The 72,089-nt window shown below is 32.5% G+C and overlaps 5 protein-coding genes across 6 annotated transcripts; 1 reads left to right on the forward strand and 4 right to left on the reverse strand.

The window, feature by feature from the left end:
* The first annotated feature begins 12,642 nt into the window (after window positions 1–12,642).
* Window positions 12,643–13,880, forward strand: LOC128190064 (complement C1q tumor necrosis factor-related protein 6-like). Its single transcript, XM_052861970.1, has 3 exons — window positions 12,643–12,690; window positions 12,882–13,062; window positions 13,361–13,880. The coding sequence occupies exons 2-3, from the start codon at window positions 12,894–12,896 to the stop codon at window positions 13,750–13,752; spliced, it is 561 nt and encodes a 186-aa protein (XP_052717930.1). The 5' UTR covers window positions 12,643–12,690; window positions 12,882–12,893; the 3' UTR covers window positions 13,753–13,880.
* Window positions 13,881–14,926: 1,046 nt separating this feature from the next.
* On the reverse strand, window positions 14,927–24,246 carry LOC128190449 (uncharacterized). Of its 2 annotated transcripts, XM_052862505.1 has the most exons (5): window positions 24,045–24,246; window positions 18,942–18,969; window positions 18,102–18,253; window positions 17,201–17,287; window positions 14,930–15,782 (listed from the first exon to the last, which is right to left on the reverse strand). In XM_052862505.1, the coding sequence occupies exons 1-5, from the start codon at window positions 24,094–24,096 to the stop codon at window positions 15,361–15,363; spliced, it is 741 nt and encodes a 246-aa protein (XP_052718465.1). In that variant the 5' UTR covers window positions 24,097–24,246; the 3' UTR covers window positions 14,930–15,360. The 2 variants fall into 2 exon arrangements, with proteins under 2 accessions (XP_052718466.1, XP_052718465.1); XM_052862506.1 differs by lacking the exons at window positions 18,942–18,969; window positions 24,045–24,246 and adding an exon at window positions 18,571–18,935 and having other exon boundaries at window positions 14,927–15,782.
* Window positions 24,247–26,799: 2,553 nt separating this feature from the next.
* Window positions 26,800–32,735, reverse strand: LOC128190450 (uncharacterized). The gene is made up of 5 exons (XM_052862507.1): window positions 32,401–32,735; window positions 31,271–31,304; window positions 29,873–30,057; window positions 28,253–28,330; window positions 26,800–27,949 (listed from the first exon to the last, which is right to left on the reverse strand). The coding sequence occupies exons 1-5, from the start codon at window positions 32,450–32,452 to the stop codon at window positions 27,672–27,674; spliced, it is 627 nt and encodes a 208-aa protein (XP_052718467.1). The 5' UTR covers window positions 32,453–32,735; the 3' UTR covers window positions 26,800–27,671.
* A 2,519-nt stretch (window positions 32,736–35,254) lies between these two features.
* LOC128187545 (uncharacterized) lies at window positions 35,255–42,691 on the reverse strand. The gene is made up of 5 exons (XM_052857966.1): window positions 42,640–42,691; window positions 41,179–41,215; window positions 40,069–40,202; window positions 37,297–37,374; window positions 35,255–36,157 (listed from the first exon to the last, which is right to left on the reverse strand). Exons 1-5 carry the CDS (start codon window positions 42,689–42,691, stop codon window positions 35,862–35,864), a joined length of 597 nt encoding a protein of 198 aa, XP_052713926.1. The 3' UTR covers window positions 35,255–35,861.
* Window positions 42,692–47,072: 4,381 nt separating this feature from the next.
* On the reverse strand, window positions 47,073–53,889 carry LOC128189381 (uncharacterized). The gene is made up of 5 exons (XM_052860976.1): window positions 53,725–53,889; window positions 51,511–51,541; window positions 50,859–51,040; window positions 49,959–49,994; window positions 47,073–49,598 (listed from the first exon to the last, which is right to left on the reverse strand). The coding sequence occupies exons 1-5, from the start codon at window positions 53,777–53,779 to the stop codon at window positions 49,165–49,167; spliced, it is 738 nt and encodes a 245-aa protein (XP_052716936.1). The 5' UTR covers window positions 53,780–53,889; the 3' UTR covers window positions 47,073–49,164.
* Between the last annotated feature and the right edge of the window lie 18,200 nt (window positions 53,890–72,089).

Here is a 72,089-nt window from a genome sequence, read left to right on the forward strand (position 1 = left end):
GCTCAGGGTGAAGATGAATCATTGCACAAGATAAGGCAGCTAGCTGAACAACCTGCAGACGAAAGCAGCAAAGTCCGATTCTTCCGGAAAAACGGTATTCTTTATCGATCTTTTCAATCACCTACAGTTGAAAATAATAAGAAAATTTCTCAACTTATTGTACCAAAACCTTTGAGAAACAAAGTAATGTCTCTTGCACACGATTCATTAATGACTGGACATTTAGGCTCAAGTAGGACAGCTTATAAAGTTATGTCTGAATTCTATTGGCCTGGGGTGCAGGCAGATGTGCGTCGGTATTGCAGATCGTGTGACATTTGTCAGAGAACGACTCCCAAAGGAAGGACAACAAAGGTTCCTCTAGGTGAAATGCCGATTATCGACGTCCCTTTTCACCGTGTAGCAGTGGACTTGATAGGACCGATACACCCAGCTACGGACCGGGGCAATCGCTACATTTTGACGCTGGTGGATTTTGCTACTCGTTATCCGGAAGCTGTAGCACTTAAAGGTATAGAAACAGAGAAAGTTGCTGAAGCTTTGATTGATATATTTTGTAGAATTGGAGTTCCGAAAGAAATGCTTACGGACCAGGGTACGCAATTTACGTCAGAACTGATGGCAGAGACGAGTCGCCTTCTTTCCTTTAGGCAGCTTACGACTACACCTTACCACCCGATGTGCAATGGTCTTGTTGAACGCTTCAATGGGACGCTGAAACAAATTCTACGGCGTTTATGTGCAGAGCGACCGAAGGATTGGGACAAGTATCTATCAGCAGCTTTATTTGCATACCATGACGCTACTCAAGAAAGTTTAGGTTTCTCGCCTTTTGAACTGGTGTATGGACGAACAGTGAGAGGACCGATGAGAATTTTGCGTGAACTCTGGACTAAAGAGGTAAATGATCCTGAAGTTCGTACTACTTATCAATACATTGTAGATCTCAAAGAGCGGCTCGAGTCAACATGCACGATGGCCAAGGAGAACCTGGAAAAGGCAACACAACGGTACCGCGTCAACTACAGCAAACGTGCGAAGATGAGAGATATGAAAGTGGGTGAAAAGGTACTAGTCTTGTTGCCGACATCAAGCAATAAACTTTTATTGCAATGGAGAGGTCCGTATGAGATACTTGAAAAAGTTGGTAATGTAGATTACAGAATTAACATGGACGGTAAAACTAAAACATTCCATGCCAACATGTTGAAATTATACATTGACAGAGACAGAGACAATGAGAATGATGCAGGTGTTTTAGGAATTGCAGGAGTTGCAGTCGTAGATCTTGCTGACGACGAAGACGATGATGAAGATGAGCTGTGTGATTCTCCGGGACAGGAAAGAACAGAAGGTGCTAGGGAAGTTACAGTAAGTGATGAACTCTCTGAAGAAGAAAAGACCGAAATACGAACATTACTTGACGATTTTGAAGATGTTTTATCAGATGTTCCTGGTGTGACGACTTTGGGAGTCCACGACATCAAGTTGACGACAAATGAACCAGTTCGTACGAAACCATATCCTCTTCCTTTCGTTTCCCGGGATACCGTGTGTGAAGAAGAGCGGAAGATGATAGAAGCAGGCGTAATTGAACCGTCGTCAAGTCCATATTGTTCACCCATAGTTATTGTGAAGAAGAAGGACGGGACTAATAGATTCTGTATTGACTTTCGTGCAATCAATAAAATCACTGTTTTTGATGCTGAAACAATCCCTAACGCTGATGACATTTTTGTTCAATTGTCAGGTTGTAGATATGTATCTAAATTCGATCTTTCTAAGGGCTACTGGCAGTTACCATTGGGGCAATCTTCGAAGGAGATCACAGCGTTCCAGACACCGATGGGTTTGTACCAATTTTCAGTGATGCCGTTCGGGTTAGTCAATGCGTCTGCTAGTTTTAGTCGCCTTATGAGAAAACTTCTTGAAGGGATGCAATGTGTTGATAACTTTATTGACGATGTCATTGTTTTTTCTCCTTTAAATCCATTCATTACTTTCCAAATGAAAGCTGAATACTATGATACTAGTAAATAACAACACATTGTGTGGAATTAGCAACGACACGCTGCAGCTATTTAATATTTGGCATATTAAATGTACGCACACAAAATTATGGCACAAAGTTGGATCACATGATTTATCTATTTAATAAAACAATTCTGAAAATTTAAACTTTCCGCTGTACGTGTCGTCCTAAACTGGTATTTAACACCTGAGCAATTCTTTATATAGCCTTGCTAATAAACCGGTTCTTAAGAACCAGGTGACACAAACAGGTATTCGAATGAAAACCTTATATATCCGGATAATTAATTCATTATTATACCAAGTAGAAATTGATTTCTGTCTAATTCGTCCCTCAAACGAAAGAAATCATATTTCTCCTTTAAATCCATTCATTACTTTCCAAATGAAAGCTGAATACTATGATACTAGTAAATAACAACACATTGTGTGGAATTAGCAACGACACGCTGCAGCTATGTAAATATAAAGAACGGGGAACTAATGCTACTATTGATATAGGATATTTTGTTATTACGTAATCCAACTTCATATATATTCAGAAAAATCAATACAAAAAGATACAATATGATCAATAAACAACATGATTACAACTATTATAAACCAAGTTTTTTGGAAACACTCAAACGTTCACTAAGCGGATCCTGGACATATCCATCCTTAGCAGATTCCGAACGCCAACGTCCATGTCTCTTGAATATCCTGTCCGGAATTCCCCTCACTGCCGACGCAGTCGCTCCACCTGACCGCAAACTGTGAAGTCCATAAACTTTGATGTTATCTACAATTCCTGTAAATGCTTCGATGAATATTCACGAACCCTGGTGTAAGACAGAGGCTTTTCACGATTACGCAACCGGTAACCACTTCCCAATTTCGAAATAGCACAAAATACATATTCCTCTGAATCGTCTTAAATCCCAGCTAAACGAAGATACAATTCAAAATTAGAAACAGGTCACATATATGAAAATGTTCTTGCTATAACAACTCTTGTACCGTCTCTGTAGATATCAGTCTTACTAGACTCGATGAATATTTCAATATGATCAGGTAAAAATTGAATATCAGATCTCGATATTTATGAGTTCGCTGCTACGTAAAAATCCAGCGAATGCCAACAAGACCATACAAATGATTCTTTGATTATAAAGATTATTACGTTCAAACAATATCAAATACATACAACGTAAATTTTCAACAGTTATTGGTTCTTTCTTTTGAACAGGTTTTGCCACTATACGTTTCCCACCTTCCATAATGTTTTTAACAAACTGATTGTCAGTCGGAGAATTGAATCCCACAAGATCATGAGCCCATTTGATTCCATAGAATGCGTCAACAATAGGGGATGGAGAGTTTGCCCGTTGAACCAAGCATGCTAAATAAATAGATACATGTAAAGGTTTTGAAGGAAATAATTCACTTTCCTCGATTCCTTGTTCTTTTGCCCACTTCTTAAATCTCAGGAAACTGTTACAATATTTGTTTATAGTTGAATCCGCTCGTGACGCTTGCATAATCCCAGGAAGTGCATACACCTTTTCACGCAACATTGAAGGCAACTGAATCAAATCTCTTTCAAATACCTGAAAAAGCAAATTTGTAAAGGAACACCAATAAATATTTTTTCGCTTTGAAATTATCTACCGGATATGTATAAAAATACATATATTTATATCTACATATCAGCTTAATTAAGATATTCAGCACATTTTCTTCAGAAATGAAAATATCAGTTTGATAAAAAACCAAACTTGCCAAATGGCAAACCACAAATGTGGTGAAAGAAACTTCAGTAAAATCCATAGTGATAAAATATTTATCTCTATTACAACATAGCGCAAATTGCCTGATATTTCTCATACAAGTTTATGGAAAATAATTCCCAATTAATCAATAAATTTGTTTATTTTGAAGAATTTAAAACGGCCGAAAAACAATTTTGAAATCAAACTCTGAAATCAAAAACAAATGCAAGCATTCTAAACTTTAAATCTTCTTTACCAAAAATACCAGACCCGAGTTTACCACGTGTGTAAAACTCCTTTGCTACTGGAAGATCCTTCCAATCTACAATATGTGACCTGTAAACTTCAGAAATTAAAATTGGCCAAAAAGCTGATGATTCCCATAGCGGAACTACTAATGTTCCATATCCTTTGCATTCGTTCAAATTCTCCAAAACTCTTGGAATAAGACAAAATGGCGGTACGATCCATGCATTCCAACCTGTCCAATTAATAGTAAACGCATCAACTGCATACGTAAAAGGATTCCAATACCTGGAACAAAATTTATCTACCTTTGCATTGTAATCACAAGCAAATAAATCAATATCATACGGACCCCATTCCCGTGATAGATCATCAAAAACAGTTTTCACGATACCCCAATCATCAAAGTCGACAATTCTGCTCAAATAATCTGCTTGCTCATTGAGTTCTCTTGGTATCCATTCAATTTCAATACCAATCTTATATTCTAAACAAATTTGAAAAATGTTCATTGCAAGATCTTGTAAGTTATTTTTCATACTCCCTTTTTGAACAATGGAAACAACATTTGCGTTGTCTGTAAACCATTTTATATTCTCACCTTTGAGAAATTGTACAAATGACCAAAGAACTCTATCCACCGCGGCCAATTCTCTCCATGTGGAACTCATAATTCTCTCAGATTCCTCCCATAAACCATGAGAAACATTTTTACCTGTCCGTACGCAATAACCGCCATAACCAGTATCACTTGCATCGGTGTACACTACCAGATTAGAACTTGGTTTAACTTTCATATCCCTTCTATTCAACATATCTAAAGACGATTTCCAGAAACTTATCTGTTTTTTACTTTCCTCAGAAATTAAAATCATGCTATTCCATGTTGGAGCAGACACAATGTCAATACTAAGACATTTGGTCATTAACTGAGCTACACTTCCGATAACAACAGACATAGCTATGATTTGTCCAACTAAACTTGCTATTCGTCTTACCTTTATTCTGCAATTCTGGTTCATAAAATGCTCAATTTTGAAAATTGTTTTTTTTTGTTTTTTTTTTTAATCTTAAATACACGCTTTTCAGGAATGTAAATTTTTCCCATATTACAATCCAAAACAACACCAAGATACTCGATAACTTGACAAGGGATCCACATGGACTTTTCCACTTTAGGCACAAACCCTGAACAAACTAAATCATACTGTACCTCTTTGGATATTTTGCATGCTTCGTCATACTTACTATGGCAGCCAAACCCATCATCTAAATACATAAGTACAGTTTTACCTTCTCTACGCCATTTCTTAACTTAGGGTCGTGTGAGTTTAGTAAAAATATATGGCGCAGATGTGAGACCAAATGGCAAAACATAAAACAGAAATATCGATCTTGAACAAATTTCCATGAAAATCCTTAATATTTTCTATGGTCAGGAAAAATATCTATATGGTGATATGCACTTGTGATGTCAAATTTAAAACACCAACTATTTTTATTTGTATACATAAGAGCGGTTCTTATATCGTCATATTTCACAGACTTGTTTCCATACATGCTTATTAACTTCCCTTAAATCTAATATAAGCCTTCTTTTCCCACTGGAGTTCACTGAAACAGAAATAGGATTAGTAACCAAAAACTCTGTATTTTGTTCGGATATCAAACCGTTTTCTAATAGCTCCATTATTGCTCCCTGCACGAAAACATCTTCCTGTAAAGCAGATTTATTATTATGCAAAAAGCTCTGCTGTGGTAAAGAATAAAAAGGTATTTTATAACCATCCTGAATAGTATCTATGATATAATGACAAGCATCTATGCATTTCCAAAATTCAATATTTGACTTTAATCGCCCTCTAACAGAGACTTTGCCACCTTCTTTATACTCATAGCATTCGTTAAACTCATCAACACAACTTTTTCCATGATAATACTTATCTTTTATCAAAGATGATTCTTTAGACTGTTTAGCCTCTCTATTTAGCGGACTGAAGCTCTGGGCATTCTTTTCTTTGGTGATTGGGTTTTCCGCAGTGGAAACAGCCAATGGGAAATCTGGATGCAGCTGGCATGATGGGGACGCCAAAGGGCGTTGGACCACGAAAGGGCTGTCTAGCTGGAAAAGGAAAATAAGGAGCACTGCTCCTAACATTAGAATAGCTACTCTTAGATTTCAGTTTTTCTTTTTGCTTCTCCTTTTCTTTCTTTTCTTTCATGGCTTTATTTTCCGCTTTAAACATTCGTTTTTCGTCATCCGAATCATCAGCCAATGGATTGGTTACATAATTTTTCACTGTACTCCACCCACAAGGTGATGCATCAGCCATTTTGATAAGTTTGTTACGCTTATTACAAAGTTCAACTGATTCATGAATAAGTTCCTTGCAATAATCATATTTATTGTTATTCAAGGCCCACGAAGCCTGCGTCAACGTATCAATAATCTTCTCATTATGTTCAAATTGATCTTTGTTACCTGGATGTTTCCAGACTATCGCTTGTTCTGACTTTAACTTCTTCACTTCAGACGATACGGAGGAAGTTGCTCCCTGTAATTCTCTTTTAAAATTATCAAGTTGCATTGCCATAGTATTCTCCATGTCCATTTTCTGTTCATTCATTTTGTTGAGAATGGCTTGTAGCATGTCTGCCTGAGCCCCGCCCGACATCTCCTCGTTCTGCATGCCGAATTTAAACTTTCCGCTGTACGTGTCGTCCTAAACTGGTATTTAACACCTGAGCAATTCTTTATATAGCCTTGCTAATAAACCGGTTCTTAAGAACCAGGTGACACAAACAGGTATTCGAATGAAAACCTTATATATCCGGATAATTAATTCATTATTATACCAAGTAGAAATTGATTTCTGTCTAATTCGTCCCTCAAACGAAAGAAATCATATTACTCGTACGTTCCGAGAGCATGTTTGTTTTACGAAAGACTTTTTACAAAGACTTCGTGCTGCGAACCTTACTGTTAAACCTAGCAAATGTTTCATAGGATATAAAAGTCTTGAGTGTCTTGGGCATATTGCAGGAAACGAGGAACTTCGACCACTTCCGGACAAAGTGTCAGCGATTTCGAATTTCGCAAGACCTTCTACAAAGAAGCAAGTACGTTCCTTTCTCGGTCTGGTAGGATTCTATCGCAAGTTCATACCAAACTTTTCTGCTGTGGCAGCACCACTGACAGATCTTACCAAGAAGGGCCTATCAAACAAGGTGGTGTGGGGTGAAGCACAGGAGAACGCCTTTACAGCCCTCAAATCGGCGCTTATGGTAACGCCTGTTTTGAAATTGCCAAATTTGAATGAAACGTTTATTTTACAGACAGACGCTTCTGATTTGGGGGTTGGCGCAGTGTTACTTCAGTACGAGGATGGTGTAAAGAAGCCGGTCGCGTATGCCAGCAAGAAACTTACTAAAGGGCAAGTCAACTACTCCACGATAGAGAAAGAGTGCTTGGCGATAGTATGGTCAGTGCAAAAGTTCCTGCGATATCTATACGGAAGGGAGTTTCTTTTAGAAACAGATCATCAACCGTTAGTATACTTGACACAAGCTAAAGTATCCAATGCTCGATTGATGCGATGGGCATTATTATTACAACCTTATAGATTTCGAATTATATCTATTAAGGGCTCAGATAATGTTGGAGCCGACTGTCTAAGTCGTTTGTAAATATATTTTTTTTGTAGATTTTTTGCATATGTATTTTTGAAAATTTTTCTTTTAAAAGTTCTTCGAACTTTTTTTTGTTTGGGGAGGTGTTGTCACAAATCAGTATCTACTGGTATTTTATTTGTCTTCTTTACATATTAGTATCCTGTAGGGACCCTCTTTAACGTTCCTGTGTAACCAGTTTTTTTACCCGTAGTGTACCTCTCTGGACACGGTGTCAGCTATAGTACGTATTGGTCAGTTCTTTTCTATTGTTTGATAACTTTATTTAAACTGCCGCATTGCAGACCTGGCAGACAGTGGCCACGTTTTCCCCATGACAGGTATGAGCAGCTAAGGTTTTGAGTAACCCTTTCTCCTATTAGGGGTAAGTTAAACTATTTTATACTTTTGTAATTGAACTACGGCTCAGTCTTTTTACATTACTGTGGAGTTTATATTAAGTATTTTTTGTTACTTTTGATATACTGGTTTTACGAGGTAGAACTGTTAAACATAGGTGCTTGCTCGCGCGTGTTCCTGTGTGGTCACGTGTCGAGTGTGTGTGCTTTATATTGCGATATAAATGCATGATATACTTGTATTTTTGCCGTGTAGTTCGGTGTACTTGTATATTGTCCGTGTAGTACGGAGTATTTGTATATCGTTTTGACGTGGTTTTTCTGTGTTAAGTAGTGTGATACTCTTAACGTTATGCAGTGATCGTATTCGCCGTGGTTTCGTGCTATTGTATGGCGTACTGTTGTTGCCATAATGTTATATTTTAAGTCCGTGCGACTAAGCCTATGTTTATGTAAGGTATATTAATCATGTAACTCAAAATATGTTTATTTGTTTAATTTAATAAGGTCCCTATCCAGTTTCTGGCAGTCCATCGCCGTGGTAATACCTGTCCGCCACTGTCTCACGCCATGCCATATCTACCCACTACTCTTCTACATGCCTGTGACGAAGACTATGGACATCAGAAAACTTAAATATCTTTTTGTTTATAATATGTATATTTGTTTGGTTTTATTTTATATAAAAATTGTAAATATAAAACGAATTCTGTTGTGTTTGACTGAACAGTCACGACGGCTGTCGTGACACTCCATAACGATGCACTGTAGATAAATTATGAGTAGTCTTACTTTTGATAAACAGGTACATATCCGTACTTGATTTTTAATTTGACTCTTATAATCAGATTTAATATTCCAATGATTATAGGGTAGGAAAGAGTAGACGGGACTTTTTTGCGCATATCCTACTGTACCATTCATTCCAGAGGTATTAGCACTCATCGAGTTCGACTTGCTTTCCTTTTCTTTCATCCACTGGATTTAAAGCTATTAATTTTTGAAAATATTTTGAATTTATGGCCTGATTATATATAAATTAGAGCTGCACTGGTGCATATATATTTACCCAAATGGACCAAAATATAACCAAATGAATCTAAAAGTTTTGACAAAATTAGTTTTAAACATACGACTCTTTTTTTCAATTCTAATCGGGTATGTCCTTTAGAAAAATCTTGAACCACACACATTTTAGAAAATAAAATGACAATTGTTTCATTTTTTATGGGGAGGGAGGTGGTTCCGGACATGTACTTCTTGTGGCAGTTGTGCTATACTCTCATTTGTTATAATAGGTAATACTACATATTGATATAAAATGAAAGTTTCCAATTACACTGTACATAGCTTCTATCACGCATTTTGACCCGTGCGATAGTTTCAAACAATTTTCAAAGCATTTAATGTAATTCAACCGATCATTTTTGAAATTTAATTTTCTGGATCCCCGCCTGATACGTCCGCCTTCTTCTATATTAGAATTACATGTACGTTGACCATATGTACACATTAACTTAATCGGCTATGTTATGGGACGATAACATTTTTTATCAATATTTTTGCAGGATATGTAACAAATAACAGCCTATTTGTGGGTTTTTGCACTGATTATTTGAGATAATTTGCCGCCATCTTTTATGCATTCCACACACCACTCACAGTTTCTTTATTTGGTGTTCTGTGTGTATGGCGACTAATTGGTAAATTTGCACCACTCACCCCTTGTAGCTTCATCCTAATTACATTTTATCTGGCTAAGTGTAATGTAGTAGTATATTAAATACACACATCTTTGTTTGCAGTGCTTATTTACATCTTTAGAGAGTTACTTACAAAAAAAGTAAACATTTGTATGACTTATATGTAATGATTGTCAATTTTGGTGCGGGGGGGGGGGTAGGAAACTACAGAGAAACTTAACTTGGCTGTGAAACATGTGCTTTTATTCTTTCTTGTTGATATATCAAAGAATGAATTATAACAAAATATATGTACAACAATTAATTTTGAAATATATATGCACAATCAAATAATAGTTTTACTGTTCTCTGCACAAGAAATCGGCAATGAGAACAAATTGGCACCCTATATCATCCCTACCTTTAATTGTAGAGAGTAGGTATCCTTCTATATTGAAAACAATTCCAAAAGTAAGACTCATAATAAGTTGTTTACTGAGTAAAAGGAAAAAAAATTGTATTTATCAATAATTCCGTATGATGTGATAATATCTCAATGATTTGTTTATAATTATAGTACTAGTGTATCACTGTATGCATACATAAAAACGATAAGTAATGCTTATATTTATTATTGAAACAGGACAGATTATTTATATTTAGATTATTTAGATACATGTACTAATCTTCATGCGGGGATCTAGAAAGGAGGGGGTCAGGGGATCTGGACCCCCTCCTCGGGAAAATTGGAGCTTATTAAATTTACATAGTAAAATTTTTTAAAATTGGCCTAGGACCCCCAACAGAAAAAATTAGCTACGCTTATGAAGTTCTCTACCATAACCGCATTTTTACACATAGGGGGTGAATAAACCCGGGTTTTAAACTATTACTGGTGGTGAAATACCTTAGGGTTCAAACGCATTAGGTGGAAATGCACCAGGGCAAACAAAATCACTAGATCCGCGAAGCACACTGCATTATTACTAGTCTACTTAGATATTCTGTGTAAAAGTAAATACAAATTATTATTTAGTTAGGTAAGGAGAAGTGAACATAACATTTATTTGTATATAAGAGCATGTACGTATGATTTTATTTAGAACAGTTTGATGTCGCTAGTAGACATATTTTCAGATCCTTGATTTGATTGGTTAATTTAGATATTGAATCTCGAATTTCGAATCTCGAATCTCGTATTTCGAATCTCGTATTTCGAATCTCGAATCTCGAATGATCCTTCTCGGCTTTCGTACTATCTAGTGAAAATACATTCATTTAGATAAACCGGATGAGTTGATTGCCTTAATGTGGATTTTAGGTATGATTTATTCTACAATGTTTATGAAAACATTGCCTTTTTTGAGTGAGAAATCGCACACATTTTTACAAAAAGGCAGCTCTAAGATTAGTATTGGTGATATAAAAAAATAGTGTCATAATTTAATTTAAACTCTACCTTCTCATGAACGTCCAAATATTGCCATTTTACAAAAAGGAAATTTTGGTCATTCATGGGGGATGAAGGTGGCTGATGAAAATGTCACAAACTTAATTATCATTTGTGGGTTATGTAATTTTTTTCTGCATTACTAGCTTTCTTTCCGAATAAAGCACCAAAGAGAGCATTTTACTGTAAATATTCACATATATTTTTTTAAAATATATATTGGTACTGTAAATTAAGCAAAGAGTAATTACAAAATAACCCTTTGGTGCTTTTGTAAATCGGAGGTGCTTTTGGAAGTTGCGAAAGAAAATCATTAAAATGTCATCTCTTAAAAAATATTCTTAAAATTTGAAACAATACTGTTGGGTGTCCACGAAATGTAGAAACGATTGTTTTATACTTGCAACAGTAAAGAGACATCACATTTGTTGCGAGGATCCATGAAATAATAAATATATAAGACATTTTGTATGCTGTCAAACAGTTAGGATGAAGTGATATTGAGTCCTAAAAGAAAAGCTTCTTGAACGTGATGTAGGACTAGAGAAACATCTTTAGATTAAGACTAAACGTAACTAAGACGTTCCCCAGTTATAGTTTTTAGAACATGCATGTACTCGAACATGAATTAAAATGAATATACAAATTACAAATTATATATTTTGTGTTTTCTATAATTCAGGAAATTAACATAATTTATTACATTTTATTTTAGGTGCAATTTTGTTTATTTATTAGATGAAACATCTCCGACAATATTGATCATATTATGATTATATTAGTATGGTTTGACTGATAACTTGTTTGTGAACCAAGTATTCCAAAAGTTAAATTCGTGTTTTATTGTTTTTGCAAAAAAAAAATAATATCAAAAACGAAGAAATATTGACATATTTTTAAACTAATATACAAATCATAAAATGCAGTTTTTCTCTTTAGAATACCGGTATAAGATGATTGCACTCATAAAGCAAAGAAATTGTAGTAAACTAGTTACCAGCTTTTTCTTCGTCTAATAACTCGTTGTCTGCTTTCGTTAAAAAAAAGTAGTTAAAGTTTTGTATATTTAATAACAAAGGCCCTAAACACAAGAGTGTTTTGAAAAATACACTTATTCAATTTTTTATTTTACTTCTGCCGATATTATATTTTGTTTAGTTGATATCATACATTATTGCATGTATCATGTTATGAGGGAGATAAAAAGATTTATTTACCCCCCAAAAAATGATTTCCTGAAAATTTTCTTAGAACAATCCCACAACTAAATTACACATTTTTTCATTTCAAGGACTTATGTTTCATTACTTGATAAATTGTTTGGTCGATAAATTTTCAAGATATTGTTTTATCAAATATAGTATCAAATTGCAATTTAATGTCCAAGCTGGTTCATAATGTAACTTTAAAAAATGAGTATAGTATAAATACATGAACATATTAAAGTAGTTTTACATACGGTACAAATTTCTCACCTCTTCGATAAAAAAACACCCTTGCTCGTAAGTACTGAATTCTTTATATTAAGAATGTGTCAATATTAGTTTCAGGGTTTTAGAAAGAAACTTTTAATCATATATTTGTTAAGCAACTGTGTCGTATCTAGATAAAAACATTTTTTATTTTGATATAAATATTTGATTTTTGCGATGTTTTCCGTTGTATGAACTAATTTATTTCTTATCATCTTCAGTCAAGTTTCAGAATGTATATCACATTTGTCGCAGTTTTACTGACAATGCATTGGGGATTAGGCGAAAAGGTGTCTCCAAAACCAGGCCTGAAATTATTCAGAGAGGATTATAAAAGCGTTGAAGAAACATGTCTCGCTGTTGGATTTGTGAGGAATAACTGTAGAAATGAGACAAAGACAAGTATGTACACTATATAAATTACCTACTTTCATCAGTAAATCTTTTGATTTTGCATTCTTTTTCTTCAATTTGGTAATTTCAAAATTAAACACATATTTTTGTACATCGCTCCCGCATTAGGTTTCTCACACTTGTACATGTATACCAATATATTTATAAAAAAGAGTCGTTTAAAGATTCACATCGAAAGATATGTGAATTATTACTCTGACAACTACAATCTAGTATATTTTCTAATATGGTACATGAACAGGAATTTGTTATTAACTTTTCTTTCAACATACTACGTTTATTTTAGGTAATAGAATAGTTGCTTTTGACGTTCGGCTTAAGAGTCAAAAAAGAAATCTCGCCACCAAAACAAAGGTTATATTTGAGACAGTTGATCTGAACGAAGGTCTTGGATATGACGCTTCTACCGGAATTTTCACTGCCCCCAGTGGCGGGTTGTACGTGTTCGACTGGACAATTATGGCATATGAGAATCAATATGCCCACACGTCACTCTTTGTTAATGACCAGGAAAAGTCATGGAATCACTGTTATGGTGGGACTACAAAAGCTTGGCTTCATTGCACCAAAATGACGATAGTGAGACTAAAACAAGGAGATAAGGCTTGGATTGGAGTTTTCTCGGGAACAGCTAATATTTTTGAGACGTATACGTCTTTTTCTGGATATAAAAGGTAATCAAGGCACTTATTCAAGAGTGTTTAGAAGATATTAGCTAGGAATCAGGAAAATTCTAATTAAGTATTGTTTCAAAACACGAACGGTACCTGTTTGGTTGAAATATTTGAATAAACATCTGATAATTTTTTTTGGTTATATTTATCAATATAACAAGGATAAATTGTATTTTAGACGTTTCAGATGTTGCATCAATGTAAGTTTGTTGATAATATGAATTTTTACAAACAAATCACTACATTTATCATAAGGATAAGCAAATAAAAACATTAGAGATGATTAAGGATACTACCTTACGTACTTAGACAGATTTATGCTGAAAGTAACGAAGTACATTTTCTCTTATCAAAATAAAGCAAGATGAAGAAAAGTCCAACCAATTCCTCCTCTTGATTGTTAATTTAATGAGACAATCCCAAGTTCAGGTTCGAATGATGTCATAGTAAAATGTCTTATCAAAGAAAGAAAAGATTTAATTCTGGTGCAACAGTAATTTCAATCGCTTTGTTTATTTTTTGAGGGACTGCTTTCCAAAAGAGTTATTAAGTATTAAATTTCCGTGCATGTTGTAATGTATTCCAAAAGTTATGATTGATTGATTAGTACAAATGTATTTCATTTTCCGGTTTTGTTTTATCGGTATGTAATGTAATTTTCAAACGACTTACTTTGATTGCACAGTAACAATGTTTGGGCTGCATGTGCAACATTAGCTTATTCTTTGTTATAGTATTCTCTAAAAGCAACTCTTACACTAAACTAAAGCTCGCCTCTCGCGATTAAGCAGCAGTATCATTGGTTGTAAATATTTGTCTCTTTCCCCATTTGTTCGGGTTGATTTTGTACAGTCATTGGTTTTGCTTGACAGCACAGACACTCTTGTATCGGATTATTAATGGCATCATCTTCGTTAGCATAGTATGTTCTGTCATTTCCGCCCCTCCCCTTTTGTTGGGGGGGGGGGGGTGAACCGAAAACATCCTTTGCATACAAAGATTGAATGACGCATATGCATAGGTCTAGTTGATTGTTTAAGATAAGTATTTAATCGTGTTCAAATCTTGCAAACGTGTATTAAAGGCAATAACGTTGAACCTGTTTTAATTGTCTGCTGTGACAAATATTTACATACGTACATTAGACAGATTTATGCTGATGAAATAGTTTATTTCAAAATATTGTCTGATTAAGACATTTAAAAAAGTGAAAGTTCTAATAGCTTGTAGTTTCATTCATTTTTAAAAACATAATTGAGATTAAAAAAAACATTCTTTTAAAAACATAAATAAAATTCTATATAAAGAAAAATAATAATGATCCAATGCCGTTTTATGAATTTTACATATAAACAGGTTCAAAACAACAGTCTTGCCATCACTGATATTATTTTTAAGATGACAATTTTTAAAATTGTTTGTAAAAGAATTGAAAACAAATCTTTTCGTTAATTTAACGATACAATGAAAAATCGCAATCATACGACAACTTTAATCTTTTTCTCAAATACATATTACACACAAGAAAATGAACATAATAAATGTTATGCTATTACTTAAAAAGGCTTCGTATGCACCGGAAACTATGACAATGTGGAAGCTGTGTCTTTCCTTATACACATGATGTTATTTGGGTTTTCTCCCTGTCATTGGCGTCATTAGACGTGGGCAGTCTATTAGCATCTAATTTTAGCCGAGAGAGCCTCATCTGTTCCCAAGGCCCACTTTGTATATCTGATATCATCGGGGTTTCCTCCGTAATACTAGTATTTGCGACATATAATGTCGTCGATCTGTTAGTGTCTAATTTTAGCCGAGAGAGTCCAATTTGTTCATGAGGTCCACTCCGTATATCTGATATCATTGGGTTTTCGTCCGTTGTGTTTGCTTCATATGACGTCATCTGACGAGAAGTATATAATATCAGTTGAGGGGATCCCATCTGTTCTCGAGGTTCAATTTGTACATCTGCAGTGGACTGTTCGCCGTGTTGCTGGCCATATGCATGGAGGTTAGAGATATTCTTAGCCTGTTCTATAGATTGATATTATAAAAATGTTTTTAAAAGAGACATAGATAATTAACCTAATATTGATTTTTTTAATACGATTTCCACATCAATCGTAACTTCTTGAACCTTTCAGCCTGGAAAATCTCAAAAAGTTGCGATTGCTTCCACATGTGTAATCAATTAAATTCATAGGGGCACATTTTCATAGATTGTGGGAAGTTTGCTTATTCGTCGGGATGTAATTTTGTGGACATCGGTTTCAGTAAGATAACTTACCCTTTGAAAATATGATTCATCGAAGTATAAATTCGTAAGGGGGTGGGGGCTTCCTACGAATACCACGAAAAGTAAGCCACCACAAATTCCAATGATTCCACAGTATTTTATATATTATATGACAAGACAAACATTAGTTTATGAATTCGATTAAAATTGGCCAAACACTTATTACTTTGCTCTTCTGCTTCATAGTCACGCAGCGCAGGAAAATAAGGATATTACAGCATGACATTTATTATGAACAAGCGGCCTCTCAGTGGAACCCGATGTCTTCAAGAACTCACTTTATTTGTATATTGTAATACAAATGGAATATTTAAATATATATTTTTATTTATTTAATAGATTTTTGACGGCTGAGATGAAAACAAAAATGTTGTAAAAGAAATGAACATGAAAAGACATTAAAAGAAAATCAAAAATGAAATAATGAAAACAGAATAAATGGAAAACATAATAATTTTGTAAAGCACAGAGTTTTTAAAAAAAAAACTTTATTTAACGGGAGGAGTTGTCATGAATGCTCAACACATGTGCTAAAAACACGATATTGATAAATACATGTATGTTACCATTTGAACGAGTTAAGATATCGTAATAACGATCTGATTATTTCGTAATCTTGTAATGATTAGTTAATATATCGTCTAATAAATCACAGAATCTTTTATCGTAATTACAAGATTTTTTTCTCACGTTATAAAGAGATATCTTTATTACAATATAATATTTCCCCCTAATATTACACTACAATTTCAACTGTTACCCTCCCAAACAGGCACTATTTATATAATGTTTCATGCAATTAATAGTTTATCATACCTAACGACAGACGATAATTTAAAATAAATAGGTTTCTATTTGTTTATCAAATGTAGTAAAGCAAATAACGTAGTTTATGTTTACCGGTTTCTTTCTATGACAGTGTTCTTATATGAAAAGGATTTAAAACTATTTTTAATAGAATTAATGAATTATTGATTTAATTACATCGTATGTTTATCCTCGAAATTTTTCTTAAGCCTGGAATGAAAATTCGAGGGGAAGGGATAGGGTAGAAAAATATGAAGTTTTATTGCCCTGGCACGTGATTTTATAGAACCATTCAGATGCCGCATTATATAGAATAATAATATTGAGGTATAATAAAAAAGATAAATACCTGCTAATAAAATTAACTTTAGCATATGAAGGTCCAACTGATCAGTGGAGGTTGGATTATTCCTGTTAATTTCATATTCTTTAGAATCTAAAAAAGATTTTAAATAAAAAAAATAAACAAATATTTTCAAATGTTTGTTAATTACTTGAACCCATGTTAACTTTGACATTTCAGGGCGTTACTTCACTACAACCACAAAATAAGAAAAAGAATTTGGGTTAATAAAACAATTTAAACCATAGAAATGCCGATTTGTTGATATAAGGTACAATTCTAATAACCTTATAAATTCAACTCTTTCATAACATTCACAAAAATATTCTTCAGTCGAGTGACATTTTTAAAATTGAAAAAAAATCAATTGTCAAAAGTAAAGCCATTGAAAATAACGATAATCAAAGGCAATATCTTCTGTCCTAAATTCGATTCACAAGGAACAAATGTAAAACATCTATCACATATAAATGATATATTACAAATAATATTTCAAACTAAAGTTTTCCTTCAACTCCCGCTTGTAATGAACAGAACCAAGTTATCAATTGAATTCTTAAGTTTAGAGAGTAAATTATTACTGTATCAGTAACATCAAAATATAATTTAAGAAGAAAACATTATTGAAATCAATTTTTCGAAAGAGTTTTTGAATATTTTGAACGTCCTATGTTCATGTCTTCTTCCTCGGATGTCTTTACTGATTTTGTGTACTCGACAATTCTGGGAGTTAGTTAGGATTACAAAATTTTTTTTCTATAATAATATCTTTACCTCATTTTTTTTTCAAGAGAAATAATCGAATTAAATAGGATTACAACAGAACATCAGGGATATGTGAAAATATCATACACATATGCACAAATTATTGATTTTTAAAAATAGATTACATTTACACCATACTTACACGCATCATCGTCTTCTTCTTCTTGGTCTTTGCCACAGCAATAACGGGAGATCAAACAGACCATGAAACCCATTAGCATTATAACTATACCAATAATAGAAAGGTAAGTAATAAAGTTTGATCCCCCTCCTCCTACTCCTACGCTTCCGCCTCTATAATTGAAAAACCCAATAAAGCATGTTCAATACATGTATATAATACTAAATATATCATTTATATTTTAACACATACGACGTATTTTGGTTCCTTTTGCTATAAAACAGGTCATTTTAACGTTTTATAAGAAAATCTTTCATTTATACCCTATATATATTTTACAAACATCGAAATCTACAATGTTAAAATAGGTATTTAAGTTTAAGTAAGAACACAATATTGATAAACAAATATCATGGTAAGGAATTATTCTAAATGCCAAATAAAAAGTTTAATTGTTGAGAACATTAACATTAAGGATTCTTTTTCTCACACTATTTGTCGCAATCTTTTTGATAATGCTGACATCGTTCTTTGGTTGGTGTCTTGTTTTATACTTTGACGTGACATGGTCTGGATTAATTTCTTATCGATCAAGACTTTAGCTACATTGAGAACACGAACTTGCACGGACTGACATTAGGCTGCCAAGTAGATGTGGTAACCATATTATCCTATACATATTTGGAAGAATTGGCTGTTCTTTCTGTTTAACGCGCTGATTGAAAATAGTGAAAATAGTGATACTGTACGTAAACATGTATTTTTCATTTTAATAATAATTGAAATTGAGAAAGAAACCGCATAAAATACCAAGCAATGCACTTTGTTGCTAAATTAAAATGTTGTGAAAACTTAACTCACCGAACTTTTATTCTTCGGGCCTCTATACCTGTGATTAAACAATTCATGTTGATCACAAATCTACATGTTTGAATTTTTAGACTTAATCAGTTTTATTTGATCCAATTTTAGGTATGATATTAATAAATCATGTTAATGACCCTATTTATTCAATGAATAAGTTCCTCAAACTTGTATACATGGAAGAACAATTTATAATAATTAAACAGTAATTTAAAAATTTCAGTATTAAGCACAAACAAAATCCTACTATAGATGCTTGTAAAGAAGAAGATGCTTGTAAAGAAGTATATGTTTTGAACATAGCTCAGATACTATACTCTGTCCCGAGTTTTTGCTTCCACCACTTTTTGCTTGATATTTCAATAATAGTAAATACCTTTGTGCTCAAACTATGTTCATCCACTAATATAAAAAATGTCCAGATTATCTGTTTTGAAACGCCCCCTCTACCGCTTCAGGTTTCAATACACATCCCGAAATTGAAAGTCTACGGAGATTTTGCATTGCAACAGCCATTAATAAGCCCGGATGATAACGTTAAAAAATTGCGCGATGTATTCCGAGTGTATTCCGAATGGAGAAAAGATGTGAACATTCCCCTTTATAAATCTCCGTAAGGAATCTGTTTTCGTTCCTGTGAATTTTTCTGAGTGGAAAGGGAAAACTGTTCAATGAAGATATCTTGGATATACCGGGGGTATTCCCTTTTAACGATTTCAACTGTATTTCTTTCACAGGTATGTGTAATTTTATTAAAAATCATCAAAAAGCGATGGAAGCAATAACTTGGGACAGACTATAGAGATGGTAAACTCTTCTGATCGTATATGATCCAAAGTCTACGAAAGCCGAGAAGGATCATTCGAGATTCAAAATACGAGATTCGAAATACGAGATTCGAGATTCGAAATTCGAGATTCAATATCTAAATTAACCAATTAAATCATGGATCTGAAACCTGTATCCTAGCAACATAAAACTGTTCTAAATAAAGATCATTCGTACATGCTCTTTCCTACAAATAAATGTCTTAATAGCTCTTATATAGTGGTTATAAAATGGTTAAATTAACATTGATGAATTAACCCCACACAGTATAAACAATTAAATTAGAAATAACACTGTTGGCTTTGCGAATCTAAGTGTTTTGTTTGCCCTGTATGTATTTCCCCCTGAACAATTTTAACCCGAAGTGTATTCGCCCCAACTTTGTAAAAATCGGCTCGCGAAGAAAGATCTGTTTAATCTAAATGTTTTAGCTATGAAACGAAACTCAATGAAATAATCGACATGTCAAAATATAGGTTATGATAAAGTTTTAAACCATAGAAGATATAATGATTTACAACCTCAAAGACAAAAATCCAGATAAGAATAGTGTATTGTAGGGTATGACAATGCCAATGTCGATATGAGAGAGAGAGAGAGAGAGAGAGAGAGAGAGAGAGAGAGAGAGAGACAGACAGACAGACAGACAGTTTTGTAGTGTCAAATTCAGTTTTGATTTAGAATTTGAAATTGATTTGCTTTGTTACAAGCATATATTGAGAAAATAATTAAGCCTCTAAACGGAGAAAAGAGAGGAGGTAGCTAGGGTAGGGCAGACCAACTAGCAAGCTTTAATTTTAACGGTGTTAGCGCACCTGTGATTTACACCGACTCTCTCTCTCTCTCTCTCTCTCTCTCTCTCTCTCTCTCTCTCTCTCTCTCTCTCATCACCTAGCATTTCCTTTTCCGTGAGGGGGTTTGGGGTATTTGTGATGTCTTACATTAGCTATCGAAAATGATAAAAAAACATGAAATTTTCTTTAAATAATCTGTTTTCAGTATATACATTTCAAGGGGGGGGGGGGCTATATAGTCCTAATTAGTTTGCCAGTTATTCTGTCCCCACTTTATTTTCTCTTCGTTTTCCAGGTTTTTTTTTATTTGGTTCGGCAAATTAATATAAAACTTTCTGTGTAGCTCCATAACGATGCACTGTTGATAAATTTTGAGTAGTTTTACTTTTGATAAACAGGTACATATCCGTACTTGATTTTTAATTTGACTCTAATAATCGGATTTAATATTCCAATAAATATAGGGTAGGAAAGAGTAGACGGGACTTTTTGCGCATATCCTACTGTACCATTCATTCTACACAGGTATTAGCACTCATGGAGTTCGACTTGCTTTCCTTTTTTCATCCACTGGATTTAAAACTGTTAATTTTTGAAAATATTTTGAATTTATGGCCTGATTATATATAAATAAGAGCTGCGCTGGTGCAGCTATTTACCCAAATGGACCAAAATATAACCAAATGAATCTAAAAATTTTGACAAAATTAGTTTTAAACGTACGACTCTTTTTCAATTCTAATCGGGTATGTCCTTTAGAAAAATCTTGAACCACACACATTTTAGCAAATAAAACGACAATTGTTTCATTTTTTTATGGGGAGGGAGGTGGTGCCAGTAAAGGACATGTATTGCTTGTGGCAGTTGTGCTATACTCTCATTTGTTATAATAGGTAATACTACATATTGATATAAAATGAAAGTTTCCAATTACACTGTACATAGCTTCTATCATGCATTTTGACTCGTGCGATCGTTTAAAACAATTTTCAAAGCATTTAATGTAATTCAACCGATCATTTTTGAAATTTAATTTTCTGGATCCCCGCCTGATACGTCAGCCTTCTTGTATATTAGAATTACATGTACGTTGACCATATGTACACATTAACATAATCGGCTATGTTATGGGACGATTACATTTTTTATCAATGTTTTTGCAGGATATGTAACAAATAACAGCCTATTTGTGGGTTTTTGCACTGATTATTTGAGATAATTTGCCGCCATCTTTTATGCATTCCACACACCACTCACAGTTTCTTTTTTTGGTGTTCTGTGTGTATGGCGACAAATTGGTAAATTTGCACCACTCACCCCTTGTAGCTTCATCCTGATTACATTTTATCTGGCTAAGTGTAATGTAGTAGTATATTAAATACACACATCTTTGTTTGCAGTGCTTATTTACATCTTAAGAGATTTACTTACAAAAAAGTAAACATTTGTATGACTTATATGTAATTATTGTCAATTTTGGTGCGGGGGGGGGGGGGGGGGGGGTAGGAAACTACAGAGAAACTTAACTTGGCTGTGAAACATATACTTTTATTCTTTCTTGTTGATATATCAATGAATGAATTATAACAAAATACATGTACAACAATTAATTTTGAAATATTCATGCACAATCAAATTTTTAAAAAGTTTTACTGTTCTCTGCACAAGAAATCGCATTTTTACACAAAAGAGGTGAATAAACCCGGGTTTTAAACTATTACTGGTGGTGAAATACCCCAGGGTTCAAACGCATCAGGTGGAAATGCACCAGGGCAAACAAAATCACTTAGATCCGCGATGCACACTGCATTATTACTAGTCTACTTAGATATTCTGTGTAAAAGTAAATATAAATAATTATTTAGTTAGGTAGGGAGAAGTGAACATAGCATTTATTTGTAGGAAAGAGCATGTACGAATGATCTTTATTTAGAACAGTTTGATGTTGCTAGGATACAGGTTTCAGATCCATGATTTGATTGGTTAATTTAGATATTGAATCTCAAATTTCGAATCTCGAATCTCGTATTTCGAATCTCGTATTTTGAATCTCGAATCTCGAATGATCCTTCTCGGCTTTCGTAAAAGTCTGTCTGACTTTTACGTCCAGACTTACTTAGTAAACTTAAAACAACCATTTTATGAATTTAATTTGTACAAATGATATGTCGATATGTCAATATGATACGATAAAAAAACCCAGTATACTTTCTCGGAAACACTTCATGTAAAATATCAATGATACCGACTACATAATATTTTAAATTGTTAAAATCATGATCTTTGCATAAAAATGTGGTCTTAGGTGGGGTCCAATGATTAACATAGCAATGGTTCTTTAAAAACTACTATTAATTAATAGTGGACGTTATTGGTGTTCGGACATACGGTAGAAACTCTGTGCCATGGACCAATAATGAACCCACTGAAGGATGCATTTTAAAATTATTTTTCTGTTAGTATGAAATGTGCATGGCTATGTTTTTTTAAAGCTGCATGATCTGATGTTTTGGCTATTACTATATCAAATAACTCTCCATACAAACCAACTATTTTATTAGAAAGTTATATACTTTCGCTTATTTACACTAGCAAAATCGGTCTTCTTTCAAAGTTAAAAATATTCAAAGTAAATTCAAGCAATCTTGTAACGTGTCAATTCCTTTTTTTGTTGAACTAGGATAGTCGTACCAATGAGGGATTTCAGGAGATTGAAGAGCAAGGAAATTTTTTATAGATTTTTTACATCAGAAGGAACTTTACACCCAAAGCTGCTGCTGTGCGATTTCCGGATGTTGTACATATCAAATTCCGTAAAACCATCACTCAGGCCTATAGCATTAACAGAACTAAAGGTTTTCAGAGTTGCACATATACATGTATATGAATAAATAGGGTGAAATCCTCACTAGAACTATAGTGGTTCTGTGTGTGATTCATATACACGTGTTTTATAGCTACAAAAAATCTAAACAACTTAATAAATCAAGACTTCCTTTAAAAATACATGTATAACAATAATAGATATGCGACATTTAAAAGAATTTAAAGCAAACAAATTTAGACTTTTGAAAATTAAAAAAAGAGTAAAAGAGATCCATTTGAAATAATTATTTTGAAGTCTTTATTAAATGGGGCACATTTGCTTTTTTTTAAATGAATTATGAACTTCCTACAGACAAAAAATGATCAAATAAAGTGTATATTTTCGTAAGATCTATAAATAGACATGACTCCCAGCCATATGAGGTATGTACATGTATATTAAAATTCTATCTTCTACCTTTATAGTGGTACAATTTCCATAAATTTGAGACAATAAGGACACTTTTGACGAAAGAACATAAATTTATACAGCATGTACAAGTATTTATATACGTTTAACTTTGATTTTGTTAGTTCCAACTTATAAAATCATATAATTTATTTGCAGGATATGAACTACTAACATTTGAAGTTAACTATCGACAAAACTTACCCTGAAAAAATGCAGCAAGAACCACGAAAAACACTGAATACATAGCTGCCATGTTGTTTTTTTCATTTACCTTGACCAGACAATAACGCTTTTATTCCAATACGCTTGGTAGCATCTAAAGATTGTATAATCCCATGGCGCATTGCAAGTCACATGAACTGAAGGTTTTTTTTTTTTTATTACACATGTAGTTCTTAGAGATGTGACCTACTTATCAAATGACCCTGCATTCCGTGATCCAAGGAAGTTTTAAAGGGCACATGAAACCGCATTGCAGTCAAGTCAGTTTGTGCATTAATTAATAAACTCGCTATAATGTGCATGTTGAAAATGCTGCTTAATACTTTTGAACAATATCGTGTCGTAATATCGATAAAATATAACTTTAAAACTGAAATGCTAGCAATATATTATTAGAAACTTTCGAGGACTACACACTCCTAGAACTTATCTAATTTTCAACCCCCGTTCTGTACACAAACAATACACACGTATTGAACAGTATCAATTTTGTTATTTTTTTGTTAATATAAGTAAATGATATGACAAAGCCAGATCCATTTGATAGACTTAAATCGACCTGGGTATATAGCGACCTCCCCCCCCCAACCAAAAAAACCCCCAAATTTAACACTCTATGAAACGTATGTAAATATACAAAAGCACTGATACTAGGTATATGTGACCTAAAAATTACTTGTACAACCTGTTATGTTAAAATTGTCCATTACTTTTTACTTTTTGAGGGGGGGGGGGGGGGGGGTGCAGGTGCAGGAACGAATAATATTATATCATTAATCATCACTTATTCACATTTTTTGTTCTAAAATAAACGTTTTAAACTCATTCAATTTTTTTTTGAATTTCATGTAATTACACCATTCCACAATTATATGTGTTAGTATCTATAAAAAATGTTTTGAAAGTGACTATTAATTATGCTTGTTCCTGCATATTGCATATTGAGGCAATATGGAAGGGGTGTTTTCTTCGTTTTCTTCTATGGAATGACCCAATTGAGATTTTCTCTATTTTGAGACTGTATGGAAATAATACTCGTTAATGATAGTATGTCCATGGCACGTTTTTTCAGCTTTGATTCAAAACGGAAAAAATGGAAACCCAGAAGTAGACCACAATTCAATGACATTTAAATTTTGGTGTCAAAAGAACCCTGTCAAAGTCTAGAGTGTTCAAAATTAGGGAAAAAGCTTTTTAAATGCAAATCGTTATCTGACATAAATCTTGCTCCCTTTTAATTAAAGTAATATTGAGGTCGTATACTGCATGTTTTACAGTTAAGTTGTAAAATGTGACTCGGGGTACCCCAAATTGACTGTGAAAATGGGAATGACTGAAACAGACCGGAGACTGAAGAACGAGGGACGGACTTTTAAATGTTTAATCTTATAACGATAATTTTATGAAACCCTTTTAAGATTTGTTCATTAGTAGACGTCACAATATCGATATACCATTCATGATTATTGATAGCAAATATGGCTTTTACGAGTGGCTTCTAATACTGAACATCCTTAACTTTTATAAATTGACATCACTGACTTCCCTTGAGAAAACGTACCTTGGAGAAATTGTAACAAGAATTGAAATAGATATTTAAAAAAAATACTAATGCAATAAATTACCCTATCTAATAAAAATTTGTATCATTTGTGCTTGTATCAGTGTCCAGTATCATTAAATGATTCCCACATACAGGAACGCATCGTTTTTGAAAGTTCTGGGGGACACACTCATCTTGAAAATCTTGACGAGAAATTAAAAAAGACAGAAAAAAAGATTCGCATGAAATCATGAAAATCCTAATCCGTTGGATGGGGTGCAGGAATATGGGTTAAAAATGTGTTAGCGGGGGGGGGGGGGGGGAGGGTACCTCCTTGATAATGCAGTGTTTTATTTGAAAATTTAAAAATAGGTTTGCTGCAAGAAAAAGGAGGAGGGGGCATCCCCCGGCCCCAATGATGGTACGTGCCTGCAATATGTGATTACACACGAACAAGCGTCAGCTGAGCAGTTCAACTTAAATCAATCGATACAATTTAACTAAAATCGTTACAAAATATACAATATTTTTGATTGCATTGTAAATGGAGTATTAAATTTTATATAATAATAAGAATAACGTGATGGTTTTGTGTATATTTTATTTTGTGTATTCATTTATTTATCCAAGTATGTGATGTGTATCTGTATATTATCTATTATGTCTATATGTATCCATATATATTAGGCGTGCCCGGGTCTATATTACCCAGCCGTGGTTCAGTATTATTATATGATAGGTGCATTTGTTTAATCAGCAACAGTCGACAAAATATTAATTAATTATCGATTAGACGCACGTACATGTATAACGGGGATTGGGGCCTAGAGTATTCTATTCTTGGATTTTATTTGATGTAGTTTCATATCTCTTACGTTTGTTTTGCATGATTGTTATTTTCACAGAATATAGCATCTAATTCTTTAAACACCGAGATTTTTGTAATTCTTTTATCATTCTGAACTCGGGTTATGTTCGGGACTAACTCCTAGCCAGTCCCATTACAGTAAGAAAACCAGCGTTTGTTTTTGTTTGTTTATTTGTTATGGATCCGCGCATAAAAACTTTTCCTATAAGTCAAGGGTACGTTTTCTCTAACTTACGTTTTCTCCGGGGCACGATTTGAACTGATATCTCTTTGCAAGCCATTATGTCCACTTAAGATTCCATTGAAATATAGATACATGTATATACATTTTTTCGTGACATTACATTATCTGTTTTTGGCAATTTAATCAATTTGTGTACCTTATGACACATTGGTGTACAAGTATATATTAGATAAACATATCATATATTAGAATACATTTACAAACAACTAAACTGTAAATATTAACACTATAACATAAACATGATGAACACAACATTTCCTCTAATCAACGATAAAGGTTGTATTGTAAAAGTCACATGAGCGATAATTCAAAATTTAATATAAATTATGAACTTAAACATTTGTTCATTGTTAACAAATTCCATAATTTTATGCTTTCCTTTATAGAACGTAGAGACCTATAGCTAAAAGCGCAAGTATTCGTTTGAGCTTGCCTGAAAGAGGTAAGCATTGTTAATACTGAGAGCAGACAATGGTTAGGCTGTTATGCAAGTGAACATTCACTCCATAGTGAAATTGATGATTAATGTGGCTTAACAGATTATTGGAAATAAAATCTGTCTGGTTATGACATTTATAAGGATTAGTTTAAACTGCTTTGCAATGAGACAAAAGAAAAAAAAAACCAATTGTCATGAAAACCTATTCAAAAAATTGTAATTAAAAGATATTAAACGTACTGGCTCAAAGCAGCTAATTTGATTTGTCTAAGAATTGTGTTTTTAAATAAAATATTACAAATTTTTGAAATCGTATTTGTATTAATATTGAGAACACAGCTTCTGGTTGATATAACAAAGAATTGCAATTTTACAATACAGTATCTCTCTCAAATACATATGTCTATATAACACACTACAAAAACTGAACATGATAAATAATATGCCATTGTTGTAAAAAGATTCTCGAGCAAAGGAAGCTTTCGGAATGTAAAAAATCTGGTTTATTTTGCTTATACATAAGATGTCATTGGGGTTTTCTCTGTGACATTTGCGTCATATGACGTCATCGGACTAGTTGTGACGAATTCTAATTGAGGGTTTTCCTTCAGTATCCAAGGCCCACTTTGTACATCTGGTGTCATTGGGGATTCCTCCGTGATGTTGAACGTCCTCGGGTCTGAGTTAAGATGAGAGAATCCCATCTGTTCCCATGGACCACTTTGCTCATCTGCAGTAGACTGTTCGATGTTTTGCTGGGCACGAAGGTAGGTGACAAGTTTAGCCTGTTCTGTAAAATGTTTTAATATTAAACGATTTCAAAACAAAAGTGTATTAATACAAAATTGATGTTTTCAAAAATTATTTGTGCATTGTAAGTATGTATTATTGTCAAAAAATCTCTAAGGATTTTCACAAAAATTACCACAAATGACAATATCATTTTTACTATTAACCGTACGGTTTTTGTAATAATAGAAATACTATAAGTACATTTTGTCATCTTTTATTTGATATAAATGAAACTTTTCATTGTCCTTTTTGGACTTTCATCATCATCATCGTTACATCTTTACAAAAGATAAATAAATACCTGCTAATAAAATTAATTCCAACATGTGTTGGTCCAACTGTTCATCAGAGCTTTGTTTATTGCTGGGGTTTTTCAATCCTTAAGAAAGTAAAAAAAAAGTATATTTAAGATGCATGTTATTTTTGCCTATGTTCTTGTTGACATTCTATAGCGTTCCCTCAACGCAGTAACCAATTTAAGACTAGATGTCATTAGACAGCAATACTCGGACTAAGTGTTTACCCCTTAATAACAATCGATTGTATCAGTTTTTGTCAAAAAGAAGGCAACGTGCAACTTCTGGTACTTTTTAAAAATTATAATTTTTATAAACTTCAAATTTAAGGATGAGATCGCGTACCATAATACACATGAGCAGCCCTTTATGCACAATTTGGGGTTAAAATGTTTGCATGTGAAATTTCAATTTATCGATTATCTTAACATTTCAATTCAGTTGCCGATGCTAGATTTGCTTTTGTGTGCCAATGTCATCGTGTGCCGCATTTAAAAAAAGGGTAGGAATGGGGAGTCCAATTCATTTATATAGTAAATTTTAAAAAAATAAACCTTGGACTCCAACCCCATCACCCCATCCATGCAACTACAATTATTACTGCACTTTGCCACTCACCATAGCAAAAACAGAAACGCTCTTAATCTGCGCATGTGCCGCTACTACCTGAAGATTACATCAGAATATTTTGATATAAACAAAATTTTCTAATTTAGTTGCAATGAAGATGATTGTAACCAAGGCAAAATAATTGACACACTGCGCAGTGCTTTTCACTGTAGCAGATTTAATTATCAAAGTTGGTGTGGGACACATGTCGATTGTAATGTGAATAAAAGTACTTTATAATCAAAACACTTTCACCATGTTAGAATTTTCAAATTTTACAATATTTGGTCCAAAAAGATAAGTTCTTGACATTTTAACAGGCCCAACAGGATTCGAACTCTCTACTTGCAATTATATACCCAGGAAACCCCATGCCACTAAATCTGGCACACGTAAATGTTGACACACAAAAGGAAATCTAGCGCCGAAACCGCCGGGGGTGGGTACAATTTAATTTTGTTTGTTATAATAATATAGACCATACTATCTATGATATGATATGTTAGATTATTGATTTTAAAATTTACATGCAGTTTTTCACCAAATTGTACATAAAGGGCTGTTTATGTGTGTTATGAGATGGGATCTTGTCCTTTATGAAAATTATAGTTTTTAAAAAGTACCAGAAATTGCATGCTGCTTCTTCTTCTTCTTTTTTTTTTTTTACTCAAACTGTTACAAGAGAGTATGTCATTTAGTGACAATTCATGCGGTTATTGCCGTCTAATGACTTCATCGTGTCAATTGTTTTTTGCTGTAGCTACATATCCTATCCATCTCTGTTCTTTAACAAGTTTGTGTTTTCGGCGATTCCTGCAATTAATTATGACTACTAGTACGCCTATTTTGGTTTTTCAAATATAATATCAATCCTTCATAGCCAAGGATAAACATCAAATTCAATTGTTAGGATTACAACAGAACATTGTTAATATATGAAACAAATAATAGCTTATCATAAACGTATACATGAATTATACAATATTTATGGGTTTAATGAATTACGCGAAACATACCTGCATCGGCTACTGCCTGTTGGTTTGCGCAACAACAACAACAAAGGCGAAACAGATAGCGTTTAATCCGCCGAATTGTGGGCAAGAAATAAAGGACACAAACAAAGAAACACGCTACAATTATAGCTGAACCAAAGCTAACGAGGTAAACGATAAAGTCACTTCCTCCCCCTCCTCTTCCTCCCCTGAAGAAAATAAAACCGATAGTGTTTTCAGCTCAAGGTTCTTGTTCGCATGTAGCTGCAGGACTGTAGCTCTCGGTCCGAAAAAAATCGGATGGAGGACGACGTCGTCCATCCGAATTTTTTCAGACCGGGAGCTACAGTCCTGCAGCTAGTTCGCATGAAAATGATTCATAAATGTATATAATATTGAAACAAAATTCATCTAGCTTTTAATTTAATGCTGTTTTATTTAAGCATTGAATGCTTATTCTTAGATATGCTCGTTCTTAGAACACGCAAGGCCATAGCTCTCTAGACAAAACTTGAATACCGCACGCTAGCGCGGTATGATACTTAGTCTAGTCTATGGTGTTATAGAACCGACAATTTCAAAATTAGAATTCAATGTATAAAATTATATCGATGTTTATTTGGCTCGGAAGATTTTAGGAAACGTTTAGAACTAACAAATATTGGATTTTTTGCATTGATGACGTCATTTATGTTTTTTGAGATATTGACATTTCAAACGATGTTTAGATTTTCTTCTAAATAAATGAAGATATTGAGTTCAAATTTTCAGGGATTGTAGACCAAAGATTTTTATTGTTCTGTGATTAAAAACGCAAAACTTGTAGAGCTTAAAAATTAAGGTTAAAAAAGCGTCCTGATTTTTAATAGTTTTTTAAAATATCTCTTTTCTCAAAAGTATGTTGTTAAGACATGTAAAACAAAAAGAAACAACTTTAAAAAATTAAGAGCTAGAGTTTATCCACGGCATCTGACCGCTTTTATACCTCTGTCTTAAATGAAGTGTATTTGTGATGCGTATGCACTGTAATGCACTTTTATCTAATTGTATGTGAAGATATGAACTTTTACATGAAATAAATTCAAAAATTAAGTTTTCATTTGATATCAAGAAAATGGGTTGGCCTTTCAAATTAGGGGCCGTGAGGGCTCTTAAGGCATTGGCTTTTTATAATAACTTTTAATTGTGAAATATTTTGCAATTCTTCATAGAAGAAATTTTGTTAAACGTTATTTTCCAATACATTACAATTATTTACTTCTTTATTAGTATAATTTAGGGATTTTAATGGACCAGAAGTCCGAAATTTTGATCTTTTGATTATATTTTCCTTCTTCCTGTATTTATACCCACTTAAAATGATAAGATAGCATTTTCAATTTATTTAATTCTTATAAATGTGTCAATGTGTACCTAACTCACCGGAATCTTACTCTTGCTCTGCGGGCCTCTATACCTGTAATTAAACAGTTTTGTTGATTACATATCTATATGTTTAAAGTTTGAAAATAAGACAGTTTTATTTTGTTCCTTTTTATAGGTATAATGTAGAGTTAAACCATAATTATGACAGCTAAGTCAATTTCACTCTTAAAGTGGTTCACATGGAAGAACAATTAGAAATTGATTAAAATTTGATTTGAAGAGCACTGATCCTACAGCATTCAGAGTATTTTGTCCGACGTCCGCCTGTTTCTTTGTACTTCCGTCTGTAAACTTAACTTCATCTCGACGTATTGTCCTAGACTCAACAAAAACGTTTTGGGTATTGTGTGAACGAATAAAGGGTCATAACCCTTTTCAAAAGCGGATAATGAATAGAAACTTAGCAAACCTTTTTCGGAGGCACTGCATGGATTTGAAATGTCGGGGTTTTTTTCAAGTCAAACTTTATGATGAATATATTTCTATCGTAACTAAAATCTGAAACCATCTAATAAGTTTGAAAAAGAAAAAAAATAATTTTAAAGGTTTGATAGTTTTGGAGATAAGCGACATTTAAAGACAAAATATTGAATGGATTCAATGGCACCTCTTCCTGTTCATTATTTCAATACTGTTTGTACATTTGTGTTTATTTTACAGGGTTCAATCTTGTTCGGGCATTGAATTTAAAAGGAAGGAACAAATTTAGACTTTTTTAAATTAAAAAGAGTCAATGGTTAGAAGATCCATCAGTATTTTAAAGTCTTTATTGAAGGGGCTGCGTTAGCTTTTCTCCATGAAAATATCTATAGATAGACAATAATGATAAAACATATGTGTCAAGGAATATCTATAGATAAGCATTACTCCCGCTCTAACATTGATTAAAATGTATATAAAATTCAGTCATGTAATTCTGGTGTTTTCTTAAAATTTAAGATAAGGACAGTATTAATTAAAACAGGGGGAAAAACCTTTTGAAAATGTAAAAAAGCATGCAAATTAAAAGTATCAAAGTTACCGTAACTTTAATTTTGTTATTATCCTTTTAATGTAATACAGAATTTTATTTACAGAATATGAATAAGATCTATCAACTTTGGAGATGAACTTTTTATAAAACTAACCTTGAAAATATGCAGCAACCGCCATGAAAATCAATAAACATTTAACTGCCATGTCTTTTTATGATCCTATCTTGATCAAAGAATAAGTTTATATTCATTAAAACCCCGTTTACACATTAGAATTTGAAAATCCCATGATGCCTTGCAACTAACTCAACCGATTGGTTTGTAGCCACACAACTAATCTAGAATGCAAATTTATGAAAAGAAGTAGGAAAACCCAACTGCCCGATATTTTAACTTTAGAAAAAATAGAATGTAAAGTGGGTTATGCAAAAATATTTTCTATTCCGACTTAACCTATTCATGTATTCGTTTAGAAACAGGAAATAGTCTTCCGTTGATGAGAGAGAGAGAGAGAGAGAGAGAGAGAGAGAGAGAGAGAGAGAGAGAGAGAGAGAGAGAGAGAACTTAAGTTTTTGGTTTTATCGAAGAAAGGATGGCTCCATTTACATAGGTTACGGAACCGGGGGGGTGGCTAGGGGTGGGGCTTAGCTTTGCAAAGTTAGACCTAACCATGAGCACATAGCATAAAAGAGGGTTCAGCCCCCCCCCCCCCTTGCAGCAAGCATACGGATTAGGAATTTCATGATTGGGGGAAAAAATTTTGGTAGGAAAGAATTTTTTTTTTGGAACTATGGTTATCTCCCCCCCCCCCCCCCCCCCCCACGGATTAGGATTTACATGATTTTGGGAATTAGGTTTTGTCAAGATATCTGAGGATTAGTTTAGCCCCCCCCCCCCACTTTCAATTTGCTTCGGACGCCACTGATTTATATCGCTTTACGTTATAGCCAATAAACATGAGAAGTCAAAATAATTGATATTTCCTCCCCCTTGAGAGTGTATGGAAATTATTCAAGCTTATGGCTTAAAGGTCACAGGCGGTATAGACGGCCGCTAATTCAAGACCAACTGAGGTCGCTTTATGTTGTTTGTTGTGTCATTAAACAAGGTACCTAATATACATTGTCTCATGCCATCTAGCTGAAATTGGGTAACGACAAACGCTGGGAGTTAACCTGCGATGGACTGGTGTCCTATCGGGGGATGGGGGGTGGGGGTCAATGTTTCTCTAGCTGAAATTGGTAACGTCATACGCAGGGAGTTAACCTGGGATGGACTGGTGTCCCATCCAGGGTGATAGGGGACAATGTTTCTCATCCGTTTAGCACCACGGAAACCGGGGTAAGCACCGGCCTTATCTTCGCCTTTCTGGCCCGGAAAATGATTTGTTTATATTACAATTAGTATTTATATCGCGCTTCCTTCTTAAAACTCTGATTTGGAAATGAAAAAAACCGGGAAACCAGGAAGTAACCCAAAGAATAATGAACTTCAATTTTTGGTGTCACAAAAGCCCTGGGATAGTGTTATTTAAAAAAAATTTGTGAGAAGTAAGTTGCTATCTGACATAACTCTTTCTCTATTCAAACCAAACAACTAATAAAGAAGTGTTTTGCAGTGAATATTTGAAAAGTGATTTGAATTACCCCATATTGATTGTACAAATGCTCATAAGCGAACTGACCGGAGAATGAAGTACAAGGGACGGCCTTTTGAAACGTAAATCTTATTACGAAAATTTTAATTTAAGTCGCCGTCATAACACCAATTATGCCTGCTAATGCTGATCTTTTAAGTTTATAGAGGTTGGTATCGCCGACTTCAGATCAATAGTATGCCCGATATATGTTTTTTTTTATTTATAAAAAAAAGATATAGGCAGAACATCTTGTGCTATACGATTGTCAGTTAACCTTTATCGCCCTAATCCCAATTGTCAATCTTTGTTTTATAAAGATAGACACACGTGGGCCATTTCGGATTGCATCTAAGAACCTTTTGGTCTCCATCGGAGATGTTCCTACTTGCACACAAAATTAAACAATGAGCCGGTGCTCCAAGATGTCCATTGACTTTAACGTTTTTGACTAAATTTGCAAGCGTCCATCGTCCATATTCAGCAATAAAACGATCAGAAACTCTTCAATTTAATTTCAACTTGCACAAACTGACCTTCATAAGTTTTTGTGACGTGTTATAAAATATCGTACATTTTTATGCACTTAAACGGTTCATATTGTAATAAGGAAAAGGCGTAAAAGATTTTTAAAAAATAAAATTCTTACATGCTTCGTAAGGCACATCTTATCATAATAATTAAGATGTATATTTTTATTGTGCATTTAACAAAACCAAATCTTGATAAATTTTTTAGAAAATTCGTCAATTTTAAAGGGGCATGGTCACAGTTTTGGTCAAAAATTGTTTTTTCGATTTTAATGTTTACAATGCTTTAGTAAGGCATTTTTAGTAGGCAACCAAAATTTGAATATCATTTGATGAGTTATAAGCGAGTTAGAGGGCTTACAATTCTTCACTATGTAAACAAAGGTGGAAATTCCAGTTTTAGACCTAAAATAAATGTGTTAATCGTTAGGAACTGTTTATTTATGCTTTAAATGAATAATTAGATAGACAAACCAGCTTTAAAAAGATATTTTACTGGTATATTGAACCTCTGTAAACAAAAACAGGGCACGAGCCTTGTTTACATGACGAAGGATTGTGAGCTCTGTATCTTGCTTAAAACTAAACGACTGGCACCCAAATTTCATATGATCATTAGAAATGCATTCCTAAAGCATTGCAAATAATTAAAACAGAAAAATAAAATTTGACCAAAATCGTGACCATGCCCCTTTAAATCTAAAAAGTTTCGCTGGTATAATGCAAATAGTCCAGCCACAATATAACGTAGAGTATGTGAGCAAAGAATGTTATATGTAGTAGCTCTTTTGTTTTCTCTTTACCCTGTAAATATAAAGTTATTACACACTTTATACTTCTTTATTTATTTAAAGTTCAGTTTTATAAATAAGGGAATTTCCATTCCTTTCGCACAATGTGTGACAGATAATGATATAGATACATGCATAAGACACAAATATCATATATACAGTCATTGTGGAGATACATGTATAAGACACAAATATCATATATACAGTCATTGTGGAGATACATGTATAAGTAATAGATATAAAAAATGTCCATGACCTTTATCTGTTTTTTGCCATTTTGTAAATTATAAAGATGTTTAAAGCAGGCTGGCTGTGGACAAACTGATACAAACGAAAAAGTCACACCAAAAAGAAATTAATGGAAAATATGTCTTAAGAAATTATTGGAAACAAATGTTGTCTGATTATGACACGTTTTGATCTGTCTTATAATTGTATTTTAAGTTAAAAATTTAAAATTTTTTTTTTTTTGGTAAAAATAATGAGAACACAGCCTATAGTTGATATAATGAAAACTCGCAATCATATTACAAAGTACAATATCTCTTAAACATATATCACAGTGCAAAATGAACATGATAAATGATATGCCATTGCTTTGAAAAGGTTATTATGCAATGGAAATAATGGGATTGTGAAACCTTTGTGTTTTTTTTCTTATACATATAATGTCATTGGGGATTTCTCTTTGACATCTGCGTCCATTGACGTCATCAGACTAGCGGTGTCTAATTTTAACTGAGGGGATCCCATCTGTTTCCAAGGCTCTCTTTGTACATCTGATGTCATGGGGGTTTCCTCTGTGATGTTGGTGTCATTTAACGTCGTCGGACTATCAGTGTCTAATTTTAGCTGAGGGTACCCCATCTGTTCCCAAGGTTTACTTTGTACGCCTGCTGTAGACTGTTCGTCGATTTGCTTGCTTCGGAAGTTAGCAACAAGCTTTGCCTGTTCTGTAGAATGTTTTGAGTTGAAACAATTTCAAAACAAAATTATATTAGCATAAGATTGGTGTATTTCGTTTTATTCTACTGGTTATATTTAACACCCTAATAAAAAGAATTGTACTGCCTACTGTAATTGTATTACATTGACTGTCTATGTATTGTACTGCCTACTGTAATTGTATTACATTGACTGTCTATGTATTGTACTGCCTACTGTAATTGTATTACATTGACTGTCTATGTATTGTACTGCCTACTGTAATTGTATTACATTGACTGTCTATGTATTGTACTGCCTACTGTAATTGTATTACATTGACTGTCTATGTATTGTACTGCCTACTGTAATTGTATTACATTGACTGTCTATGTATTGTACTGCCTACTGTAATTGTATTACATTGACTGTCTATTCAATTCAGCAACTTTTTGTGGAATGCAGCTACTGCCAACTCAAGTACATCGCTATATGCTACGCACATAAGATTAGGAACATTCACAAGGTGTTATGTTATTAATTTAGATTATAATGAATGAATACACTCCTTATAATACATGTAATTAGGAAGAAATAAGCATTGTTTTGATGGCTATATATTGTAATTCCCCTCTCAAAGAACGGTCAAATAGTAAGACCCCAATGGAAGAATGGCTACATGTATGTAGTAAAATTCCCTCAGAAAATATCAAATGTAATATGTTTTATGTATGGCAAACATAACAGGTATTTCTCCATGTGTAGAAAAATTTGAATTTATCAAAATTAAACTATAATGACTCTAAAGCAGAAGATTTCTTTAATACCTTGGAGAGAGTGATACTTTGTTTAGAAGATCTTTTTATATGTAATCTTGAAAGTTACAAATCGTTTTGTGGGTAAACGGAGTAAATTTTAATAGTGGAGTTAAGGTTGTGTTTTAATTATATACAATTTCATGCATTGCATGTTTGTCAAAAAAAAGGGGGGGGGGGGGGGGACTTCCAATAACAAGTGCCACGGTATCTTTCTCCTATTTGCCCTAAGGTTTTTGAATAATAGGAAATGCTATAATTATTTTGTAATGTATTGTTATGTATTTTTTTCAAATTCATTACATGTTTCCTTCGTCGTCGTCGTCATCATCATCATCATCTTAAATAAATACCTGCTAATACAATCAATTCCAACATGTACTGGTCCAGCTTTTCATCGGGGCATTTTTCATTCCTGACGTTTTTCAATTCTTTGGAATGTAAACAAAAAAAGTCTATTTATAATATCGTCTTTACAGGTTTATGTTATCTGCACCCATTTAATTGTTAACATTCCAATTTTAAATTTCATGATATTCGTATTTTTAAAACGATATTCGAGCACCACTTTGTGTGACGTCATAGGTGTCCAAACGCTCATACTTCCAATAAAAAATGAACGTGTTTTAATACGTATTTCTGACTAAAATGAAACCTTGTATTATTTTTGTTAGGTGTTCATGTACATATAACTATATGTAAAGATTGATATCATCAACATATTATATTTCTATTTTTTAAACGATAAATTAATAATGTAGTGGAAAGTTCATATCACAAGTTTTACAAGGCTATTGGTCATTTTGAATTCCTTATGCTGCGAGTCCTAAGTATTTTTCCAGCAATGGCACTAATAGCAGTTTAAAGACGATATTTCTTGTGAACTTACAATGCAATTTGAATATTGTAGAGATTTGACAACTTAAGAGGGATGTGCGGCCATCTTGTACGTTTGAGAATATGAATGTAAACATTTCTTGAACTGCCTTGTTTCTGCCCGAAACTGGCCAAACTGTTGCCAAAAGATGTAAAATAATAAATATGAGGTCCTACATATCATTTTGTTTGAAAAGTATGCATACAAGAACAGGACAATGCCTTTTAATAATTCAGAACAGCTGTTGAACTGCACAGCTACAGACTTATTTTGAAGATTTGAAAATCTGAAAAAAATATAAAGGGGGTTCATTGGTGTCTTCTATACAACCATTTGTTGAGAAAAGTTTGAATTTTGCTAATTTAAGTTGTGACTTTGGCTCAAAATATGGTACCCTATTTTTATCAGTCGGCATGGACTCTATTTTTAGAACAAGAACAATCCAGTCTATAGATAGAACTCCTGTGTATATGGAGACACATTGACGATAAATTTTCAAAAAATAAATAAAATAAAATAAAAAATAAATGTACAGCTTTTTGAATTTGATTTACATCTCTATACCTGTCCAAAGCTTGTTTTATGGGGATTCTTTAGTTCGATAATTATGAAATAAAGTATATTCTTTTTAGAATTGTGATAGAGGTCCAAAAAAGTGATTGTTTAAGATTAAAGAAGTTTACATTATATTTCAAGAAATATTTATCTGCAATGTACCTCCATAGACGCAGATAAATATATCTTGTGGTTTTTGAGGCCTATTCTAAGGTACCTTACTTTGAGACAAAGTTACAACTTAAATAAGCAATTGCAAGCTTAGACATTTTTCTCAGCAAATGGTTGTATAAAGGACACCAATGAACCCCCTTCATTTTTTAAATTGATTGGATTTTTGTTTTGTTTTTTGTTTTTTTTTTTGTATTTTTGAAATTGATGAACCCCCTTCATTTTTGAAATTGATTGGATTTTTGTTTTGTTTTGTTTTGGTTTTTGGTTTTTTTTGTTGTATTTTTGAAATTGATTTTTGAATCTTCAAAATAAGTCTGTAGCTGCGGAGTTCAACAGCTGTTCTGAGTTATTAAAAAGGTATTGTTCTGTTCTTGTATGCATACTTTTCAAACAAAATGACATATAGGACTTTATATTTATTGCTTTTATATCTTTTGGAACAGTTTTGGCCAGTTTCGGCCAGAAACAATCCAGTTCAAGAAATGTTTAGATTATTATCCACAAATGTACAAGATGACAGTACATCCCCCTTAATACTACATTCAAACTCGACTATCTCGTCAGCATCGGAAGTAACTGTAATAAAATAAAAGCTTCCTACCAAGTTTGATTTAAAAAGCTTAGATTTATTTCATTGCTACCAGATTTCGTCATGTTTACTGTTTACCGTTTTACTGTGGCTGTTTTGATGTGCTTAGAAACAATGTTCACAGTAGTGTATCGAATGAAAAAAAAACCCAGATGAATAATTAATATTTGTTTTTATATAACTGAACACCACTCCTAAATAGCCACAGCAACACAGGTATATAAACCCTTCAATTTCGTTACACCCAGTTGCACACCTAAAATTCGTGGCCGACGTGTAGTGTTCCTTTCGGGGTCATTGAATTTCATAAATTTGGTATTTTTATTTGCATATTATGTTAATCATGTACTGAGTTTATTTGATGTTAGTATTCCCCTGACTTGTGAAAAAAAGTGCGTAAAATTTCATAAATTCATTGCAACCGAATAACACGGCAATGCAATAGTTGAGACTTATACTGTAAAATCCTTTAAACTGTTAAGAGGTCTGGGGATTATATAGGGGTTGCAGGGAGAGCGGTGAAGAAAGAGAAATATGGCGAACAGTGCTTATTTACGAGCGGTGTTCAGCTTTAAGTTCAAGTAGAAACTAATAGCAATTTTTAAAATCATTTTGATAATTATATGTCAATCTGATCAAATCTAATCTGGTTTCAAAAGAGTCTATAAACACTCTTTTTTTAATTATTGTCCGTCCTATCGTTGTCTTATCTATCCACGTTCTTTACTGATTTTGTGTCTTTTGCGATTCTAGCGGTTAATTAAGATTATACATGTTAAATTTTTCTCCACATATTATCAATTCTTTATTGTTAATATTAAACATCAATTTCAATAGGAGTACAAAAGAACACTATTAGTATATAAAACTTATCATATACATATATGTATGCGCGAACTACATGTTTTTAGTAAATTACACCAAACATACCTGTATCGACCTCTGCTTGTTGGTTTTCGCTACGACAACAGCGCGTAATTATGCATGAATAGCAAATATATAAGATGAACACTGAACCAAGGACAGCAACGTAAACAATCCAGTTTACTCCTCCTTCTCCATCTCTGAAGAAGAAAAAAACCCAGTAGTGTTTTCGGTGCAAGATTCCTATACACAAGTAAACATAAAAGGTTAATGTATTAAATATAGAAAAAGTATGTATTTTGTTAACAAATTTTCCATTTTGCCATGAAACAAGACATTTTAACATTCAATGAGAAAGTGTTTAATATTATGATATCACGACAATTATTTTCCGTTAACAAATTGCACAAAAATGCCTTGACAAGAGACATTTATTTACATCTGAATAGTTAAATAGCTTGGGGTGTCAGTTGTATGTTTTGCACCATGTATAGTTAAATAGCAAAGATCTTTCAAAATAATTGGTTGGGGTGTCAGTTGTATGTTTTGCACCATGTATAGTTAAATAGCAAATTAAAGATCTTTCAAAATAATTCGTTGGGATGTCAGTTGTATGTTTTGCACCCACAGAGTATGCTCTCTGCTATATCTTTAAGTAAACTGATTGTGTTTCACATATCCAGGAAAAAAACAACACGAATTAAATAATTTAAATCAATCCGGGTATTAATAAAGGTACACACTCTTTTATTTTTTTAAACTGCATTCAAATGCACTGTTTAACTCATCAAACCTCAGCGTTTTTATAGATACCTTTAACTGATAATGTTTAATTACGTCGTTTTAGAATAGCTTGTTTGAACTTTCAACGCCGTGGACAATGCGTGGATTACATGTAATTGGTAATCGACCAAAATCTTAGCTATAATGAGAACACGAACTTCATGCACTTTTACGGGCTGACCTCAGACTGTCAAGTAGTTGTTGTAACAATGTCAACCTTTCTCATATATAGATTGACAATGGTGATATTTAAGGTATATCTGAGACAAAGATAGATATATTCTTACACACGCGGGTTTTGTATTGTAATTTTAATATCCACATAAAACATTTAAAAGGTTGTTTAGATAAAAACAAACCTTCAATAATTGTATTATTGTGAACTTTACTTACCGAGATGATTTTCCTCTTTCTCCTTGGGCCTCTATACCTGAAAATAAACAGTTGTATACATGTTTAAAGTTTGAAAATTACTAGTGACCCAATTTCATTTGGTCCCATTTTAGGCAAAATATAGAGATAAAGCATGACTGTGATAATAAATTCAATAAATAAATCCCTAACGGTCTTCACATCGAAGAAAAATTGAAAATTTATGAAAATTTTTTTCAGAAAGATATTGTTTGTAAGCCCAAACGAAATCCACTAGGGGGCTTTTAAAAGAGTATAGCTTTTTAGCATACATAGGCTATTAACGCTTGGGAACTTATTTGAATGTATTTTGTCCAACGTCCGTTTGCCTAGGTCATACACCTTTTTTAAAAGCAGATGATACATCAAAACTCATTAAACCTTCTCGAAGGCTCTGCACTTGAAATATCAATGTTTTTGATGAATCTTTATGATGAATATGAAATTTCAAATCAGTAAAGCTGTGATCTCTGCATTAAGTACGAGGTTCCAGAAGGGGATCAATTTTACAACAAACAATGCATTTTCAGATGTTGTACAAATTAAAGTTTGTAACAACAAAAAACCTGGCCTCGAGCATGAATGGAAATAAAGTATTGTTGCAAAGTTGCCTATATACCAACAAATAGGGGGAAATAGTCTTCATTAGAACTACATTGTTACAATGCGTGGTATAACAAAGCAAGGATCAGGATAAAAAGCAGATCCAATTGTATTCAAACACTGACCCCTGGACTGATAATGTTGTCCCGTGGCCTTAATGTAAATTAATAAGATAGGGATGGATAATATTGACCGTTTGCTAACTGTAATCTACGTGAAAAGAATTTTTAAATCCTAATTATACAGAAATTTTCTTTGCTTTTACAATTAAAAGTTAAAACAAAGGTAAAGATATAATGTATAGAGCTGAGGGGTATTTGTTTTTTATCTAACCTCCATGGTACACAGGGTAAAAGAAGTAATTTAAAAAGCCTTTGTATTATAAAATATACAATGCTGCCATTTGTAACATTTCTATGCCTGCAAGCTATCAAAATGATATAACAATGCAAAGTAAAGTTGCTCACTTTAGCCAAAAATCACATTTGCTCTTTCCTTATCATCATTTTTATGACTTACACAGTCCTCTATAATATTTTAGACTTTGGATTTTTCTTTAGAATCACTTTTCGTCTATGATTAGACAGGGAAAATACTTAGATCAGAATTTAAATTATTCATGGATTTCTTGTGTTTAGCTATTTCTACTTATTTGAGATAATCATTGCAGTTCTCATCAAAATGGAAAGACCTATATGAATTTTAAAAGCATGCAAAATTATTAAAGAACCTTTAACATTAAGTTGGTGTTTTCCTCCTAACATATTTTCTTTAGAATTGAATTTACAGAATATAAAAAGGAACTATCAACTTTGGAGATAAACTTTTGATAGAACTTACCCTGAAAATATGCATCGAGTATCATGCAAGTAAGTAAATATTTATCCGCCATGGTCTTTTTTTATTCTTAACTTGATCAGAGAATAAGCTTTTCTTTATTTAAAATGTCGTTTACGCACTGAAAATTGTATGATGCCATGGTGCATTGCAACTCGGTTTGTTGTCATATGATTGATTTAGTATTCAAATTTATGGAAAAAGTCCGGAAAACCCAACGGTCTCTATTTTTTTTTTTTTAAAAAGAGAATGCAAAATTGTTTTCTACCCCAGTCTTAACCTTTTCATGCATTCAAGTTGAAGCAGGAAGAGGTCTTTTAAATTTCACAAATATTGAGGTGCAATTTATGTCTATAGAACAAGAGGGATGGATTCCATTTATATCGCTTCCTGTTTAAATAGCATCTGACCTGTTAATTGAGGTATTCAAATTTACTCCACGATTTGTGTTTTTTAGAAAAAAGCAAATAAAATCCATAGAACAGTCATCAGCAGCGTTTTATAATAAAAAAAAACAACTATTTAAACCGACTAAAATTGAACAGAAAATAGCATACGTTAACAAATCAGTTGACATAATTGTTATAGTTTATTGTAGAGAAATGCTCACGTTGAAAATGTTGTTTGATATTTCTTTATAATGCCGTGTCCTTATATCGACAATACATAGAATTTAAAATGAAATGTGAGCATTTTTTTAAAAAAGAGTTTCCCCTTAAATTGTATATCATATATATCCCCAGTCTTTCAAGGGGCATGGTCACGATTTTGGTCAAATTCTATTTTTCTGTTTTTATCATTAACAATGCTCTAAGAATGCATTTCTAAGTATTGAATGAAATTTGAGGGTCAGTCTTTGAGTTTTAAGCAAGATACAGGGCATACAATCTTTATCATGTAAACAAGGCTCGTGTCCTGTTTTTGTTTACAAAGGTTCAATATACCAGTAAAAAATCTATTTCAAGCTGATTTGTCTACCTTTCTATTCATTTTAAGCATAAATAAAAAGTTCTTAACGTGAAACACATTCATTTTTAGTCTGAAACTGGCATTTTCACTTGAACGTTCAAAATGTAAACAAAAGTTTTGTTTACATAGCAAAGAAATGCAAGCTTTGTAACTCGCTTATAACTCAACGAATGACATCGAAATTTTGGTTGCCTATTAAAAATGTCTTACTGAAGCATTGTAGTAATCAAAATTGATTTTTTTTTAAACCAAAACCGTGACCATGCCCCTTAAATGATTACAAACACCATGTACACACGTGATGAGCAGTGTTCGAGGTTTTTGTACGTTCAAGTAATTGATATGACAGTGCTAGTGCCAGTATAAAGCAAAGGTTAAAATCCCCCCTACAAAGAAAAATCATTTAAAAAAATTAAACATCATATATAGTTAAAAGTACTTTTTAAACAATATTTTGAATGCTAATTATTGCATGATTCTTCCATGCTTCCATGGATTGCATATCGAGGCGAAGTAGACGGTGTGTTTGTATCAAACCGAAAACCCAAATTGATATCCCTCTGTTAAAGACTTAATTAAGGTCTTCCGTTTCCAATGGAGCACCTTATTGTAATTGTTTTGTTTCTTTCCCCCTATTATTATAATTATTATTGTTATTATTATTTTACATTTAATATCGTTTATCAAAAACGCTTCAGCCGACTTCAATGAAACTTTTAGATTTTTTTAAACACAAAATTTGTAAGAAATTTGTCGATGAATATTTTGGTCGTCACTTCCGGTCCCGAGATATTAAGATTATATATTTTGCTTGTTCACAATTTTTCTCCAAAAGTGTTAAGGAAGATAGAAATTTCAAATTTTCAGGGATGGTAGAGCGTCTTTAGCCGCAGTGTCTCTTGCATATCCGAACGTCAGCCGTCGCTTTCGATCGTCACCGAAAGGAAATGAAAAACCTAAATTTTTCAATTTTTACTTGACTTTTTTTTTATGTTCTTATTTGATAGACACGCTCTCAAAACTTTCGAATATGAAATTTGTTTTAAAATCGATCCATGCATTCACGAGATTTTGTGCTCCAAAGTCCTGAAGCGAGAGTCCGCGTAGCGACCCGGATTCGGTCCCCGAGTGCCGAATATTTTTTCGTCCTTAATTGTGTTAAGATTTATGATTTAATATTTGAATTGATAGATTTTTTTCTTATTTTTATTTTAATGTTATCAAAAATTACAATAATCATTATGGCGACTTTTTAAAGTATAATTTAACTACATGTATAATTATATATTTGCATATCAATTGTTCTTTCCCACTGTAAGTCCATACGGAGGAACTGCAATTATTTTTCTATAATCGCAATTGCTCTGTCTGTATACTATGATGTCATAAAGAAGTGACGTCATATACTTTTCCATGACGTTATAGATTTAAACCACTATAACGATACATCATGTGTTTTTCTCCAACTCCATAAAATTGATGTATTTAATTTGAAAAAAAACGTGTCTTATAATAACATTTTAAAGGAATTACTTTATAACACATCATTGATTCTGTTAACAAATCTATGTGAATTAAAAAGAAAACGTTACATTACAGTCTGAATGTTTATTTTGATGCAATAGCTAAATGTCAAGGTCTAGGGTAATACAGGGTATTTTCGAGTGGTAAAATGCAAATATAAGTAATAAACAACAATTATTTAGTGAACATGGCGTTATGAATAGCAACTGCTCTGCTGGCATATTTTCCATGATGCGCTAGCGCGCATCATGGAATATGCCAACAGAGCAATTGCTATTCATAACACCATGTTCACTAAATAACGTTGTTTATTTCTTAAATGTCTATTGAAATTTAAATAGAGGGTTCAATGTAATTTGATAAAGTGTTAGGAAATGATAGAAAAGAACAACTATCCCTATTGTCTACTATATGGTAGCAACGAGCGTCTAGTTTCTTCTTCTTCTTCTTCTTCTTTTCCCCACAAATTTTGTGCACGTGATTTCTCGTAAAGTATCCAACCTATATACATGTACACCATTTTCACAGATGATTGGAAATGATCTGAATTTATTTTGTTTTTAATATTTTTGCCGTCGTCACTTCCAGTACCGATTTATCGCTGATTTTGTAGCTTTTACGATCCATGCTGTGCACGCTTGATCACAAAAACTATCAGAGATATATGAAATTTTCAGGATAGGTAGACCATAGTCTGAAGTTGTGCCCATTATTCTTGCTTTACGCCAGTTGCGCCATTCTCAAGAGCTCAATTTGGCTCGAAAATTGGGTACGAATTTTGTTCCCCTTTTTTGTACACACGATTTCTTAGAGATGGCTCGATATATTTTTTGAAATTTTCTGGAGTGATAGAAAAAAAATTATATCTCAAGTATCCATTTTTCATTTTTTCAAAGTTTATTTCCTGTCGTCCGTTTTGTTTCCCGGAGACAAAAGCTTTTGTCATTGAGATCACAAAAATGATAAGAACTTGAGCATTCAGACTTTGTATGAATATAGACCTATAGTTGATGATATCTTTAAATTATTTTGGTTTTTTTCGTTATTACTTCTGGTCGTCAGATGAAGCACTTCTAAAATTATTTTTTATTTTGCATTTAATTCGTTTCACATAGAATTGAAATATAAATAATAATCCTTACAAATGTCATGTATCCGATGTTAAATAAAAACAAAAAAAGTCTAGTTCCGGTGAGATATCTTAAATATCGCAGAATGCGTTTTTCAAATAAATGTTTTTCCAACGAGACCTCAGAAAGGCAGTGATTAATACACGAAACATATAGATAATAGACATTTGATAGAAAATGCGTTTAATTGCTTTCATTTTGTCAACTGTCACTTCCGGTCCTCACCGGAAGGGTTCAAACAAATCAAGCTGTTTGAAAGTTTAATTGTTTTTCTTTGACAATTTTAGTAAAAATTGATAAACAATAAAGTGCAAGTGTCTAATGTTCAAGAAATACTAACTTTTTATTTTCACTGAGCAATTCCGTTTGTCCTTTTCCTGTCAAGAGACAACAAAAAAACAATGACTTCACGAGATTGAGCTTTTTCATAACCTAATTTGAAGTCACTGCACATATAGTAATGAGCGGATATGAACGGAGACAAGTACTAAAGATGAGCTTTTTAATGTATTTTTATCAATTGAGATTATTTTTGAAAATTTAACAATATTTTGTGGAAGTTGCTGCTATGATATCGATATGATCTAAATAATTATTGGAAGCAAATATAGTTTTTTCGTGTTACTACAAATCCTGATAGTCTATACATTTTCATCACTGACCTCATTATTATAACTGGTAAATGCCTTCTATAAAGTTAAAAAAGAAAGAAAGAAAGACAGAAACACCGATGTTATGAGTTTACAATCTACTAAATTAAAATATGATCGTTAATACATGCAATCTTCGTCGTTGTATGCCAATACCCTCCAATGTTGATTCCTCCAAATGTAATGTATAAGGAACATATGTCACGTGCACAATCATGATGGACAGAACAATTCAAATTTTATTGAAAATATATACACATTTCATATGTTTTTACATCTGTTTTATTTTTATTTTTATTTTTTTTTTTTGCCAAAGGCTGAATTAGTAAAATTTGTGAGACATATTGAAATTCAAACAACAAGTAAAATACACAGCATATATTAGAGTATATTTACAAAAATATTCAACTATTTACATGCGAGTCAAATTACAAGAACATAACATGATAAATACAAAGTTTTCTTTTAACAGATCGTTGAAAAAGTTGGGTGACACAAGCAATAATTTATACACAATAATCATAAACTTCTTCATGATTAACAAGTCTCATTACTATATACTTTTCTTTATTTAACTTGGGTGCAAAATAAAAACGAATTATTTATAATTTATTTCTTTTTCAAAGAACATACATACAGAACAGACATTCAGTCACACACACACTTACATACCCACACCTATGAAAAAACACCTCAATGAATTATTCAATGGTTACTTGCCTACATAACAAAAACTACACAAAACAAAAGTTTAAGTAACAAATGATAAATAGACAAAATAATCATATTGGAAATAAATCAGATGTCAGCATCAAAGATACCTTTCCAACTGTCTTATAATTTTTCAAAATATTGTAATTTACAAGTTTGTTTTGCTACATATCTTTCAATATTGTAAGATTAATCAAGCATTAAATCTTATTTGACATAAGACAACAATATATATATATTATTTCATATAAAGACTTATAAAATTAATGACTTTGTTATGAAACGACAATGAAAGTTGGCCAAATATAATATGAGACATATTAAATCCAACTCTTTCAGAGGTCTTTTTGTAAATATACAAACTAAGTTCACTCCACATGGTATGTATTTTCTCACAGGAAATAAAAAAATGTATTATCGTTTCCACATTATTTTTACAGAACCCACATCTGTTTCTAGTTTTGTAATTAATTTTTTAGGTAGTATCCAACTGGATGAATTTTGTGTAAAATTCTAAAATGAAGTCATTTTACAGAAGAATCTTTCAAATTGGTAGTTTTAAAACAAATCTTTTAATATGTCATAAACAGTAAGATATTTAACATTATAATCAGTTAGATATGTTTTCCATTTGGTTACAGCAATTGGAAAAACCACATTTTCATTCAAAATATTGTAAATAATTTTTGTGCACTTTTCATGGGGTATAACTGTTTGGGGTAAAAATAGTATACATGCATGGATAGAAATTTCTTTTAGCAGAAGTCCTGTCAATATTAGACCTTTTAAAAAACTTTAAAATTGCTGTTTTTACACTATTGTATTGCATTATACATTTATCCTTGAGATTGTATTTACATCTAAATATATCAATGCCTAAAAAATTATATTTTTCATCATAAAATTCTTGTATATAACCTTTACACCTATATTGTACCAGGCTTCTTTGAAATCAAACAAACTTAATCTTTGTATTTCCCCGTACTGGAGAGTACTAACAGCGCGGGTATTCGATTGTGTAAAAGAGGCGGGTATTGTTTCAAATCGGAGCACGCAGCTGTAAAAAAAACTAACACCATTAAGGAGACGGCAATTAATCTGGCTTCACAGATTTACTTCCAATATGCTAGAGAAAGAGAAAGAGAGAGAGAGATATTTTCCTGTTCAACAATTACACTAATCTAAACGCATTAGTTGCCTACATGTATCTAAATTGATTGTATCTATTTGTGTCTCTCAGTCCTGTCGTTTAGCTTAATTTTGTATAGTCATTCCCTTGTTCCGAGTTGTTTTTACCTGAAAGCATAGAATCCCTTAAGAAAGGGTCACCAAACAACGAAAGATATGGTTGTATGAAACATATGTATGTTTATTTATATGATGTTATTGGTGTTTCCTCCCTGACGTTGGCGTCATATGGCGTAGTCGAATTAAGAGTGTCTTATTCAAGCTGAAGAGCCATCATCTGTTCCCAAAGTCGACTTAGTTCATCTGATATTATTTGGTTTTTCTGTGTTATGTTGACGTCATTTAACGTTAACTTACTAGGTGTGTCTAATTTGAGCTGAGGAGCCATCATATGTTGTCATTGGGGTTTTTTGCGTTATGCTGACGTCATTTAACTTCAAGATGCTTAGTGTGTCTAATTTGAGCTGAGGAGTTCCAACCTGTTCCCAAGATCTACTCTGTATAGCTGATGTCGCTATGGTTTCTTTTAAGTCATCGGTGTCATCTAACGTCATTGGGCTAAGCGTGTCTAATTTTAGCTGAGAGGATCCAACATGTTCCCAAGGTCTCTGTATATCTGATGTCGCTGTGGTTTCTTTTGAGTCATCGGTGTCCAATAACATCATTGGGCTAAGCGTGTCTAATTTTAGCTGAGAGGATCCAATTTGTTCGCACGGTCCGATTTGTCCAACTGCAGCGGATTGTTCGTTGTTTTGCTGGGCTCGAAGGTAGGCGACAAGCCTAGCCTGCTCTGTAGAATGTTATACAATAAATGATTTTCAATTGTTGAACTATATTACCGCAAGGTGTACAAATAAACATAAAAATCTTTTATAATCTACTGATTTACTTAAACCTAATAAAATTTTGCAGTGCTAACAGTCAGGAAAGATCTTAACATGCTATACCAAATCCACCTCTATTAATAGCACTAACTGCAACACTTGCACGTGTTATTCAGTCGAAAACTATTAATATATGAAATATATAATGTTCGATAATCTTAACGTATTCATTGTTCAGTCAAAGACAAATATCATTCAAATAACTCAAATTCTTTATTTCTATAATGATTAGTATGATAATGTTAAAAAAAATTAAAGATAAATACCCATTAATATAATTAGATCCAACACGGTAAGGTCTACTGAAAAGACAGAAAAAAATTGAAAACTTTTTATAACGTTTAATTAAGTTGCACAGTTTTTGTTGTTAACGTAGGATGGGCTTATTAACGATAAAAATAGGCTGACAATAAGGCACTTTTAAATTTTGAAACATTTTCAACTCAACATCTTTAAATGTTTCGGCATATAGAAACAATCCCTATCTACCAGTGGTTAAAAAAGGTATTTTCTCCTTGAGATTAACTACTGATTTTCTCTAAACTTGAAAAAAAAAACCCACTGGGAAACCAATTCAAAACTTGAGATAATCACTGTAAGTGTAACAAACAAATAAAAAATTACAGTTTGTTTTAATAAATTAACTCTGTGCTTTTGTTTTAGGGAGGTAATATTTAATTTGAATAGAGGCAACTGACCGCCTTTCATGTGTATTGCATACTGCGGTACAAAGGAAGTAACCCAATCAATGATTGATCAATGTTTCCGTTAAATAGAATACTGTAGATTCCTTATTTTACGCGAATACATAATTCCATGTTTCAACGGTTTTCCAACAAATGGCGAGAACATGAAATCACGTATGTCGCGATTTTATCATAGTTTCATGTGGTTTACATATTGCCGAAAATTAAAGTCGAGATTTTAAAATTCGCGAGACGGGCTTCTCGCGATTTTACGCGGACATTAATTTCTCGTGTTTAATTATGAATTTACAGTACTCTTCTTGAAATGTAAATATAAAATTTTGCAAAAAGACCCGTTGTTAAAATCACACGACAATGCAGTTCTTTAATATAATATTATTTACATTGTTTTGTTGTAAATTTTGAATTTACCGGATGGCAGTTAATACAAAATTTTTAACATGACAACATTATACGTACCTGCATCGTTTCCTGCTTGTTGGTTTTCGCCACGACAACAAAGGCGGAAAATACGTTGTTTAAAGTTCGGCCATTTAGAACGGCAAAACTTAAATAAACGACAAATGCAGGTCAGGATCACAATAGCTATGATTGATCCAATGAAAATGAAGGCTATAACTATACCTCCTCCACCTCCACCTCTGAATAAAAAAAAAGTAGTGCAATTCATTTAAAGATGTGTAATGGACTTCCTCTTCATGAACATTTTGAAAGAGACCTTTCTTATCAATGTAAAAGTATCATTGTAATTATCGTTCTTTAATTGTGTACATTGTGATATATAGGTGTCGCTTTATGTTTATTGTTTCTATTCAAACGATGTTTATGTTGGTTTTGTGAGAGTCAATGTATTGATGAGCTCTAAAAAAGGTGGAGTTTTCTGAAAGAGGAATAAGTTGTTGTTTAACTGCATTCTACCTTAATCTCAAACGACTGTGCAATGCGCGACCAGTGCCAAGTTCCTTGCTGGGGAAGAGGTGGAACCCCAATCTCTCTCTCTCTCTCTCTCTCTCTCTCTCTCTCTCTCTCTCTCTCTGTTGTTTTTTCTTCAACATTTGTTTTATTTATGATACACCAAACAAAGATTGAAATGAATGTGAATTAAACTCACCGTCCTACTCTTACTTTACGGGTCTCTATACCTGAAATTAAAAAAATAGTGCTGATTATTTACCGTTATGCTGGGGATTTTTTTTGTGGGTCATGAAATTGGCAGATTTGGGCCAACAATGTATATTATTATTAATTAATATTTATATACAATTTTGATCTATTGTAATTTTATATTAGTTTTGCTTAAACAAATAATGATAATGTCACTGTATGCATGTAAAAGTGTAATAATTTTATCAGTCTCGCAGCCTTTGGAAAATGATATAAAAAAGTATACCCTAAATCTACATGTGTGACGGGGGGGGGGGGGGGGGGGCTCCCTGTCACCGTCACTGATTGATAAATATTGTTAATATTTACAAGTTTATTTACATATTTACGACGAACACGAATTACACAATATGTATGAAACACAGGTAATATCAAAATGCGTCCAAACTCATTCTCTCCTGTCTCCGACGTGTTCCCTTGGTATGGCCATACCAATTATCTCTCACTCCTCAGACTCATCCATAACTCAATCAACTGCTCACTTTCATCTCTCAGAACTTTATCATGTACAATAAACAAATGACAACTACTGATATTAACTCAGAAATTATAGACTCATGTTCGCTCTCTCTTACTTGCCTAACGAGCTGAAATGATACTCTTGGGAAGCAGGGCAACAACGCCTGCCTCGCAGATCTGCAACCTTATCAAACCTTTCATACCACATTCACCCAACATTTATCAAAGATAATTAACCCAAGGGATGGCCGGCCCTGTAACACATGTTTGCCAAAAATATCCTCACAGAAGTATTCAAATTTGGTGATTTTTATTTTGATTAATTTTCATAAATCCCCAAAAAAGGCAAAAAATAAATACCCGCCTAAACAATTAGCTATAGGGTATTTATGTGTTTAGAGTTTTAGGAATCAGCAAGCTTCGTTTGGTCCGATTTTTTGGAAATATGTTAATAAATAATGATTTTATGACAATAATTTTTCAAAAAGTCTCATTAAGTTGTTCACATGGAAATATTTAATAAGTTTCTGGTAGTAAATACAATTAAAATCCTACTAGACACTGGTGAATAGTAAAGCTTTTTTTCGCATATGTGTGCTACTAGCGTTAGTGACCTCTTCAGATTGCATATGATCCGTCGTATTTCTGTCTCTCTGTAAACTTAGCATCAATTCAGCATTTTAGTCCAGAACCACTAGATCAATTTACACCAAACTCAACGCAAAACATTCTAGAAATTGAATTAGTTTTAACAAAGAGTACCTATTAAAAACATGAAAAAGATGATTATACAGAATCGTTCTCCGGGCACTGATTATGTAATTGGAATGTTTCTGATAAAGCATTATGATTTACCTGTAAAGTTTGTTAAAATCATGATCTTTGCAACAGAAAAAGGCCCAAATAGTACAACTTTTGAATATTTTGATATAGTGTCTATTCAACCTTGCTCAAACAGTATTCTGAAATCACAAATCACAATGGGGCCCAAGAGGTTGACTTTTTAAAACAGGAAGTGATAGAAAAAAGTTTTTAAAATCCATTTCAAGCACTATACTGAAGCGAATAAAAGCCACATTGACAGTTGCTCTTTTTAATTTTATCTATAAAATTTTATCTATCTATCTATCTATCTATCTATCTATCTATCTATCTATCTATCTATCTATCTATCTATCTATCTATCTATCTATCTATCTATCTATCTATACTTCTGCTTCATGTGTGCAAGTAACTTCTCTATCAAAAATGTCGACATGCAAGATAAATATGTTGACAATGACATGCAAGAAAGTTATGTCAACATGCGACATAATTATGTTGAAATGTAAGAAAATTTCGTTAAAAAACATGGGAAAAACAAGCGGTCTCAAAATTTCATTTTTACATGTTATACACAAGTATTGTTTTAGCACATCTGTTTTCTACCTAGACCCAAATCAGTACTACAAATTAAATTTGAAGACAAAGAAGACTTTAAGTATTAAGAATATCTATTATAAAATAAGCAGACACACTTAGACCTAGCTTTCATACAAAATTCAGTATGGTATTTCGAATTCTTTTTTACGAATACTCGTAATATGAAATAACTCTTAAAGTTCGATTTTGTTATTTTTCAATTAATATCATTTAAAAGAACTTTGACATATAGAATAATGATATTTTCATAGTTTTTTGATAAACGTTCGACAAGTCTTACCCAGAATATGTGCAGCAAATACTACGCAAAGCAGCAAATAGTTTTCAACAGCCATATCTTCTTATGTGCGTCGCAAATAAATCAATCGATTAAAAATGAAAATATATTAATTTAGCCAGCAAACTTGCAAGAGAGAAAATATGGAAAACCCAGCGGTCTTTCTTTTTTTCGGAAAAGGGGGTGGGGTGGAGGGGCTCATTTGTGTCTAAACTTTTTTTGAGGAAGGAAGAGCTCGAAATTGGAATTGATAAAACAATCGATAGTTTAAGTAGATATGCGAAGAAATGACTTTATATGAATGAGCTCCTTTTATATCTCTTCCTGTTTATTTATCCTAAACAACCGATTCAATTGATTTTATTGTCAAAATTTAGAGGTACATGCTAAGTTGGTTCATTATTTTTGTCGAATTGATGTTAAATGTCAATTGCATTATTCCGATTTACCCAGCGTTCAGTATCGATTTTCGGAAATTGTCATTTGACCGTTTTAAAGCGATTTAATTCATTAAAAGATGAAACATGAAACACACAGATTAATTTAATCATAAATGTGTAATCCCATAATTTTGCAGTCATCAGTATAATAAAATAATGTGATGATTGTTCTTGCAAGGTTCCTCTGTGCCTCAACAGGCTGCTTGTAATGGGATTAAGAGGACATTTTCATCAAATAATGTGGGGCATAAACCCTCTGAAATCCATTTGAAAAACCCACATTTTTTTCTTACAAATATCACATTTGTTACATTTATTAGGCATATGTAATCAATAACATTCAGTATTGCTAAAACCTTAAAATATTGACCTCAAATTTAAATGATATTGAGAGACATCAAAATATGTATATGCTAATTGAGCAACAAAATGTTAATGAAATCGGGTGTTTTTTTTATAGAGTGGGTCATCACATCAATTTTAAAAGGACGTATACTGATAAAACATGTAAATGTATATCTTTCTCATTTTAAAAAAAATGGTACCAAGACCCACTCTATAAATACTGACGTTTTTCATACTAATTGTTAGACCATAATTGATCACCTAATTGTCTACGGACTTTTCCGTTTTTCCCCGATTACGACAAAGAGCGCACTGCAGGTGTGACCGGTCAGCGGAGGATGCTCACTCCTCCATGACACCTGATCCTACCTCTATCTTTTTTTAGGTCCGTGTTGCACTGCTTTGAATTTGTATTTCGTTTTATGGATTTTTGAGATGGTTGACAGTTTGTTATTGTCATTTTTTCATCTATAGTAAAAAGCAAGTTTTCTTCCTTCAGTTTTCAAGATGATCACCAAATGGCTTAGACCGAATTATGTTTGCGCACTACTAAATTGAGGTTGTTATCTAAATGGATAAAAACATGTGAATCCGTGGTGTAGAGGTTAGCGAGGAGATCTTGCAACATAAGTGTCTTGAAGTGGGTGTTCAATTCCAATGAATCGTGTTGTAAATACTTTTTTATATCTTTGTTTTCTTTGTTTAATACAAAAAACTCATTTGATCTAAAAAAACAAAAAACCAAACAAAAAAACCCAAAAAACTTCGTTACCATAAATTAAACATAATTTTATGCACTTAATTATTTGATAGTTTTTTGCTTAAAAAGTTGCCTTTCATATTATTTTTTAAAATAACATGTTACATTGTTGGGTTGGGGGGGGGGGGTGTACAAATTAAGGACTTTAAGACAACAGGTTGGAATTCTTTATTCTATGTACATGCACATAATAGATTCTCTAGAGATATGTAAACACAGGACCACAAATATTAAAAGTTATAACAAATATTATACTAAATGCTTGATTGTCATTTGATAGTATTGTGGCCATTTCTAGGCATATACCTCGGCATATTCCTCCAGGTTCTTTTAAGACACCTCAAAGTATGGGGACGGCTTGAAGGCTTACTAGTGGCATCATTTCATCTGGTTTAATGTAAATGTGGTTATTTTGACAGAAAGTTAATTGTGAACATCTATTCCATGCGGAGTTCACCATTTTGCATATTTTGGGATGCCATGCCAGGTTACATATTGATGCCTCGGCTCCCTCACTTAAACAGCCATTAAAAAATAAGATCATCTGACAGCTAACTTCTTTTTACTTTATTTACTGGGTATACCGAATCTCTCTAATTTTAACCTTCATCTTTTATGACGGTGATTTATAGCATATAATGTTTGCCTTAATAATTTAAGACTGTATGGAAATAATACCAAATAATATGTGCAATTTTTTTTCATAAAACAACAGTACGGCGCAACTTATTACAAAACCGACTTTAAAAAAATATCCGATCGGGTTTGGTATTTTTGTACAGCTCATAATTGTACTAACTTTCAGGAAGTTACAAATGTCTCCATGAAATCAATCTAATTATTTCAATAAAATAATTATGTAAAACCCATAAATATATACATTGTAACGAGTTACGGGGTTTCGCCTATTAAGCATGCGTATTTACTGTAAACGAAACACATGCAAGGCTTGCGAAGATTCACCTGGACAGGTTTGTCGATAGAATTATGTATTTTCTACTTTTCCTAGATAAATATTCTTTAATGTTTTCAAAATAGCCAGAATAGTTATTTTGTAAGCATATATTTTGCGTTTTTATCACAGGAATTGACTATTATAATGAAAAGAATGATGTGGTGGTTTTGTGTACATGTATATTTAATTATGTGTATTCATTCATTTATTCACATATGTAATGTGTATCTCTATATTTATGTTTCCATGTATCCATATAAATAAGGGCGCCTGGGTCTTCCTTCTACTTTTGAAGTACCAAAGATTTATTTGATTATTTATTTATGGTACCATTTCACAGGTACCATATTTTATTAATTTATATTATTGTTAATGAAAAACTCCCCAATACATGTAATGCAACACATGTGTTTCTTTTAGGTAGAAATAAGATTTAACTTAAAGAAAAAAGTCAAGTAGAATGACTGACCCCATCCAACGAAACAATGGCAATATTGTGAGACCTCCACGGAAGACTGGCTCTATAGCAAGATTTTCTAGGGAATAGAAATAAGCAATATTATTCAATATAGAACATAAATACCAAATGTAATATATTTCTTTGCATGACAGAAATAACATGAAAAAACTTCATGTGTAGAAAAGTATAATTTATCAAATCAAACGAACTGGTTCTGAAACACTGGATTTCTTTAACACCTAAAAGAGAACTGAAGTCAGAAATGCTTTCACACGTCTTTGAAACTGTTGCCATTTGAAAAAGTGAGAATGTAATAATAGCGAGATAATTTTCTCGTAAAAACGATATCATTAATATTAATTTCTTAACATAATCCACGTCAAAAACGTAATGATTATGATTTTGCTTTTAATATTCGAGTAATGGTTGTTTTTTTAATGCTACAATATCCTGCACTGTATCTATGTATGTTAAAAAATTCACTCTAGATTTTCAAAAAAATACCATGGTATCAGTTTGCCTATAATGATGATCTTTTTAAAATAGGAATACTGTAATAGTTGTCTATTTTATCATCTTTAATTTTATCTATTAAAATGTTCATGTCTTCCTAAGACTTTCATCATCATCATCATCATCATCATCATTATCATCGTTACATCTTTACAAAAGATAAATAAGGTTTACGCTGTAACTTCTTACAGTGCGTAAAATTTACTATAACGTGGTTCAGTTTTCAACAGAGTTTTTAATATGTTTTTAATTGTTTTGTTTGTTTGTTGCATATACATGTCTTATTCATCGTTGTTTTTAAATGACTGTGTATAGCACTTAATTAAAATTATGCATATTTTTGTATTTCCATATAATATCAATTCCTTATCGCTAAGAATAAACTCAATATCAATAGCATTAAAACAGAACATCATTAATATATGAAACTTATTATAACTTATTTAATATGTGTGCACAAATTACACGGTGTAATAAACAACATCAAACATACCTGCGTCGACTTCTACTTGTTGGTTTGCGCCACAACAACAAAGGCGATGCAGATAGAGTTTAATACACCGAATATTGGAAAGGCATAAAATGATAACAAACATGACAGCTGCTATCATTATAACTGAACCTATGAAAATTAGGAGAACAATCCAGTCATTTAGTCCTCATTCTCCTCCTTTTCCTCCTCCTCTGAAAAAATGGGCTCAGGTTCATATGAAAGTAGTTACATGTTAACTTGTATATGATACATAGGATGATATAGAAAATATAATTAATATTACTTTTAAACTGATTGATTTCTATATATCAACTAATAATAACTCTATTAAGAACTAAATAGTCTACATCTGTGCACGTTCTGTATAATTATATAGGAACACATTCCACTACTTTTAAAAACATCTTTCAAAAGCATTGTTTAACTCAATAAATCCCAAAGCTAATTCAAATACCTTTTGCAAATAAAGTAATAAAACATTCATTGATGTTTTGTTTTATAATTGATTTTTTACTTTTGACGTTGTCAATGCGTGCAATAATTCGCCAATAATTGAGAATTGCAGAATTGCTCTAAAACGATTTTGGTGAAAATTAATGAAGTTGCATTAAAAATAACAGTCAAATTATTTATAACAAACCATTTTGAGGCTGTACATACCTTTCATCTAAAAATTTAATTTATATTATTGAAGAATTCAACACTTTTTCTTAAACGTTTTTTGCTCGCTTCAAATTTACACACCATGTTGAAATTCAGAACTCTCGGGATTTTTCATAGTAAATGAAATGTGTTGGGCCTAGGGTTATCTTCCGTATTTTCTTTGATGAACAGAATATATAGCAAATCTACGATGAAAATATACACGTATTTGAGTCGTTTCTGAGTTTATCCATGCAAATGTGATATTGTGGAAACATAAACTAGATAGCCTCCCGTGATTTAGCGTAAATGCAATGCGCATGGCCAAGATTTTAAAATCCAAAACATCCAGGTGATTTCTGATATTTTTTAGCAATTCTTGTTGATTACTTATTAGCGAAGCTTGATTGAGAAAAAATAAAAACATTTGTAATCTTGAAGAACCAATGATGTGTGAAATCTATAAAACAAAAGACAGTACTCTTCTGATACATCGGTGTTAAAGGCCAAAACTTTGAGTCTATTATTTTAATATAGTAGTATTAATAGTATAGATATTTACATCTTTCGTCCAGTCAAAAGTCACTCGGAATACCTCGCAAAATTTTTCACTTTTAACATCCGGGCTTGCTGCAATAAAAAATCCCCGTAGACATCACATTTTTTTAATTGAAATGTGTATTGAAACCTGATAAGCTAACAGGGGCGTTTCAACTGAGAAATCTTGGAAATTTTTCATACTTTTGAATGAACATGGTTTGAACCCTGAGGTATTTATAAATATCTATTAATTAAGCATCGGGGATATTTTGAGACAGAGTATACAATCAGTTGATTAAAATGTATCAATAAAAACATAACTCACCGAACTCTTACTCTTGCTCTACGGGTCTATATACCTGTAATTAAACATGTTATGTTAATCACATATAAAAATGTTTAAAGTTTTGAAATAAGCCAGTTTCATTGCGACCTTGAGGCATACTCTATCATTATACTTTCATGTTAAATACTAAAATCTGATTGGTTTAGACGCAATTGATAGTCCGTTATATTACCCTCAGCGTTAGCAACACACTTAGCAACGGGTAACACAACGAATTGTTACATGCGCGTAAATTATGCGCGTACGGTTCGCGGTAGATTCACGTAAAGCAGTAAAAATTCTCTTAAACTAAATCATTTAGTATAATAAAATAAATGGTGCCTGTTTAGGAGGATAACAGTTGAAGTTGACACTCCTCGAAAACCATTGTCAACCGACGCGAAGAGGAGGTTGACAATGGTTTCTTTGGGTGTCAATTTCAATTGTTACCCTCCCAAACAGGCACTTTTTATATAATATAGAGTTAAATCATGATTACCATATGACAATAGATTAATAGGTCTCTTAAAGTGATTGACACAGAAACACAATTAGAAAGTGATAAAAATTTGTTTTGAAGGTTTTTGTTTGTAACAAGCAAAAAGGTGCTTAATTGTTAAATAGTATATTTTTAGAGCATACATGTGCCTAAACTATTCTTGCCTACACCCTTATCTGAGTGTTTTTGTCCCACTCTGTACGTCTATCTGTCCCCCCGTCTGTAAACTAAATATCATCTCGACTTTTCGTTCAAAACCTCTTCGTTAATGTATGCCAGTGCTAGAGACCTTATCCGAGTGAATTTTGTCCGACGTCTGTCCGTCTCTATGTACATCCGTATGTGAGAATAAAATCATATCGACTTTCTGTCAAGAACCACTTTGTCAAATTATACCAGACTCAACACAAAACATTCTGGAAATGAAATTTGTGCAAAAAAGGGTCGTGCACATCTTCAAAAGCAGATAATGAATTTTTAAAAATTGGCAAAACCTTTACACACCCCATGCGTTTGACATACCGATGTCTCTTATGAAGCTTTTTGATATACATGTATTTTGAATCCTTAAAACCGCAATCTTTGCATCGATAATAAGGTCCCAGGAAGGGTGAAGTTTTAGCTAATAATGCACATTTCCAGATGCTGTAGTAGGTAAAGGAGATGGATGAATAAGGCGTGGATTGCTTTTATTATGACGGATAATATACTCAAGAATAAAAGATATTAAACAATAGCAAATCTGATGATTCTTTTAAAAAATTGTTTTCAGCAATGTATATTTAACATTACATCAAATTGTTATCTTCAAAAGGTTCAAAACTTTGAATATATTGATTTCAGCTGGTGTATCAGTACCAAATTCTGCAAAAAAGGCCAATTTTTAGATCTTCAATGCCTATTACGCAGGCTGGATGAATATTAATAAGTTATCAATCCTGCCTTCATAATACACAAGGAAGAAAAGTATTTTAAAAACTTTTTCCTAAAACCGATAATGCTGTAAATTTTAACGTCACTATGTAATCATTAACCAATAGTAGAGTCAAGTTGATAGTTCACTTTATCCCAAATCTCAGTTGCTTTTTAATTATCATCATTTATTTGACTTCTGCAGACTTTCATCACATTTTAAGACTTTTGATTTCTTGTGTGGAATCATTTTCCATCAATGTTTAGAAGGTTTGGAAGGAGTGTGTAATAAGATCAGACTACATAAGCAAGACTATAAAAATAACGGTTTCGAGAGCTTTCATTCACAATATTTTTAGGTGAAAACAAGCCAGTCTAAACTATTCGAAAACCCATGATAAATAAAATATGTAAATAGCCAAAACAAAGTTTTAAATTTATTATAAAAGATTAAAAGACCTTTGCTTATTAAGAATGTGAGGGTGAAAATTCATTTTATAATAATATAGGTATGTTTACATCAACAAAAAAGGTGGTCTTTAAAATTGTCATAAATAAAAAAAAAACGATATTTGATACGATGCCTTTAACTCATAGTATTGTTGGTACAAACGTGTTTTCTATATATGTTTTCTATCGTAACTGAAATCTAAGACCATCCATTGATTTCAAAGGTAAAAAAAAATCCTTCTTTTGAAAATTTAACAAGAGTGGGTTGTTTGGGAGATATACTTGTAGAACATTTCAAAGACAAAATATTTATTAAATTAACTTCATTTACACGCCTACCTGTTCATTTAAATACTGTTTGTGCATTTGTTTTTTTTCTATTGACTGTAATCTTATTCAAGCAATGGATTTAATGCAAAACAATTTAGACTTTTAGAAATTCAAGAGAGTCCATAGTGGAAGATCCAGTAAGACATCAGTATTTAAAGGCTTTATTGTAGGAATTGAGTTTGCTTCATGGAAATATTTATCGATAGACAAGCTTAAAACTACATATTTTTGTTGATGAATATCTATAGATAAACATTCTTCTCAATCAAACATTGATGAAAATGTATTGAATAATAGATGATGTACTTCTACTTTTTTCGATTTCTATAAATTAGAGATAATAAGGAAGGTTTGAATGAAAAAAGCCATGAATTTAAAAAACATGCACAAGTAGAATGTACTTTTAATGTTGTTATTTTCCAACCTACATAATTTTTACAGAATATGGTAAAAACTATCAACTTTTAAGATAAACTTTAAAAGGTACCTTGAAAATATGAAGCAAGCACAATGCAAAATCAAAAAGTATTTAGCCACCATGTCATTTAATGTGCTGAACTCTACCAGTTTTTATTTATTAAAACCAAGTTTTCTGACTAAACATTGTAGAATCTCATGATGCAATACATCTCATTCAGTTGATTGGTTAATTTTAACATAACTAATTTAAAATGCAAGTTCGTGAAAAAAAAGTCGGAAAGTCCAGTTGTCTCGATGTCTTTATTAATCATAAATGCGAAGTTGTTTGTGTATTTGTGTATTCAATCCAGATTAAACTTGTCCATGCTTTCAATTTGAAGCAGGAAATGGTCTTCTTTTGATATTTACAAGATTTCTGATTGAGAGATAAGCGACATCTATGCCTTTATCGTTGGAGAACGCTTAATTAATATCGTTTCTTGATTTTTTAGCAAAAGACCATCGAACATTCATCACTAACAAAATATAAAAAAGAAATTTTCGGAAAAGCCTAAACAAAAAATTGAAGTGTATACACATTTTTAAGCTTTTGAGGACTGTACACCCTAAAATTGTAGATCTGATCTAATCTTTTTTCACACACCATTAACCTTCAGTATAAATCACGTATGTACACATAAAAAGAAACACAGACACCTCACACGTGGTGAGTAATATTTGTTGTTTTTTTTGTGGGGTTTTTTTATTAGTGATATGACAATGCTATGCTGTATTATAGAATCTAAGTCAATAAGTCAAACTTCAAATTGATAAACACCTGATAAAGGAAACAAAATAACCGGAACTAGCAACATAGTTTGTATTGCTTGGTGTTATCTTTTTTCTGTTACTTCACATATAACATTGTACACTTACTTTATCATATATTGTTGATCTGTACATTTAGGAGACCAGCATAGTTTAATTTTGTATTGTGATTACGGCTTTTGGTCTGATCCCCTTTCATTTTATGCATTTAGTTTCCATTGTTTCATCTTTTAATGACATATACAATCTTTAGATTTGTGTTAATTTCCTTTTTAACAGCAAAACCTAGTATTGGCGAGATTAAGTAGCATTTGAACAACATAATAGATTTTAAAACATAGCTTCATAAGTCTCTAGTAAAAGTCGCTTAAAGAAATCTGACAAACTTTTCGCTCCGTGTTCACAAATCAACCAATGTTGAACTTCTTTATAATCTAATTTATAGCCATGTTTTAAAAGGTGAGTCAGAATACCTGAGATCACTGTACAAATAGTAATGAGCGGATATGACCGGAGACTTAAGTACAAAAGATTAACAATTTTTTGTGCAAGTCGCTGCTATAATATCGATAAGATCTAAATAATTATTGGAATAAATATGGCTTCTCTGTGTTGCTACAAATCCTGAAATTCTATAAATTTGCATCACTGACCTCATTATTATAATCGGTAAAAGACAGAAACACCAATGTTATGGGTTTACAAGCAACATATATTGCTCCAAACAGCATAAAATGTCATTCTTAAAAGATTTTCGTTAATATATATAATCTTCGGCTTTGTATGCCAATACCCTCCAACGTTGTTTCTTACCCATGTTTTGGCATAAATTATGGTTTATAGTTATTTTTCAAGTTAAGGCCATGAAACACAAATTAAACGCACAATAAAGCAGTATTAATTACAAATATTCGGGTAATGTATAAGAAACAGATGTAACATGCACAATCATGGTGGATAGAACAATTCATATTTTAATTGAAATAGATATACAATGGATATACAATTTTCATATTGTTTTACATCATTCTGTTTAATTTTATTTTTTTTCCCATAGGGTAAATTAGTAAAATTTGTGAGACATATATTGAAATTCAACCAACAGGTAAAAATACACAGCATATATATTTACAAACAATTCAACTATTTGCATGCAAGTCTAAATACTAGAACATAACATGATAATAACAAATTTAAGGTTTTTTAAACAAATGGGTAAAAAAAGTGGGGCTATAATAGTACACAAGCAATAATTTATACACAATAATCATAAACTTGTTAATGATACACAAGTTTCATTATTATACTTTTCTTTATTTAACGTGGGCACAAAATAAAAATGAACATAATCTTTGTATCTACCGGTACTGGAGTGTTCTTACAGTGCGGGTATTCGATTGTGTAAAGAAGGCGGATATTGTTTAAAATCGGAGCATGCAGCTGTCAAAACCTAACGGAAACAATAATAAAGATTTAATTCCAATATGTTGTAAGGAGAGAGAGAGAGAGAGAGAGAGAGAGAGAGAGAGAGAGAGAGATAGATTCCTGTGCAACAGTTACACTAATCTACGCATTATTTGCCTATCTTATTATAATTTAATTGATTGTATCTATTTGTGTTTCTCGCCCAGTCGTTTCGCTTGATATTGTATGGTCATTCCCTTGTTTTGAGTTGTATAGAATCCCTTTAGAAAGGGTCAACATGCAACGTAAGATATGGCTGTGTGAAATCTATTTTTTTTTATTGATATAATGTTATTGACGTTTCCTCCTTGATGTTAGCGTCATATGGCGTAGTCGTACTAATAGTGTCTGATTCAAGCTGAAGAGCCATCATCTGTTCCTGAAGTTGACTTAGTTCATCTGATATCATTGGGTTTTTTGGTGTTTCTGTGACGTCCTTTAACGCCGAGGTGCTACGTGTGTCCAATTTTAGCTGAGGAGATCCCACCTGTTCCCAAGGTCTACTTTCTATATCTGATGTTGCTGTCGTTTCTTTTGAGTCATCGGCGTTATTTAACGTCATTTGGCTAAGAGTGTCTAATTTAAGCTGAGAGGATCCCATTTGTTCGCAGTGTCCAATTTGTCCATCTGCAGTGAATTGTTCGTTGTTTTGCTGGGCTCGAAGGTAGGCGACAATCATAGCCTGGTCTAGATCTGTATAATGTTTTTACAATAAATGATTTGGAATCTCTCAACTACATTTAAGCAAGATGTACAAACTAACATAAAAATCTTTTATAATCTACTGATTTACTTAAACTTTATACAATTTTGCAATGTTACAGTATAGAAAGATCTTAACATGCTAAACCAAATGCACCTCTATTAATAGCATTAACTACAACATTTGCATGAGTTATCCATCCGAAAATTATAAATATATTTGATTGATAAATAGAGGATATCTATATTGTGTGATTTTATATTTGCTTTATCCAATGGTGTATATTTTCGCGAGGCTTGCCGAACGAATATAACCATTTCAACGAGTTGGATAGAGCAAATATAAAATCACACAACTATAGATGTCCTTTTTATTTCATATTATTTGATTTATATCAAAAAGCTTTTGAGACAGGCCCTTATATCAACAAAATTGATTTTTTTTCAAATATTTTTTTCAAATATTAAAAACAACGATGCAACGTTGTGTAATGCGGTTATTGTGACCTTGCACAATACAATTTAGTACGTCATTTCGGAGATAATTCTAACTGTTTTAATGTAAACTTTTATTGAAATAAACCTTGAACTAATTTTTTAGGTCTAAATAATTTTTCTTAGAGTTTAATCACCTGATTAAATGGAAAAACTGTTCAGATGACCGGATGACCAAGTTTGTCGACATACATAAAGTTGCAAATGCTGGTGAGTTTGAATTCACTCGAACGTGGAACAGTTGTTAATCTTTTATAAAACAAACACTAGCTTAATAATTCGGAAAATATTGAATAAGGATGCTGGTGGCGGAACAAAAGTTTTAAGAAACATTATTTCGGTAAGCATTCTGTTAATGTTTTCATCGCGTCGGCAGGATGAACTCCTTGATATCTAGGGGGCCTATTAACGGGATTTGCATTTTTATAACCTAACTACACAGTGGAGTCAGATGCAAATTAAAAGTGGGGTGGGGAGCTAAACTTATCAAATATCTTGGCTAGCCAAAAAAAATCTACCCTCCTTATAACGCCCACCCCCCTCCGGTTCCGACGCCTATGCTACACAGTTATGTGTTTTCCTTCATATTTGTAATATAAATCTTTGACAAAATCCATTTTATATCAGTTTTTGGCAGTAGATATAGTTTTGTTGAAAGTACTATAGCAAATCTTCGAAAATATATCACTGAAGCGTTTAAGCGAGGGGCTGCGTCAAAAGTAGTTCGGACCAGAAGTATTTGATGAAGCATCACCTGTTTGATATAGCAAAAGTTTATCACACCGGTAGTATACACCACACGTATGAGATAAATGAAAGTATTCATTGTTCTGTCAAAGACATATTTTATTCAAATAATTCAATTTTTTATTTCCATTATGATAACTGTTGTTAAAAAAAAAAAAATCCCACTAATATAATTAAATCCAACATGGTTTAAAAGTCCACTGAAAAGACAAAAAGTTAACTTGGACATTTTATAATGTTCCGCTTCCACTGTCACAAAACTTAAAAAAGAAGATGGGTTTATAAACGGTGGAAATAGGCTGACAATAAGGCACTTTTATATTTTAAAACATTTTCAACTCAACAACTTTGGATGATTCGGCATTTTGAAGATGGGTTTATAAACGGTGGAAATAGACCGACAATAAGGCACTTTTAAATTTTAAAACATTTTCAACTCTACAACTTTGGATGATTCGGCATTTTGAAATAATCCCTATCTCCCAGTGGTAAATACTGGTATTTTCTACTTAAGATTATCTACTGATTTTCTATAAACTTAAAAAAAAACTACTGGAAATACCAATTCAAAAGCCTTGATGACCACTGTAAGTGTAACAAACAAACAATTACAGTTTGTTTTAATATATTAACTTTGTGCTTTTGTTTTAGGGAGGTACTATATAATTTGAATAGAGGTCATTGGCAGCCTTCTTATGTGCATTGCATACTGTGGTAATAAGTCACCCAATCAGTCTATGATAGGACAAAGCTTCCGTTGAAAAGAACACTCTACTTGAAATATAAACATAAAAATTTGAAAACAAAATCCCGTTTTTTTTTTTACATCAAATGACAATGCAGTCCCTTAATCTAATAATAATCACATTGTCATGTTGTAAATTTTTAATTTAACGGGTGGCAGTAAATACAAAATTTACAACATAATAACATTATACGTACCTGAATCGATATCGTTTCCTGCTTGTTGGTTTTCGCAAGGACAACATTTAGAACAACAAAACCATATACGACAGATCAGGACCAGAACAGCTATGATTGATCCAATGATAATGAGGACAATGATTACATATATACCTCCTCCTCCGCCACCTCCACCACCTCCACCTCTAAGTAAAAAAAAACAGTGCGACGTTCAATTTATTTAGAGATGTGTTATGGACTTCCTCTTTATGGACTTTCTGAAAGAGACTTTTCTTATCAATGTAATGTATCATTGTAATTATCGTTCTTTAATTTTGTACATTGTGATATTATATAGGTGTCGTTTTATTATTTGGTTTTAACTGCGTATGTTTACATCGCTCGACTGTTCCAAATATTGACGTTGTGTGGGTTATTTTGCGATCTATCGTAACTTAGAGAGACAGAACAGCTGAAAACACATTGTGTTTTAGTACAGATTTACCCATTATATCATTAAGAAATATGAAATAACGTTGATTGTGACAGTTGAAGTACATAAAATTTCCTTTCACATTCCTAATTGATATGATTATGAGCTTCCGAAAATTTAAGGTTCGTACAACTGATCAACAAACCGGATAAATCTTATATCGTTCATTTGTACCACGTGGATTTTGATTGACAGTAACTGACACTTGCTGAATGCTACAAGATCTTCGCCCATCTACGGTTATCATGGAAAACGAGGTAAAACGGACTCTCTAAACGGAACACATCATCACTCTCTCGATACACATGTAGTTTATAAATGGTCGACCAATTTCAGTCCACTTTAAAATGAACAGACAAAAATATGTCAAATTACCTCTCCAGGGGCCTAACATGTGTTTCGTTTATAGTAAACTAGATGAAAGCCAGCGCAAGCGCGGGAATTAACACGCTACACATTATTATGATATAATGCTTAATATGTTAAACCATTTTTTTTTTGCTCATTTTTGTTTATACTTTGTCTGATTTTTTCCTTATCTTATTCTTGAAAATTGAATAAAAAAAATAAATTGCATTGTTGAATATTTAAAGGAGCGGACTAGGATGAAAAAATCTAAACTAGAATATATATATATATATATATATATATATATATATATATATATATATATATATATATATATATATATATATATATATATATATATATGGGCTTAATTCTGTTTGTTGCAGCTGACTGGTAAAAATTACCTTTTTATTGTATATATTTCAAACCAGTGAAAGGGTATTTCGTGTCTCTCTCTAAATTTGGTTCTTTAGGTCTATTTTTAATATAATTTCTATTACTGTCCCAAATAAGAATTTCAGATAAAAGGCTTTTTTTGAAAAACAATCTGGAGGAAGGGGAACTTCCCATTTAACATCCCCGTTTATGCATTTAGTCAACCCGTTTCTGGGCATGCACCCCGTTATGGAAAGTCCTTCCCATTGATACTAAAATTGCATTAATTGTTCCATTTTTTATTAACTTTTTATATTGATCAAATTCCGATCTAAGGTATCTGCCCGCGATGCATGATGAACTTGTCCTACACTTTTCGTTAATTAGTCAATCTGCGTTCTTGGTTACTACGTTTTGGAAAGTTCTAGCCCATTCTCTTACCAGAGGTCGTACTTCGCAAGCGAATGAGTATCAAAACTAACATCGCCCACTAAAGAAACGAATTAGGAATTTTATTTATTCAACATTTGTCAAATCTTAACTTATATTTACATTATCCTGTGTCTTTGCCTGTGGTAACACTACGTATCGATTTTGTACTATATAACTGATAAATCCAAATTAAGGTGCCAGCGGGGTTTGCTTATTTAATCGTAAGATGGTTTAAAATTATATAATTATAAGTAATTAAAATAAGTAAAATAAAAAAAATAAATAAGTAATTCATTCTCACCAACGATATTCTTACACAGCACCAATCTGGCTTTGGACCAAATGATTCTACGGTCAATCAGTTATTAAGTATAACTAGTGATTTTTACAAAGCAGTCGATCAGGGTAAAGAAGTTAGAGTTGTATTTTTCGATATAAGCAAGGCTTTTGACAAAGTATGGCACATTGGTCTACTGTACAAGCTTGAAAAAATTGGCGTTCGAGGAGAATTACTCGAATGGTTTTGAAATTACTTACATGATAGAAAACAGTATGTCGTAATCAATGGTAGCAAGTCAAACATTGGCCATATTAAGGCTGGGGTACCCCAAGGTAGCATACTTGGCCCTTTACTTTTCCTTATATATATAAATGACTTGGTCACCAATATTAAATGTATGGTCAAATTATTTGCTGACGATACATCTCTTTATATTGTTGTTGATAATGCTGATACTTCAGCATGTTTATTAAATAAAGACCTTGAAAAAATACATAAATGGTCAAAACAGTGGCTTGTGTCTTTTAACCCAACCAAAACGGAATGTCTAACCATATCTAATAAAGTTAAGAAACCCTTCCATCCCTCCCTAATATTTAATGATGTTCACCTGAAAGAAGTAGAAACCCATAAACACTTAGGAGTTATTCTTAGTAGTAATTTGTCTTGGAATTTACATGTAGATGAAACAATTAAAAAAGCATATTCGCGCCTTGGTATGATGCGAAGACTCAAGTATATTCTTGATAGGAAATCTTTGCAAAAACTGTATTTTTCTTTTGTAAGACCAGTCTTAGAATATGCAGACATTATATGGGACAACATACCAGAATACTTGGTCAATAAGATTGAAAGTATACAATTGGAAGCAGCCAGAATAGTTACGGGAGGGAATAGGCTGGCATCCAGGCATCTGTTATATAAAGAAACGGGATGGGAACCATTATCGAAACGTAGGGAAAATCATCGTCTTATTCAACTTCACAAAATATTTCACAATATGGCTCCTAATTACTTATCTTCTATCATCCAATCACAAAAAACTCAAGGACATAACTACAATACAAGAACAATGCACCCACTGCGAGAAATCAATACAAGAACTAAGCTTTATTTTAATTCATTCTTCCCAGCTACAATAAGACAATGGAATGCTTTACCCCAAAATGTGCAATCAAATCCTTCATTACATTGCTTTAAGACATACTTACATCCCAGTAGGATTAAAATCCCAAATTATTTTTATTTAGGTACCAAAATAGGCCAAACTCTTCACTCCAAACTAAGACTAGAATGTAGTGGTCTTAATCTTCATTTGTTTCAAAGAAAGTTAATCAACTCGCCTCTTTGTACTTGCGGCGAAGTTGAAAGTACTGACCATTTTTTACTACACTGTAATACATATTCCAGAGTTAGGATCAATACAATCCTGACACTTCCATATTTTCTTAATGTTGAATTACTGTTATATGGTAACGCTAATTTATCTGAAAGTGAAAACAATAATATTTTTTACCTTGTCCAGAAATTTCTTGTTGAAAGTAAAAGGTTCTGAGTTCACTTGTTGTTTAACTATAACTACTGTAGTACATTAAATAACATATTTGTATGTACCTGTATGTTCACAGATATATAACGCTTATTTAGAGCTACTAAGCAACATTATGGTTCAATATTAATACATGTTTAAGTAACCTTAGTTTATTAGTATAGACATTATCTATTGGTTTGATACAATTGTGAAAACAACAATATTTTTTACCTTGTCCAGAAACTTCTTGTTGAAAGTAAAAGGTTCTGAGTTCACCTGTTGTTTTACTATAACTACTGTATTACATTAAATAACATATTTGTATGTACCTGTAATAGGTTCTGAGTTCACCTGTTGTTGTACTATAACTACTGTATTACATTAAATACCATATTTGTATGTACCTGTATGTTCACAGATATAAAATGTTTATTTAGAGCTACTAAACAACATTATGGTTCAATATTAATACATGTTTAAGTAACCTTAGTCTATTAGTATAGACATTATCTATTGGTTTGATACAACTGTCCTAATACTCAATTCCAGCTACTAGTATTCTTTTCTCCCCATTCATTTTCTTTTTTCTTTCTCCTACATTTTTCCTAATCAATGTTTATGTGCAATGTTATAGTAATTGAAAATTTTACCCACCTCTCATTTGTAAAATGACGAGAGCGAGATTAACATAAGCCTTTTGGCTTGTTTCTCAATCTTCTGTGTACTGTTATTATAATATGTATGATGAAATTCACTAAATAAATATTGTTTAAACTAAGTAATAAGGAATCAGTCTTTGAATATTATGAGGTGATAATTTCGGTCGGGGCGTGATCAAATCTATCATAAAGCCCTTCGGGCTTTATTGGATTTGATCACGCCCCGACCAAAATGATCACCTTATAATACTCAAAGACTGATTCCTTATTCCTTATTTAAATATTCTCTAAATATTTTTTTATAACAACAATATATTTTGATCGAGATTATTCCTGACTTGGATCCGCCAAAGCGTGTCCACCACCTTTCTTTCATTTTTGCTATTTCGGGCTTGTTTATCTAAAATGATAGTCGGTTTTTAACAGGTCGAGACCACTATATTTTGTGACGTCGGCATAAATTTGCATACTAAATTAGCCATCCGTTTACTTTTATCGACAAGCCAATCAGGTGAATGAGTTGCAAGGCACTGTGGGCTACTACAAGTTTCAGTGTATACAAAGCGTATTGAAAATATATACCATTTTGAATTGTCCTTTGGAAACTCATTTTGAATGATTTTTCAGAATTTATGAAATTAATCTGGACAATTATGTCTGAACTTCAATTTCTATGCTCACATTTAAAAAATATTGCATATGAGGACTTATATCAACCTATTTAAATACCCCATTGTCAATGTTCAAAAGAGAGGTACGTCCTATAGAATTAGAAGCAGTGAGTGTCGTTTTTTCACGTGATATCCCATATTTAAGACAACATTATTAGAATGCGCGTTGATATTTTCTTCAGGGACATTCATCAGAATGCTTAACGGACAAAATACTATATGCTGCACAGCTTGCGCTTCTGCGTTTGTATATTTGTGCATTTTGACTACCGTGGCTATTCACGTATGTTACAAATGTACAGTTACCTGTATTTATTTCTAGTGCACAATGATAAAGTCACCAATACACAACTGTGCAGTTTTTTCTTATCAAAACC

This window comes from Crassostrea angulata, chromosome 6 (genome assembly GCF_025612915.1).
Source record: "Crassostrea angulata isolate pt1a10 chromosome 6, ASM2561291v2, whole genome shotgun sequence".
NCBI classification, from domain to species: domain Eukaryota; kingdom Metazoa; phylum Mollusca; class Bivalvia; order Ostreida; family Ostreidae; genus Magallana; species Magallana angulata.

What these genes read in the sequence shown, in the direction of transcription:
- LOC128190064 (XM_052861970.1), top strand. Translation starts at nt 12,894, where the DNA reads ATGTATATCACATTTGTCGCAGTTTTACTGACAATGCATTGGGGATTA. An exon ending in TAGAAATGAGACAAAGACAA is followed by an intron (nt 13,063 to 13,360) that starts GTATGTACACTA and finishes CGTTTATTTTAG; the next exon opens with GTAATAGAATAGTTGCTTTT.
- LOC128190449 (XM_052862505.1), bottom strand. Translation starts at nt 24,096, where the DNA reads ATGGCAGCTATGTATTCAGTGTTTTTCGTGGTTCTTGCTGCATTTTTT. An exon ending in TCTTGCTGCATTTTTTCAGG is followed by an intron (nt 18,970 to 24,044) that starts GTAAGTTTTGTC and finishes GTTTAATCACAG; the next exon opens with GTATAGAGGCCCGAAGAATA. An exon ending in AAAGTTAATTTTATTAGCAG is followed by an intron (nt 15,783 to 17,200) that starts GTATTTATCTTT and finishes ATCAATCTATAG; the next exon opens with AACAGGCTAAGAATATCTCT.
- LOC128190450 (XM_052862507.1), bottom strand. Translation starts at nt 32,452, where the DNA reads ATGGCAGTTAAATGTTTATTGATTTTCATGGCGGTTGCTGCATATTTT. An exon ending in ACAGGCAGTAGCCGATGCAG is followed by an intron (nt 28,331 to 29,872) that starts GTATGTTTCGCG and finishes TACTTTCTTAAG; the next exon opens with GATTGAAAAACCCCAGCAAT. An exon ending in GGAATTAATTTTATTAGCAG is followed by an intron (nt 27,950 to 28,252) that starts GTATTTATTTAT and finishes AACATTTTACAG; the next exon opens with AACAGGCTAAACTTGTCACC.
- LOC128187545 (XM_052857966.1), bottom strand. Translation starts at nt 42,691, where the DNA reads ATGGCGGATAAATATTTACTTACTTGCATGATACTCGATGCATATTTT. An exon ending in ACTCGATGCATATTTTCAGG is followed by an intron (nt 41,216 to 42,639) that starts GTAAGTTCTATC and finishes GTTTATTTTCAG; the next exon opens with GTATAGAGGCCCAAGGAGAA. An exon ending in GGAATTGATTGTATTAGCAG is followed by an intron (nt 36,158 to 37,296) that starts GTATTTATTTAA and finishes AACATTCTACAG; the next exon opens with AACAGGCAAAGCTTGTTGCT.
- LOC128189381 (XM_052860976.1), bottom strand. Translation starts at nt 53,779, where the DNA reads ATGGCTGTTGAAAACTATTTGCTGCTTTGCGTAGTATTTGCTGCACAT. An exon ending in CGTAAAGTAAGAGTAGGACG is followed by an intron (nt 51,041 to 51,510) that starts GTGAGTTTAATT and finishes TTTTTTATTCAG; the next exon opens with AGGTGGAGGTGGAGGAGGTA. An exon ending in ACAAGCAGGAAACGATGCAG is followed by an intron (nt 49,995 to 50,858) that starts GTACGTATAATG and finishes CTGTCTTTTCAG; the next exon opens with TAGACCTTACCGTGTTGGAT.